This window comes from Rhynchophorus ferrugineus, unplaced genomic scaffold, assembly GCF_030347505.1.
Source record: "Rhynchophorus ferrugineus isolate W39M unplaced genomic scaffold, kcgeb_rfMv2 rfM9, whole genome shotgun sequence".
Classification (NCBI taxonomy): domain Eukaryota; kingdom Metazoa; phylum Arthropoda; class Insecta; order Coleoptera; family Curculionidae; genus Rhynchophorus; species Rhynchophorus ferrugineus.
Window position 1 is genome coordinate 27,061,411 of NW_027472588.1, and position 72,089 is coordinate 27,133,499.

The following is a 72,089-nucleotide window of genomic DNA, read 5'->3' on the forward strand; positions in this document are numbered from 1 at the left end:
TATATATATATATATATATATATATATATATATATAAATATATATATATATATATATATATATATATATATAAATATATATATATATATATATATATATATATATATATATATATATATATATATACATATATATATATATATATATATATATATATATATATTTATATATATATATATATATATATATATATATATATATATATATATATATATATATATATATATATATATATATATATATACTGACTCATTATAAATTCTTTTTATATAATTTATTTTTTTTTAGCTTTTTCCTGATTTATGAAATATTTCTCTTTAGACTCATTTTCATCTTTAAAATCATCATCATTCTATACTAAATTCCAGTTATAAAAATTTTTTCATTATAAGTTTTAACAATTTTAGAAGTATCAGAGGCATTTTTGATATTCACCATGGTACAAATCCATTACTCTACATATGTTAACTTGGACAGATATATTTAATCATCTTTTTCTGCAAATTGTATGCCTTATGTCCAAAAGCACTGGAACTTAGCAATTAAAATTCAAAATATTTGTTATTTAGCCGTAATTTATTGCATTTTTCAAAATAGTCATGTTCTGAAATAATCCAGGTGTTAAAATATTTCTGAATGCACTGCCACGTTTAGTTCTCACAAGTATGTCTGGTTTTTGTTTTTAATCAACTGGAAAAAGGTCTTTAAAAGTGATAATTTGAATTTTGAAAATATGAAAATGTCTTAAACACTTTCCCTGACTCGCTAAATGAAATTCCAAGGCAAGCACATTACACTTATATTACAGCTAATTTAATTTTTCTTCAATTCCAGCTCCAGTGGGAGGGTTTAAAACTTTTTCTACATGACAACATAGCTACTTCACATATAGCTTAAATGCACCTTTTCAAAAGGGCTTTATTCATTTAATCCATTGGTATCTCTAGTGGTGTCTAATAGCTGTAGTACTTTTACAACGTTTTTATGTTCACGCAAACTTTCACGTATCTGAATTGTATGTAGAAAATAATTTTGGTTTGTTATTGTAATATTCTTTATTATTTTATTTTTTGTCATTCGTTCTATTTAGTTCGCGTGAACATAAAAAACGCGTTCTCTGGCTATGGGTATCTGCAACTAGATTTATAGTAGGTCAATACACATGATGGACATGATTGAATATTTGAAATATGGAATGAAATTATTGAAACAACAAGATATGTAGTATCTATGTTGGTAAAATCTTAGCATGTTAAAATATTGAGAATCCTTTTAAACTCATCATTAGTGATGAAATTTAAGGAATATATAACAGGTCAGTTAAAAAGTCCTCGGCCTTACACATAGATGGCGCTACTAGAAATAACCCCATATGTTTTTTAGTTAGCCCTAACCCTCAAAAGATGCATTTATAAATTTGACAGCTGTTGGATCATTCGTTTGTGAATTATAGCATTTTGAATGAAGCAACTTTTTTATTGTGAAAAAAGTGGATAAAAAGGAATTTCGCGTGTTGATAAAATATTGCTTTCTGGAGGGAAAAATACAGTTGAAGCAAAAGCTTGACTTGATGCCGAGTTTTCGGACACTGTCCGAGAAAAATCAACCATCAAGAATTGCTATGCAGTTTGGACGTGTTGAAATGAGCACCGAAGACGCTGAACGCAGTGGACGCCCAAAAGAGGTTGTTACCGACGAGAACATTAGAAAAATCCACAAAATGATTTTCAATGCACATAAAATGAAATTGAATGAAATAGCAGACACTCTAAAGATATCAACTGAAGGTGTACATCATATCATTCAGGAATATTTGGGTATGAAAAAGCTCTGTGCAAAGTGGATGTCGCGCGAGCTGACTTTTGACCAAAAACAACGACGAGTTGGTGATTCGGAGCGGTGTTTGAAGATGACTAAGCGTAATAAACCCGAGTTTTTGTGTCGATATCTGACAACAAAACATGGCTCCATCATTTCACTCCGAAGTCCAATCAACAGTCATCCGGGTAGGCTGCACGCGATGAACCCGCTCCAAAGCATGGAAAAACAGTCGGCTGGCAAGGTTATAGCGTCTGTATTTTGAGAAGCGCATGGAATAATTGTCATTGACTATCTTCGAAAAAGGAAATACCATCAACAGCGACTGTTACATAGCATTATTGGACAGTTTCAAGGACGAAATCGCTGATAAACGATTGCATTTGAAGAAAATTACAAAAAACCGTGTCACAAGTCAGTGAAAACGTTGGAAAAATCCATGAATTGCACTTCGAATCGCTTCCTCATCCATCGTATTCTCCAGATCTGGCCCCCAGCGACTATTTCCTGTTCAGATCTCAAAAGAATGCTCGCTGGTAAGAAATTTTCGTCGAATTAAGAGGTGATCGCCGTAACTGAGTCCTATTTTGAGGCAAAGGACAAATCGTACTACAAAAATACTATCGAAACGTTGGAGGGTCGCTATAATCAGTGTATCACCCTTGAAGGGAATTATGTTGAATAAAAATAACTAATTTTGCCAAAAAAATGTGTTTTACTATGTGTGTGTATCTGAATTGTATGTAGAAAATAATTTTGGTTTGTTATTGTAATATTCTTTATTATTTTATTTTTTGTCATTCGTTCTATTTATGTAATAAAATCTGGGTATTACTTTTAATATATTATAGAATCATTTCTACCAATAAGCTTAACAATATTTAAATTTCCTTCTCTTGAAGCGTCTTTTTTTAAATTACACATAATAGGATTATTATATTTTTAACACTTGAAATGAACTGATAAATTCCAGTATTTCAAACAATCTAAATGAGAATAAATGTTCAAAATCCGCATCAACTTAAAGGATTCTTGTGTCATACAATAATTTTTACAATTCCTTTAAATCGGTCTTACACATTCTTGATCTATTCTTTAGAAATTTTTTGACGGTATTTATGACAATCTTAAACTTTAAATAAATTCAATATAAACCATATTAAAAGAATAGACTGTCCGGAACTATAAACATATAGGAAGTGAGAAAACCTATAAATCGCCTCAATATGTCAGCTATTACCTCTACAAAGGGTGATTCTTTTCTATTCGGGCCGTCATGTTTACATTGCTCATCTTTATTGACCTATTAAATTACACAAATACTTAAGTCCAATTAAGAATATGACGACGCATCTTCTCGTAAAATCATCCTAGTATAATTCTCGAGGCGCCACCACTTTTAGTTATGATGTAACGCGAGAACGCGCATCCATTCATGAATTTCTAAACAATCTCCGTGTTTGTTCCGGAACACATGTCGGACCAATTAACATCTCGTTTCATCGATATGAAATTTATGAATTACTCCAAATTTAAAGTCGGTGTAATTGCCGTTTTTATAGAAGTCTAGACTTACCAAAGCAGTTGCAGCTTTAAAAGTTTTTTTATTAATATAATCATGAATATGTTTATGAACAACATGTTTTTCAATCCAATAATAAAATTAAAACATCTTGGAGTGAATAATAAAAACCATCATTAAGACAGGAATTTCAGTTTTTATTTTGAACTTAATATTTTATACTTTAATATCTATAATAATACATAATGTACATATTATTTTTTATCTTATAATAAGGAAAGTGTAAAAATATGATTTCAGTTTTTTTTTTTGATCAAATAATTAAACTATTTTGTCCATGTGATCTTTATTGTAGAAAATGCGAAGTTAAATTCGATGGGTGTGTTGTTGTGATGGTGATGTTTTTCCGTCATATTTCAATTGTCGGTTTGATCTTAGTTATTTGAAAGTGATAATTTTCATGCCAATGACATAGAACAACTTGGAGGAGCAAAAAAATTAATTGAAAGAGTTATTTGAGGAAAACCCAGCTCAATCTTTTAAATATCTTAGAGATAGCATAGCAGTTTATGATTCATTCAGTTTATGATTTTTTTAGACGTGTACATGCGATGAGAAAAATGAACATTTGCTAGGTAAAAATATAAGATATATAAGATTCTGTCGAGTTTTGTTATTGGCCATGAAAAATGGAAACATATTACGACAATCTTAAGGGTTAAAAGTCATGGGTTAGATCAGGGAGCCGTCCATATCGACACCGCAGAGGAATATTTATGACCATAAAATCTTCCTGTGCATATGGTGGGATCAGTAAGGTGTAGTGTGTTACGAGTTACTAAAACCGAATGAGATTGTTACTTCAGACGTCTACCAATGTCAATTTGAGTGAACCAAACAAATTGGGTGAAGTAATATTGAAAAAAAAAACAACAGCCAGTAAAGTCATCCTCTTACATTACAACGCTCGAGCACACGTTGCAACACGAAATGGAAATTTTACGGTACTCAAGGCACTCAACTGACATGGCGCCTACTGATTAACACTTATTCAGGTCGATGCAAAATGGCTTCGTTGGCACATGGTTTCAAAATGTTGAAGAATTATTAAAATGGATTGCGGCCAAACCAACATCACTATGTTTCTATGTTGTATTATTTCTATGTTGCAAATAGTATAAGTGCAATAGTGTAAAATATTTTAGTTAATATCTTTTATTCCAATTTTTTGCAATAAATGCCTTTTTAAAGTAACAAAATGATCAGCGATATACGAAAAAAAAATGTATATAAAACAGTTAAAAAATGATGCCTTAAGGTTGCTCGAATAATTATGCTTAAAAGCCTGACAGCCTGACAAAACAAGTTGGATCTGATATACCCATTTCGCTGCTACATGCGATAACTGTTGTTAAAACGTATTAAACCATTTTTAATAGATACAAATACTAGATATATAGTTTGGATTCCGAAATCATCACTCGACCATCGACCAAGTGCACAGAATAACAGCGGTTGTTGAAAAGGCATTCGAAGAAAATAAATACTACCCTCAATATTCCTGGACGTCTCACAAGATTTTGACCGGGTATGGCATTTGGGGTTAATATACAAAATAAGCAAATTGCTACCGATGATTTACTGTCTATTGCAGAAAACATATCGTTTCGAAAGAAATTTTATAGTCTCGTATGAAGGATTATTCTCAATACTTAAACCTATTTCGACTGGATTTCCACGGGATAGTGTCTTGGGACCACTCCTGTATCAGCTCTATACTGCTGATATCGAAGCAACAAAGGAAACCGTGCTTGGAACTATTTTTTGACGACACAGTTATCATGGTAAAAGGTGTTTAAAATCAAAGAGATAAACAAGATTTACAAATGGACTAGCGAATATATACTTGGTGGATGTCCGATTCCTCAAGTGGAATCAGCCAAATACCTAGGAATATATCTCGATGCTATGTTAAATTAGAAACATCATGTTAGACAATAAGCAGAGTAGATTAGACTCAAAGCCAAGCAACTGTACTGGTTAGTCAGAAGATACTCTCAAGTTGACCTAAAATCAAAAAGATTGAATTATTAGTAAATCATAAAGCCAGATCATTTGGACTTATGGAGTACTTATATGGGGTTGCACTAAGACATCAAATGAAGCATTGCCTCCAAAACAATGTTCTACGATTAAGCACCAATGCTTCTCGCTATCTCCAAATCAAATAGATAGGCGAAGTGATTCAAAATTTCGCCTAAAACATGAAATAAGGTTGCTAAATCACAGCAACGTAGAAGCAATAGAGCTACTGGACAACACGCAAGAAATCAGAAAATTGAAGCAAACCAAACCACAGGAACTTCTTTAGTGTATAAGTGTATTTTAAAATTCAGCTTAAGTAGATCAGTTTTATTTTAATTTTATGAAATACATACTGATGTATTAATCCAGTACTGGCCTTGCTTGTCTATTGATGTAAATTCAACATAACAGTAGTAATAAATAAATTTTTAAATTAATATTGTACTAAGCATATCTATTGTAAGATGTAATTAATCAGAAAAAAGTTACAAAGATATGACAAAAACAATTCAACATTAAGGAACTACGGCTTGATAAATAACTATATGAGGCAGATAAACGTTTGTATTCATAAAGAAATAATAAATAAGTATTTTTGAGACGACAACTAAGAAAAGATCATTTGTAGACTTTTGTCGGAAGATTGCGTAGATTTTTTTGATTATCTTGTGTGGCTTTTCTCTGGAAATGTATGTAGAACTGGGGTAGTATATTAAAAAATAGGTTACATATTCTACGAATCTTCAGGGAGGTAAACAATTATGTTAAATTAATAATTAGATTTCCCTATATTTGACCATTTCAATATCTAGAATATTAAAATTTAGTTTCGTTCTTATTGTAAGTAAATCAGTGTTTTTATGCTCGTGCTGTAATTTTTTTAATTTTTAGTTACAGTTTAAATTCTTCATTTTACTAACTAAAGGATATCTAGACTGAATCTACTGTTTAACATAGGCTTAACTACGGTCCTCGGCATTAAGTCTACCGAATGGATAGTGACCAAATTAATAACCATCTCAGAAGACATCCGGTTTTACCCAGCCTGGCTATTCGTTGTCAGCATTTATACTATTAATTAGAGACATTTGCAGTTACAGCCACAGACACAAGGTACATCCATGCTCTGCGGGATTCGAACTCGCGGCTATCGCAGCAATGGGAGAACCACCCTGTCCCCTTAGCCACTGCAGCTATCAAGCCAGATTATCATTAAAATTAAAGTTTAGTAATAATAGTTTATGTTGCAGTTTTGGTACCCGCGCCTGTGCGATATACACTCGATTTTTTTAGTTCAGGCCACAAGGATGTGATTACCTTCCCAAGCCATTAACAATTATGATTAATGTGCACATTTCGAAATGATTTCTCCGGCTATTAGCGAGACCTTTCGCGTACTAGATGGTTATAATTGGTCGGCATAAGACGGCCAGACCGATAACCATAATCGAGCGGATAAAAATAACCGAGAAATCGGCAAAAAAGGCGCACACACATACACACGGTCGCACACCAAACCGATACCATAAAGGCGAGAATATACGACATGTCATATATAATGCATTTGATTGCCTATCTCGATATCTTGTCATGTATGCTAACGTTATTGTGGCATTAGATTAATTGCAAAACAGTAATTAGAATGTTTAACACGCATTCCTGGTGGGTTGAGATAAAATTTAATGCGAACACTATAAGGTTAATGACAATGGAGACATGATCAGCACCATAAAGTAGCTCTTAAGATGAACATATTAATATTTCGAGATATATATGGATATATTAAAATGACCGACTGGTACGATAAGTTTAAACATGTTTTTTATTCGTATCTATTTAACATATTTTTATAGAGGTTTCATTTTTATCCCATGTTAATATAAGGTCTTGCAATATGGCCGAGTTGATGTTGCAATGGAATGAAACAAGCTGTATATTAGTTATCAATGATGTTTTAGAAGGTCAGTGTTAAAATATCAGTCGTGGATTCTCGTAATGACGTGGATCTGAGTAGTCCAATTTTCAGTGAATTTGCTGTATAGACATAGATACATTTTAGCTATTATCGGGATTATGTTGAATGTAAGTGTGTTCACCAATTGAGGCTTATTGACATAGTCCTGCGATTCTAGAATAATTCCATTAAATTGTTCATATTACGAGTATCCTTTATGGCGTCCTCTTAAGTATATTCTATGGGGATGTTGGGCTGAAACATTATATTCAATTTGACTAAACAGAAATTGATTATCCATTTCCAGTTGATGATCAAGTTGGCAACAATTACATTATGTTGATTAATATAATCGATTATTCAAAAATACGCTTCATTATTGAAGGTGGTTTTCTGAACTCTGAATGAGGATTCCCTTACGAGTGAGTTCTATTCCAATCAACAATAACTTTGATCTCCTTATTGCATCTTGGATGGCTTCACGGTCTGTTATATATTTACATGAATCTTCTAATACTACTCAATACTCCATTTTTTAATACGTAGGTATTACCTGATGGTTACCAAGCCAACTTTGGTGTCTTTGGAGTAAAATGAGTGCAACACTTATGTTAATTAATAAACATTCAACATTTTTAAAATCATTTGGACGTTTGGCATAAGTGAATAAATAACGTAACTAGTTAAATAAATCAGCCTATACAGGCTGCCAAACTAATCGCTCTCTTCACTATAAACTTAATTCTTGTCCTAATTCCGATTCCTTATAGCATTCATTTAAATTAAACATTAAATAGTACATAAAAGTCATATAGTCTTATGGTAGATTAGCCAAATACGGGTAATCAAACATAAGATTTTACACTTTTATATAGCGCTTACTCTAGATCTAAATAAATTGGATATTAGCATCCTATCCATCAGAGTACCTAAATTGTGTTATAACGATCAAAGACATCTAAAAAAGCACGAGTTATAATACATCTAGGTTTCAAAATTAACTCTGCGGCTTCCCTCTATCTCAAGGCTTCTTGTTACTGAAATTATTCGCAGAAAATGAGGTACCTAAACCTATAAACTTACTTATTAGAAATGCTGAAATCTGGCTATACGTTCTGACTCGTGGAACTAGCTTAAAATTATTGATAACGTATTTTGCTCAGATCCGCTAGTGATTCAAATTTGAGAATTTGCATCTAGAATATTATTACCTTTCGTTAAAAAATCATCATTATCGTCTGGATTCTCAGCTACAGGGGCATACCTGGGAGTTAATTGATGATAACTACACCATTCTAATATACATTTAATATTTATTATAAAGATCTTTCGTCATTTATAGCATTTATATAGGTTAAAACTAGCTTTGACCTACTAGGACTCTCTACCAATATAAGTTGCCCGTTTTATATGTTGTTCATACATTTACATAGATTCAGTAGGTAGGGTATTTTGAGATTTCAAAATTCAGAGCAGGTCAGTTCAGTTACAGTTTTTAATCATGTTATATAAATCATATATAAATCTTCAGATATGTTTAAATGATTCTAGCTTTTCTGGAAATAGTGTACCTCTAGAATACAGATTCATTTATATTACGTTGTGGCTGATGTAAAAATTATATTATTGTTTGTTTTTTAGTAGCTTAACAGGTACACAGCGAATGGCCTTTTTTGATTAAGTTCTACGCCGAGTTTGTTCAGTTGTTGTCTGTTGGATTTTAAAGCCACCGTCTGAATATCTTGCAAGAGTTTATAATAAAAATTCACCCACAGACCACCAAATTATATAAATATTGCTTGCAAATCTCTTTATCTATGATTTTTTGTATTAGAGATTATTATATCTGGTATTTAAGTTGAGTCTTCGTCCAGTAAAGCTTTCAATTCCGCGGCTTTACACGTTTAAAGCTGTCTAAAGCACAAATAGATTTTCGTGTTGTTGAAGGAAGTTGCTTTTTTGTAGAAATTCGTATAGAATGCGCCGAATATTTTAGATTGTGATAGACAAATAGGTAATTGCGTAGATTTTTTCTTTTACATTAGTTCAGGACACATATATTTTTCGATACGGTATTGCCATGTTGCCACAAAGATGGGAAAATCAAATGTAAAAAATTATCAGTGTACATATTGTTTCTGTTTTAAATATAACTGGAGCTCGTAGAAAAATATCTAATAGTTACGTCGTACACCGTATTTAATATCTCATTTCTTACTTAGTTTTTAGAACTCAGAAAAAAAAACAGAAGCGAACAGCAAAATTGCAAACTTTCATACTATTAATGCTACAAAGATTTAATCCATTTTTTATAATATATGCGGTTTAGACTCTCGTTGTCTTTTTTTTATGCCATTCACTGTAATCTCGTCGTCTTAACAATGCAGCATGATCGAGACGAAAGTGTCACGCACCCAAACCGGCTGTCAGTCGGCCATCAGAAAGTCGCATCTTCGGTTTTTCGCACATGTTTTCCGGCGGTGGTCATGTCAAGATTGTGATAGACGATTGCACGATTGACGAGTTTGCTTTTACGGCTTACCATGCGTGTTCCAATCAAGCCGTGAGCACCGTTCCTGATACACCTTGCGTATCTCGTTCAAATCTAGATAATACTGGTTCTGCATTTTTATTCTTCATTCTACTTTAATGCTTTTTTTATCTTGTAATAAATATGTATAAATATAATGATAGTAAAACCCTAATTTTTAAAACTAATATATTACTGTTGTCCAATTGTGTTTGAATCAAAACACAAGAAATACGAGTGCGTGATAAATACATCAGTATTTCCCAAATTAAAATTAAATTATACTACTTAAGCTAAAATTAACGATAAGCACACTTACATACTAAAAGTCCATGTAATTTGGTTCGTTTCAATCCTCTAGTATCCTGCGTGTTGTTCAGTTAGTATATTGCTTCCACGTTGGTGTGACTTGCTAATCATCTTTTATATTTTATGTCATTATATATTTATATTTTTGTCTTTGTATGATGGTTTTGCAAGATTTGTTATACCAAATTCCAATAGTCCATGGTAGAGTTGCTATAATAGAGTTCGGTAACAAATGCATCACCAACATAAGAATAACCAGAGTCGCTGTTCTTAAACCTTTGTAGTTCCTGAAGAATTAAAAAAGAGATTGTCAGAAATTGTTAACAATATTTCGAAATTTACCCAAACTTGGATTATCCCAAGATATTTTTCTGTGCCTGAATGTTTATTTTGTTTAAATACAGCTAGGCTTACCGCAGTATCAATCATAGTTTGCAGTAGATAATCAAAATTTGTGCAATCAGAGTTCGTTGTGGAATAAACTAAAATTACTGGAGAAGTAAACAATTCTTGGTGAAATCCCAAGTTTTCAGGGAGAGACTTCTTTCCATCAAGTTAGTAAAGCTAGTAAACTGTCGAAACCAGCAGCTATATGAAGAAACCAGAAACAAGAATATCTTCGTCATAAAGGTCACAAGGAATCCTCAAGACCTGTACCCTTAAGAAGCGCACTAATGTTACAGGCTTGCCACTTTTTTTTTTGGCCTGGAACCGGGTAGGGGAATCCTGTTACGGATACCTGGTTGGGAAGACCCGCAAGAATAAGCGAGTTGGACTGGTTATGTGGCGACTGCCTCTGGGCTACCCACTAAACCCCACCCTATCAGCTGATCCAATGACCCTAAATGATAATGGGCTTGCCACTTGTAAGTTAAACTATTCGTGTGCATAAAATCTTCATCATTGCATACCATTCTATCTACATTTAAGTTAGGTTATATCATAGTGTAATTTAATAGAAGTTGTTTGATTAATACTCCGTACGCCTCGACGTTGATCGTTGAATCCGCTGGGATCGAATCTCGCTGGGGATAAAGGTTTTTTTAAGTGTATAAAATAAAATAAAGGACAGTGTTCTTTAAAACTAAGTGAACGTTTGTTTTATACATTTGAAATAAAATTAAAACGGAATGTGAGTGATCAAAACTTTATTAAACAAAATTATTTAATTTTAAGCAGTATTTTGTGACACTTTCGGTTATTCAGTATTGTTGGAATTATTAAATATTTATTAAATTATTAAAAAAAATTTTTTTTAATTATTAAGAATAGTAATATTAGGTCGCGTAAAGTTATATTTTACACTTTTTGCGAAGAAAACAAATTTAACGGAATGTATATATGGCTGTAAAAGAAAAAAACGATATATGTGAATCTGTTTTCTTTACTTACAAAATATTTAGATTTCCAAAATCAGCTTTAGATTTAATTTGATGTCTGGAAAGGAAAAAGAAAAAAATGAAAAATGTTCTTGTTTAATGACTGTTGTTAATTGATATGGTTCTGGATACCTATTATATCATTCTACCAGAGGTAATTCTAAGATTGTTAATATTTTTCTGTATATTTTAGTGGTATTGATTTTTGATTAATTTCATGTTTCATTATTAAATGTATTTACTAACAAAACACTGATCGAATATTGCAGGTAACAAAAAGTTAATTTGTTCATCAAGAGTTAAAATGAATGTTGCATAGAATATTAATTGGGGCACATGAAACATAAGACAAAATAGAATGCAATAGATAAATGATAACCATAGAAGGCAAATTAAAGTTGAGCTACCAGCAACGACGAGATGCAAAGGTGAAATAAATAACAATGTAATTTTATCTAAAAATTTAAGCAAAAATATTAATATTTTAATCAGTCCAGTGTATTAATTGTTTTTGTGTTATACATTTTAGGTGAGAAATATGTAAAGATATATACGTATGAAATATATAAAATAAAATGAAACTAACTACATAATTTGCATAGATGGCGCACACAGGACAAATAGAAGAAATTATGAATTATTAACAGTACATTTTTAAACATTCTAAAGCATTGATAAATATTAACGTGTATAATTTTTAATGCAATATGATATGTGGCTATATGACATTTTATTGCTTAAATCTTGTATCAATTATTTTGAATATTTACTTTATAGACCTAAGTTTTGGAAAATAAATAATTAATTTAATGATTTTAATACATTCCTTTAATATACATTTCCAAATTATAAATAATAAATTACCTAATTGTGTTCTATATTGTTTTAATACATATGCTAAAGTCAAATAACAATTTCAAAATTGTTTTATTCATATATTCTCTGTTTTAATATACAAACATATTACTTGATTTATTTTTCCATAATTATGTTTTTAACATAAAAGTAAACATGTCTAACGTACTTATATTTGCTGCTCTAGGGTTGTTACAGTTCTGAAAATAATCTTACTCATTGATAATTTGTTATAGTGTTCAGTGGCGTAGTAATTTACACTTATTAATATTTTATCGATTATTGAAAGTTAATGAAAATTAGATTTAATTAAATACTATTTAAAAAAATGTGTGTGAGTATTAGTTGTTGAGATAGTTTGTATATATTTTAATATACTGACATTTAATATTTTAAATAATGTTGAAATTACCTATATTGAAAATACGGTGAAAACAAGTTTCTGTAACATATCATTTTCAAATTAGACCTTTTATTTTATTTTGGTAGACATATGATTAATTTCACACAATGCGGTCAAATTTCAACCACAGGGCGACCACTAGTACTTCTTAGATACGTACTACTTCATCAGAAATGTCGAGTTACATCGGCTTTTATATCCCATCTCGGTACATAAAAAGAGTTGTCTACGCCTCTGATTCATGAAATTCCATTGGAGATCGCGAACTAGCCGGTTTGCGTTATGGTTCGTGCCACAACCTAATTATGACAATTGACTATTTAGTTGACAAAAACGAGATCGCATAAAACTGTCAGATCGCATCATCGAAGAATAAGATTATACTTCGGCCGATGCCACCCACGATGCAATTCAGCATCTTTTGAAATGTAACGATTTGTATTCGAACTGTACTTTTTTCTTTAATGCTCGGCATACATTAGGACCACATCTCGTTTGTTTTTACGATTTGATTTGCTTGATCTCGTTTTATATATAGATTTTTTTCCGCGGCTTATCGCAGTCGGGGCCGGTGGTATTATGACGTTTGCCGTTTTACGTTTTCATCAGGTTCAGAAAACTGCTTACCCACAGTCTTCTAGAGAAGGGAAAATAAATGCAGTCAAACTGGTCAATTGCTGGTTTTTAATGCGTATATATTTAATTGAAATTATAGATAAAATTAATCCAATCCTCTTAAACTCTTGCACTATGTTTTCGAACTTTTAAAAGGATTTTTTCACTGAGATAAATTGGTACGATATATCCATCGTGAAATAGAGCTTTATAACTAAACTTTATATAGGAAACTTTGGGGAAATGTTTCGCGACGTCCAACATGTAGATGTGGCTACTTTTAACTTATTACTTGTTTTAATCGCGACAGAACTTGATTAGTTCACTTCGTCTCTATAGCGCCTTTATTGTTAATTTGTTTCTGGCGCCATTTTTAGTGTGCCTAACCTAAGGAGGAGTGCATTTATTATTTTTATAACGTCCAGAGCTTAAATTATTAGTTTTTTAGTATTTGTAAGACGGTAGTACAATAAGTAATGTGAATTTTCGATCTAGAAAGTGTTGTGTACCCGGATGCACAGATAGTAAAGAAATGCAAAATCGTTTTCCTTTGAAGAAGTATTTAGCTGTCTTTAAAAAATGTTTGATAATGTTAAAAATCCGAAAATGACTGGATTAATTGTTAAATTAACCAGACATTTATAATCGTTACAGCGTGTTTTGTTTTTGCAAGTTGAGGACGTTTATTCATATTAGTTATCATATAAATTATCAAATATTTATTTTTTAATTTCAGAAATTAAACCCTTTCCGAAAGAAGCTACACCAACGGCCATATACTTCTGTTCCTGGATCAATTATTTGATAGTTGAAACTCTACAAAAATAATAGCTCCTGAATGCAAACCTTTTAAAAGAAGGATTAACCGAAGTTCAATACACTAGAAATTTTGGTGCAAAGCGATTTAGGAATTAAATATTACTTAAATGTTATTGCCAAAGTAAGAACAAATTTGTCAGAATTTAAATTGTTTTGTATTTAAATTGTAAATACTTTGATGTCATTTAGTGAGTATACTAGGTACGGTAGAACTTATATTCAAGCACAACAGTGTACCCTCCACAATAAAGTGTTCATTTCATTCAATGAACACTAACCGTTTTAGCAGATTGTAATACCTTGTTGGTGTCACTATATGCATAGCAATATTTTATAACTATAAATATTCCGTTTCTGTACCGATGTGGACTGAGACCCACAATTGGGATATGATTTAGTAGCATCATTATAAGCTTCTAGAAGTATTAGATGGTCAGCATAATTATATAATTTTGAGAGATAAGTTATAATAGAGATAACTTAGTAAAACAATATGGAAGACTATTATTTTAGGTAGAGAAATGATGATGATGATGATGTTGAAGTTGTTAAAATCAATTGAAAGGGATCAGATTCGTGATTTCGAAATTAAAAGAAGACGATTAATTGCATAATTTACATCACGACAACAAATTTGACTGATACTTAAAAAAGCCTTTATATATTTGCTATGACTTGATAGATCGAGGAATGTTAAAGATATAAAAATGTTATTGCATCCATGTGGTATTTACTATAAGTATCGCCAATGTGAGAGGATGAGTAAAGGCTCTTGACATTGTGACTCAAGCTTACCATGGTCTAATAGAGGTCTAGTCATGGTCTAGAGGAAGCTTATAAAGCTTAAAGTGTACACTTTGGATATTGGCTCCTAAGCATTTTTTCCAGGTGTTTTCTTCAGATTCAGGTTGTTTACAAATATTCTACAAAATAGAAAGTAAAGACAAATTAATCATATCTTGGTTATTGATTAGTATATTTTTAAACTATATCGTAGATAAAAATACACAAATATTGTTGCATACTTGCACTAGTTTTAAAGTATAACGTGGTGGATTAAAATATAGGCCCTCCAATCTCTACAAAAATACTTTAAATCAATAGGTTTATAAAGAAATATAATATTATGCCAGTTAATTAATTTTGAGGTAATTCAAAACATTATTGTGAAAAATTGTGGATATTCTATTTCAAGATATTTTTTGTAATTGCACATATTTATTTCCCACTTTTTGTTTGTATAAGAGCTGTTAAAGCATGCTATGTGGCAACGATAAAAAACAAGTGACTATCTCTAGTAGAAAGGCTGAATGAGTTTTTAGAAACCCACGATGAGGATTATTACAACCCTCACGACACAGATTAACGCGGTGATGTGCAAGGGCCATCCGTTTTAATACTGGCTGAACGGTGAAAAAGTGAAATATTTGGTCTGTTTTCCAATAGATAAAACCCGCAATCTCTCTTTGTATCGCCATTCAACAATCCGCAAGTTTTAAAATTTTAAGTTTAAGCAAAATATAATCTTTCATTAAAAGTACCCCATCTCTCATACCATCATAACGATAATTAAAGAACGTAATGTTAAAAACCTGAAATTTCTAAAATGTAGCCTAGTATAGGCAAAAAAGTATAATTGCAAATAATGTTCATTGTTTCACATTAAATAAGAAATCTATAAATTATATACCATTGTAATAAATGTACTAAAATTCAAAAATTTTATATTAAGTAGAATATATACTTCCAACATATTAATAAAAGAACATCGTGCTTTGCTTATGTTAGCAATTAAATATATAGACTAATCTGGTATGAAATATATAAAGAAATATAGAATATAAATGATTAGGTTGATTCAGTTGCTCATTGATCAAATTTGCATTACATTAGATTAACAACTTTAAAACTCTTAACTAATAGATGGCCGACTTGGATGGTGGCTTCTATTGCTGCGATAGTCGCCGGTTCGAATCCCGCCAGCACATGATTGTAAAGCTAAGTTTAAGATTGTTTGTAATTGTGTTTGTCCATACACTAAGTGAAAATATAAAATATATTTTTAGCAAAAAAATTAAACAGACCTCAAAATATAAATAAGGAACTCACTAGAAATTAAAAAAAAAAACATACTTAGATTTTTAACACAAAATCTAATAATCGTTGTAATAACTAAATAAAAATATTCAAAAATCTTATTTAACCTATCTACTATACGTATTTTATATTCTACATATTCACACAATTTAGCTTAATACCTACCTAAACCTATTTATCTATTTACAATATTATTTCAACTACCACCAACTGACTACTTCGAAGTAGGTGTCGAAGTCAAAGAGTTATATTAATTTGAACTTTTTGTTGGTAATTTAATTTTTTGTATATGTCACAAAATTATATTATTATTTTTGTATTGTTTGTGATAGGCACCGACTTCAAAGTGTTCAGTTAGCTAGGTCTTAAACACTATAGTTAATGCTTAAAAAGCAAACTAGCTTTTGCGCTGAACGACTTCTGATTTTCTGTCACATCAGCTCAGCAATATCATTATACCCAAATATCTGATTATTTTAAATAAAAAATCTCTGATACTTTCGAATAAAATAAGAATTTTCAAAATCGACCAACAATTGGCGGAGAAATGGGTGAGCATACATTAAAAAAGATATACAGCCGAACATAGGACCTCCTACTTTTTCTAGGTCGGTTAAGAAGAAGAATCATCCCAGTCAGTGACCAAGCTCGCTAAGACTGGATATTTTATGAGTTTATCTCTAAGTTCACTTTTTAGTCAGTAGACTGACCTTGATGTTAAGCCTTAGGCCCATTCCATAGATATACTCTTGTTGGGGAAATGGAGATTCCAGTTTAGAACAAAAAGTTTGTGTTATTTAATTTCCCATCCAATTACAATTGTCTGTTGAACTATAATATATTTTACCGCGTATTTCTGTTATTTGCAGTCGTTTACTGTGTCAAGTGTCTCGTATCTTGTATATGTTTAATTAATTTTTATCTCTTTCTTAATCCTAATACAATTAAATTTAATTCCGAAGAATACGTAACTAGTCGATTAAAAGAATATTAGTATTATTTTTCTACAAGCTAAGAAGGCATATAAATTGTGAGACACTTTTTTGCTTTAGTATCGGTAGTAACAAATTTAATTGAAGCGGTTTCTTTTTACTGCCCTATTCTTGCCGGAATTATTAAATAAATAACATCTTATTGAAAGATACAAGAAAGAACCAACAAGAAATCTACCTTGTTTTTTTCCGCACCGGCTGGGATTGATCATCAACCGCAAACGGACTGTAGCGCGCCAGTTCGAAATGTAACTTTTTCCCAATCATTCTGACATAATCGTTACGGTTTCAGGCGACTTATAAAACAGTAATAATATCAAAGACAAAGAAAAATTATTAAATTTAAACATGGATGAATCTCCAATCAGGCTTGAAGCATGTTAAAAAATGGTGTCAGACGTCCGGATGTTACTGTTCTTTTTTGCGGCTTGTTTTTCATCATACATTTATTATTATATTGATTATTTCAGGCGAGTAACACAACTTTTGCATTTTTTCTCCTAACATAAAATTATATATAAAATGTAATAAAACATATTAATTTATTGGCACAAATTATTTTTTAAATTTATTTATTGAAACTAATATACAACTGTTAACTTTAATCTAATTTAACCTACTAACAACAATTACAACTATGAAATTATCCACTGAATCACATGTAGTGCTCAAACATTTGCTAAATCCGAATAGTTTTTCCGTTTGAGAGGTCTAATGACATTATGACATTTAGAAGTCTGGATGCTTGCGTGTTGACGTAGTTCTAGAATCTTCTTTGATGGGAATAGGCAAATCTTCTGATGGTATGCATAACCATATCAATTTCTAGGTCGCTACCTTATTTTGGAACCTCTTAACGATTTGGACAATTGACTCACTGGCACCATATTTGAACTGCATAGATCCACACTGGTCTCAGTATCTGTTGATATAAAATATGTTTCTTGTAAGGTGATAGTTCGGGTTGAGCTCTTTACAGTCTGCTACTGCTACCGTTAATATTTCCTTTTCGCCAGCAAAGGTGGCATATTTTTTTGTCTCAATTTTAACTTAATTAGAGTTTCTATACTGGCCATAGCTATAATTTCTTACAAGAGGTTCAAATTATGCGGAAGTTTATCAACTATCAGTAGTCATGACTTGTCTGATTCATTGAGGGATGTGTTATCCCCTCAAAGCCTGCCCAAAATTATTTGATTTCCTTGGGACTTTAATTTAAAATATAATTTGACCATGCACATATTTTCATTTTAAGATAACTTTTATGTATACACAATATTATTATTTATTAAATTTATTAACTTGTTTTTATAGATATTTTTTTTCGATGTTGATTGTATAAGTTTCCTTTAGTTTTAAGTATTATAATTGCTAACTGCCTATGCTTTATTCCTTTTGGGGTTCTTTGAAACGCGCAAGTAGCGAAGTCCGTGTTGATAGTCTCCAATAAAATGCTAACATATTGAGGAGACTTTAAACCATTAAATCAATCCATCAAAATATTTGCATGTAAAATAAATGGAGTACAAGAAACCTTATCTGGTAGACTTGGTTAATGTTTTCAAGCAGTCTAGCTAGTTTTGTGGATTTTGTGATATAGAACCCTCTATATGTCACGACAGATACACAATGTAAACCATTTTAAGTAAATATTATATATTGACGATGATGTCCTGCTTTTCCAGGTTCCAAATATAACATTTTATATTTGGTATTGTGGTAAAAGAATGCTTTACTTGTTGAAGAATATGAAATGAAAGGTGTTCATAGGTCGTATTCAGGTTGGTTGTGTTCTATCAATAAACGTGAGCCTCACTTTACAAAGTTTTTGAAAATTCTCCGGTTTTGTATAAATGCCTAAAAATCTGCATGGGCGACTCCTACCTAAAATACAGTGCCGAATGTGACCTTTAAAAGCTGTTATAATATCTATAATTTTCAGCAATTTCAAATAAAATTTAAAATACCAAACAAAAACCAGTAAAAACTCACCTGAATCACATAAGGTTAGCAGAAGCTTGATGTCATTCATTATTCTATAGCGTTAACATATTGTGGTTTGTTACTTTTTGCCATTATAATATGGATAAAGGTAATTTTTTAAAAAATATCGATTGTTACAATTTTTATTAGAAAATTATATAAATTAAAATACAAGGGAGAAAAATTAATATACAGTCTAATATAATATTATAATAATATTAATATTAATATTAAAATATTATAATGTATACAATATGATCACCGCAATATCTGTATAACAAAAATCTAGAAAAGCTATGGTTCTTAATAGCAATTCAAGAACATTATTGCAATTGTTTTAAAAATTCAATACAATCACAACAAATATATCAAGGACAATAGTAAACTTGTTATCCTCTTTACAATAATTACAAGTTAATATTGCATTTTCGCAATTAAAATACTAATTAAAGTATATGAACATAATGTCGTACAATGGTCTTCATTATCTAGGGTGCTTCTATTTCAAATGAGCTTACATCATGTAAATATTATTGACAAAGATGTTAAACCAATAACTGTTTGGGAAATTAATCTTAAGCAATCTGAAAAAATAGAGTAGAAAATTCTATTTTTATATTTAATGCAATATTACCAACGAATTACTTCATTACTGTTTGTTAAAAATGGCTGAAACCATTATGATCCTTAAACTCGGACAAATTCCTATAGGCATATATGTTTAATACTTAAGCTTCAAGATTTTTGAGAACCTGTACGTCAAGAGGCTTAATACAATAATTGAAATAGAAAAACGCAAATATTATTCTGGAACATCAACTTGGATTAAACAAATAAACACTCAAATGCTAAAATATATTGTTCGGTTATATTTCTGGATATATCTCAGGCTCTCTGATAGCATGTTGTATACAGAACTGTAGGTTAAACTAAAATAGAACTTTTATCTTCCCTATATATAAACAGTTTATGATAAAACAAGATGGAGAACTCACTGAAGTATAAGCAATATATTCAAGAGTTTCACAAGGTGTGTTCAAAAATATATATTTAATCACAGCCATTTTAACATTTGACGTATATCTAATAACAGCATGAATAATAAATCTCCAAACCACCTTAACAAAATACACCGGTGACTGAAATGTGGACTATTAATCCAATAAAACAAAATACTTGTATAAGTATTTTGGCATGCATTTAGACCGACGCTTAATTTGGTAGAATCGCATAGTTGCCAAACGAAAGCAACTTGAACTTTAACTAAACCAAGTGCATTGGCTTGTCAGGCGCAAACTGAATCATAGTATACTAAGATACTATTGTACAAATCAAATAATTAAGCCAATTGCAAAGGGTATAGCATTAATTCCAAATGAGCATATTAAACGGTTTTATAATACAGTGTCATAATAAACGCTTTTTTCATAGAACCCATAAGGGGTGTAATACAGAGTGTTAAGGTTTAGTACTTGGAAAAGATGTACTTAACAATCAGCTAAATGTGTGTAATGACAGTGAATTGCCTAGACTAAAACGTTTATCATAATCCTATTTGGTTAATGGATAGGTATATACTATAGAGTCAGATTAATATAAGACATTTTACACAGATTACATACCGTACATAAGTGATTTTCTACACGTAATGAATGTAATAATTATCATAAGAAATACTATTATTACCACTGGGCAGATTGTAGAACTGAAATAATTTGACCTATTTGTCAAATTTACAATATAATGCATTAATTAATGTTCTATCACGTATTCACCTAACAAGTGTAATAATTATAACTTTCTATCCGCGGAATGTTTATGATGTTGTTGATATTTAGTAAACAATTTGTCTGGCCAAGGTTCTTTTGCTAATTAAAAAAAAATGTTATTAAGTTTCTCCCATAGTACAAATTAAGTATAGTTATTTTTATTGGATTTCCTAAATAAAAACTACGGCAAAAAATCCATTTTCGGTTGTTCGATACAATCTAAATTAAAATCTGTATATAGCGCGCTAAACTAAACTGGTGCTATATACATTTTGTATGGATTTGTTTGTATTTGTTTGTATTTATCTATTACTTAATGAAATATATATTTAATTACAATATTTTTATTGTTTATTAAATTAACTATATCTTGTATTGTTGATATGTTATTTAATGAATGAAAAATGTATATTAATAAATTTCAGCAACATTATAGGTATTTATCTATTGATACCAGTTTGATTTTATTTTCATCTAAGTATTTCAACTTTTCATTGCACCAACTATCCTAAAATGTTGATAATTGTAGTCCTATTGTGATGAATTGCTTTTTAAAGAGAAACAATACCCTTAGTTAACTACCGGCGTGATTTTTGCTATAATCGCATTTACAATCGCTCACATACATGTAGCCTATCCAAAATAGCAGTGAACTCACCAAGATATCAAGACATAGTCATCAATATATATATATATATATATATATATAACATATTGCCTATTACAGTTTGTAAATTCGTTTTAATACAGCACAATATTTTTCTTCTCATTTTGTTCTAGTTAAAAGGAGATGTAATGCTGTCTGACACGTTTGAACACGTATGCGAATCAGTCCGCAAAAGTGACCAACAGACCCAAAAAAGAAAAAAAAAACAATATAATTTAGGAATCACCATAATTAATGTTTCTTCATACATAGTTAGTTCTATTCTAGGTTAAATTTATGAAATATATATAAATAGTGGGTGTTTTTTTTTCTATGTGAACATAATTTAATACAATTACTTCAGAGATAACTGTTAAATTAATAAATTAGTTAGTATTCCACAAAAAACTTAGGAATATGCAGCTTTTTGACGGTTATAAGTCATTCCATCAAACACTGTTAGGACCCCATGAATAGGTCTATGAAAAGCATATAACAATGTTTAAAAGATTTATTTGTGATGTATATAATTTATATTTTTAGTTAGAAATATTCCTGAAAATAGATGCATAGTAGTTCAGGTGCCTGACCGACATGGCCTCAGAGTGTAACGTCTTGGGATGTGGAACAGATTACTACAATAAACATGCAGGTCGAGAAAGATATACCATCAAGAACTGTTTGGATATAATGAAGGAATTGTATAATTGTATACAATAACTCCCTTTGGTTTGGACGAACTCTATCGGACCCACCGAAAAATAAATTGACAACTGGTGGAATTGCGAATTAGTGTTAGACTGGAAATTAACAGGTTATTTATTGGCTTGAATAGTGGCTTAGAATTGGGTTATGATCCAATACTGACATCCAATACATGAATTAATACATAACAACTATGAGCATTTTGTTAAAATGTATAAAGAGGGAGACTATATTATTGATTTTGCAGAAATGGAAAATTCATTAGGGAGAATGCCACTGCATTTAATTAATCACTATTAAATCTAACTTTATCAAAAAAAATACACAGGTAATCACAGAAGAAACTAAGAATGAAATACACTGATATTAGAATAACTTGACAAGAAAACACAGCAAATAAAGAAACAAGAACTAAACATGAATGGGTTGTGTTCTGTAATCAAAATAAAAAACATTATTTGGATATACAATTATGAATTTATGTGGATTGGACCTCCAAGGGATACTCAGGTAGTTTAGTAAAGAGTTAAATATAAATATAATAAAATCAGTATAACCTACAAATTATTGTAGCTGTTCAACTATAGTTTAAGTGTTTCGATAATATATGCATTACTGTATTTTATAGCAATTTTGTAACATTATTTTATTGATATAAGAATGTTGTTATATATCAAAGCCAAAATAAACTAAAATCAAAAGTTAAATGCGGCAACATTGCGGCGTTTTGGCGTCATACATTGAGATGATGTGCGTTCACTGCTATTTTGGATAGCCTATAAATTACATTCATGCCTTGGTGAGATTCAAACTGCAATTCTTTCAATGATTACTTTAACTACCATATTAGTAGTAGTAGTAATTTACTTGTTTGTCTAGATATTTATTTTTTTTTTGGATGTTGATTGTGTAAGTTTGGTTTAGTTTTAAGTATTTTAATTGCTAACTGTCTATGTTTTATGCTTTTTGGGATTTTTTGAAACGCGCAAGTCGCGGAAGGGTTTTACCCTCTCAGTTTACGTTAATATTTCTTGGTCCGTGTTGATAGTCTCCAAAAAATGATAATTATAAATCAATAAATGATTTTTTTGAAAATGTTCGGGTCTTGTACAAATACTTAAAAATCTGTACGGGCGACTCCTACCTGAAATACAGTGCCGAATGTTTCTTTTATAATCTGTTACTAGAACAATCTATAATTTTCAGTAATTTTAAATATAATTTCAAATACCAAGCAAAAACCAGTAAAACCTCACCTGAATCATAGAAGGTTAGCAGAAGCTTGATGTCATTCATTATGCCATAGCATTAAGATACTTATTACTTCGTTACTGTTTGTTAATATGTTGTTACATATCAAAGCTAAAATAAACTAAAATCCAAAGTTAAATGCGTCAACATTGCGACGTTTTGGCGTCAAAAATTGAGATGACGTGCATTTATTGCTATTTTGGATAGCCTATGAATTACATTCATGCCTTGGTGAGATTCAAACTGCAATGCTTTCAATGATTACTCTAACTACCAGGTTAGTAACAATTTCGAGATAATGTCTGATTATTTATTACTTTATCGTATAATCTGTAGGTGATTTTTATAAATAGCAGATTTATATAGTAGATAAGTTAATTTAATATAAGGCATTACTCGTAGAACCAATGCATTAGTTGGCGTTTTTTTCTTCGTTGCTCTCATAGCCACGGAATAAGTGGGTGAGTTTAGGTTATGCGGAATAATAACAACAACAAAAAAACGTCCCATTGAAATTAAAGCGCGTTAACACCAACGATAAATTCCAATTATCGATAACAGAATACGAAATGACGGATGGCGTCTATAAATTTTAATTAATATCGCATTAGTGCGGCGGACCAATAAAAATGCATCTCGTCGGACGGGACGCGTCGCTATTTAGTATAATTAATGAATTGACAATGACCGTGGCAACGTTAATTGGTGGAAAAGGTGTGGCCGTGGTCGACGTCGTAATTGTTGGCGTCGTAATCTTGACTTACGGCGTGGAATATGAAGAGGACACGGCGCAGATCGTCATAGTTGAATTAGCGATCTGTTGCTTCGATAGGACTTGCCGTTCGGTTTATCAATCCACATTCTCACGCTGGTAGGCCACGATTCCTTACTTATTAAGAACGGTATTTGATTACTTCATATATATATATATATATATATATATATATATATATATATATATATATATATATATATATATATATATGTATACGTAGGTTCGGGAATAAGTGATTTCGGTTTTTCTTACAGATGACTGGAAAATCGCCTCTTTCTAAAAACAGGATTGGTGTTTATATTATCGGGGGGTGGTCAATATAATATGAACATCTGACATGTATACAATAATTATTTATTTTACCACTATTTGCTTTTAAAAAATTCACATTTTAAAATATTGGTGTAAAATATAATGTAAAAGTTCTGAAACTAAAACTCCCAATATCCGTTCAACTATGTTGACGTGTGGCAGTTTTGCTATGGTAGTGTATGGGCGCATTATCATGTTGAAATATGAAGTATTGAGCAGCAATATGCTAATCATTATAAGAACTTCATCTTTTATGATGTCGAGATATTTCATTCGCAGTAATTCGCCGCCCATATATGAAGGAGGGACCAGCTGAATACCATAATATTGGTAATCTAACCATAGTGAAACCTTCTTCATGCTTGATTGTAGAAAGCAAATAATGCGGATCGTAGACTTTTTTTTTGGGGTTCTCTATGCATACATCTCGCCATTTGTAGGAAACTATGTAAACTGTAATTCATAGAACCATATCACATTCTTGTAATCATCAAAGTCCAAGTTTTATGATCACCGCACCACTTCCTTAGGTTTGGCGTCCATTAAACAATTCAGCTGTTTTTGTCACCAATTGTCCCGTTAACCGAAATCCATCGACTTGTCTTGTCTTGATCAAACATTTCAGCGATCTTTTGTTTCAGCCTTTTCAGGACAAAGCATATAATGCACTGAAATAAAATCTACAAGGGTTAGCATGGAAACTGAGCAATAGATAAGTGTGGCGGTAGTTGAAAACATAGCATCACTGTTGATTGTCATCACTTCTGAATCGGAGTAATGAATTTATGAAAATCTATTCATATTCATGTCAATCTTCACTGATGACAGCGATAGGTGTGAAGTGAAAGAACATATCAATGTATCTTTATTATTTAAAAACTATATTATGAATTTACTAGCATGACGACCAAAAAAAATTTTGGAAAGTATATCGGTTTGTTGAGAAAATATTGTTTTCGATATTCGGAAGAAATGGAGATTTCAACAAGAAAAGATGCAAACGTCGTTTTATTTGATTAATATGCCTTACTAGAAGATCAAACACTTTTTGTGACTCTATAAGGATCTTATAATGAACTTTTTTAATACACAACAATGTTTTAATGACGAAATCTGCTCTTGAAAGCTACGAAACACTTTTAGTAACTTATGCTGATGATGCTGCTCCATTATATCTCAATTGTCAATTTTGGTTACGATGACTTAAATGTAGTAATTTTGATGTCGATGACAAAGAACGGCTTGGAGGGACAAAAAGTTGAAGATAATGGATTGTTACACTTATTGGATGACAACACAGCTCAGATTCTTAAATAATTTTCAGAAAATTTAGCTGTTGATGAATCGAATGTTTTGAGACGTTTGCATGCTATGAGAAATATTTAGAAGGAGGATTAATGAATACCACAAGAACAGACTAAAAATGCTATTTCTGATTATTTCAACATCGCATCTACATTGTTTCAAAACTATATTGACGTAATATGCGATACACGACGACCATCCACATTGACACCGAAACCTAATATTCAGAGTCATAATGACTCGTTGTGCACGCAGAACAAGAAGGCCTCCGGTTTCGACAATATCTCGATAATTCAAGAAAAAGCAATCCGCCAAGCTAACTAACATTATCAACTTCATTGTGAGGCTGCAACACTTCCCATCCTCCTGAAAACACGCATACATCGCAGTTATTCCAAAAAAAGAAACCCAGTCATCACCTTCTGACTACAGATCTATTAACCTATTAGGTTCCATCTCCAAACTTAGTGAAAGAGCAATTATATGCTCTCAACGATTTTACGAAGATAAACAATATCATTCCATTCGGTTCGGCGCCAAAAATTCAGCCGTTCATCACAACCGTCGGTTGGCCGTAAACATCAACTGGGTTTTTAATCGACGTGAAAGACTTGGAGCGGTCCTCTTGGACCTAACTAAAGCCTTTTACAAGGTTTGGCACAAAGGCTTAGTGGCGAAATTAATTCGGTTAGGTTCGAAATAATTTCAGGTCAGGACAATCGTTCCAGGTGGAGATTAAAGATCATCATCACTCCCAAACCAACATCGTTTTTCGACACGGTTTTATTACCACCTAGATTCTTAAATTGAAAAAAATATTAATCATTAATCATAAAGGAGAATACATGCAAGTACTAGATTAGATTTCAATAAAAATTCAATAAAACAGCCAATGGACGCCATAGATAATATCGAATATATTGTGATGCAGTTTGTAAAAATGTAAAATTTGTTTCATACTCGGAACGGACTTTGCTTCTCATTTTACTAGCCCAAACCTCCTAGTTAAAGAGAGACCAATGCTATCTAATGCGTCGTAACATGTATCCAAACTGTGTTGGTACTGGTCGACCCTTTTATTAAATGTCTATAAGATTCTTCAAAGCATTAGTGGTAACAATTAGAAATTAGAAGGTGGGAAACGTTGAAGTCAAAATTGATTCAAAAATCATTGATATACTATACATCATAGATGTTTCAAAATCATTTGTTTTTTTTCTCAAATTAGTCATTAGAGTAATTACCTATATTTGCTTTATTCTCTGCTGTGCAAGTCCATTTATTTATTTTACAATATTAATTTAACTACTGCCAACTGATTAGCTTGAAGTCGGTGCCGAGCCCAAACAATACAAAAATCTTATATATAAAAATGAATCGCAAAGTATGTTCCTAAGCGCATAACTCAACAACGCCTGGACCAATTTGGCCAAATCTTTTTTTAAAATGTTCGTTGAAGTTCAGGGATGGTTTTTACGGCGAGAAAAATTAGAATTATTGCTGGAAAAACCCTAAAAATAGCCCTTTTTGTTTGAATTTGTTTCGTGTATCAGTTGACAATTCATCTGTCATCTGTCAAAAGTCATCTGTAACAGACAACTTTTTTTTTTAAAATTTGATATGACTTGAACTCAAATCCTTTTAATCCGTACGAATTGTTTTATTTATTTAAAATTTTTTATTTGTTTAAAATTTAATTCAAATTTTAAATAAATAAAACAATTCGTACGGCTTAAAAGGATTTGAGTTCAAGTCATATCAAATTTAAAAAAAAAAGTTGTCTGTTACAGATGACTTTTGACAGATGACAGATGAATTGTCAAGTGATACACGAAACAAATTCGTATATCGTGTTTTGTGCAGAGTGTTTAGTTAGTTAGTGTTTGTTTAGTTCGTGATTAGTGAAAAAATAATTTATATTTGATATGCCTCCTATAAGACGAAGCAATTTAGGTAGAAGAACCAGAAATGCTACAAACCAAGCTAATTACCGATCTAATCGTACTGCACAAGAACGTGACGACGGAAATGAACGTGAAAGAATTCGGATATCACAAACGCGTGAAGCGCGAGCGCGACATTCAACTAATAATCGCGCAAGTTTGAATCCAGCTGCTTTCAGTTACGATGTGTCAATTGACTACAGTAACTACCAATGTGTTGTTATTGGTTCTATGAACTTGGTTTGCTCACACTGTAAGGCATTAAAATACAAAAACGAAGCCAATGGATTGTGTTGCGCAAATGGTAAAGTGAAATTGATACAATTGGATCCACCACCAGAACCATTGTACTCATTGGTTTCAGGAATAGGAACAGATTCTATACACTTTTTGACACATATTCAACAATATAACAATTGCTTTCAAATGACTTCATTTGGGGCAACAAATGCAGTTCGGGAAAATTTTATGCCAACTTTCAAGGTATGTATTATAGCAGTTACTCATAATTATTTTAGCGAACAAAATTTTCTGTCACCAAAGTTAAGATGTGTTACTAATCTTCAATTTCTTAATCATTACGAAATATATCACTTAGTCATCATATTATATGGTGATTCAGTTTCAGTGACACTTTTATTATATTTTATATTTGATAGATATTAGTTAAAACTAAATATATACTTTTTAAGATCAAATATTATTTAAGTTTGATCATTGACAATCCATTAATTTATACCACACCATAATATTTTTTTTATTTACAGATACAAGGGCAAATATATCACAGAGCAGGTTCACTGTTACCAGTGTCAGATAGCGACAACAAATTCCTGCAAATTTATTTTATGGGCAATTCACCACAAGAAATTAATCTGCGTTGTGCACATAACAATTTAGTAAAAAGGTCTATTGTAGAACAATTACAAACTTTATTTCATCAACACAATCAATTGATTATATTGTTTAAAACTGCCCTGGATCTGATGCCATCCGATAATCACAAAATTGTAATCAGAGCTGATAAAACACCTGCAGGTCAACATACAAGACGTTTTAATGCACCAACTATTGATGAAGTTGCTATCGTTGTAGTTGGAGAAAACTTGGAATCCCGTGATATTTTTTACATCGTCGGAATTTTCAATTACAACCTATAAAGGAAACACACCGCTCATATGATGCACTGCAATATCCCATTATATTTTGGCAAGGTGAAGATGGCTACGATTTATCAATAAAAATGATAAATCCCATTACAGGTAACTAAAATATTAGTTTAGCTATGGCGATAATATCTCAGTCACTATATTATGTATTTTAATTTTATATTTGAATGTTATTAAAACAAAATCTGTTTACAGGTTCTGAAACCAACAAAAAAGTCAGTTCAATGAACTATTATTCATACCGCCTAATGATTCGGGAAAATGCAGATAATCACATATTGAAATGTCGGCGATTATATCACAAATATGTTGATGACATGTATGTTAAAATTGAAACGGAGAGATTAACATTCATCAGGTTGAATCAAACCAAACTCCGATCTGAAGAGTATATTCACCTTCGAGATGCGATTAATACTGATGGAAATGCACAGAATGTCGGTCGGATGACTATTCTTCCAGCAACATACATCGGAAGCCCTCGGCATATGCACGAATATGCTCAAGATGCCATGTCGTATGTTCGTCATTATGGTACAGCAGATTTGTTCATCACATTTACATGCAATCCGCAATGGATACAAATTAAGCAGGAGTTATTACCTGGGAAATCATCCATTGATCGTCATGATATTACAGCCAGAGTCTTTAGACAAAAGTTGAAATCTTTAATGAATTTCATCGTAAAACATAATGTGTTTGGTGAGACACGCTGCTGGATGTATTCTGTGGAGTGGCAGAAACGAGGATTGCCACATGCACACATTTTGGTTTGGTTGGTTGAAAAGATAAGGCCAAATGAAGTTGATGCAGTGATATCAGCTGAAATCCCTAATGTACAAGTAGATCCTGGATTGCATGAGGTAGTTATCAAAAACATGATACATGGTCCCTGTGGAACTCTTAATCAAAATTCACCGTGTATGATGGATGGTAAATGTTCAAAACGATATCCACGGACATTAATATCGGAAACAATTACTGGTAATGACGGTTATCCATTGTATCGTCGCAGATCGACAGCAGACAATGGAAAATCAACAATTGTCAAATTAAATTAACAAGATATTGAAATAGATAATCGTTGGATTGTTCCATATTCACCCATTTTATCAAAGACATTCAAAGCACACATCAACGTTGAATCTTGCCATTCAGTGAAATCGATTAAATACATTTGCAAATATGTAACCAAAGGGAGTGATATGGCTGTGATTGGAATTGGTGCAGAGAATTCTAATGATGAAGTTACCCAATACCAAATGGGCCGCTATGTCAGTAGTAATGAAGCAGTTTGGCGAATATTTTCTTTTCCTATTCATGAGAGACACCCTTCTGTTGTTCACTTAGCTGTGCATTTAGAAAATGGACAAAGAGTGTATTTTACAGCACAGAACGCAGTACAAAGAGCTGCTCAGCCACCATCTACTACATTAACCAGTTTTTTTGAGACATGCCAAAACGATGATTTCGCACAAACATTGCTATATTCTGAAATGCCAAAATATTATACCTGGAATCAATCCTCAAGGAGATTTATACGACGGAAACAAGGAAAACCAGTTCCAGGATATACAGATGTATATTCCACCGATGCGATTGGCCGGATTTATTCAGTACATCCAAGCAATGATGAATGTTTTTATTTACGACTGCTATTAGTCAATGTACGTGGCCCAACATCATTCCAACAGTTACGAACTGTTGATGGTGAATTGTGTGGATCCTACAGAGAAGCCTGTCAACGTTTGCAATTGCTTGAAAATGACGCTCATTGGGATCAAACTCTCAATGATGCTGTAATATCATCACACACTCATCAAATACGAACATTGTTTTCTATAATCATATCTACATGCTTCCCATCAAACCCAATTGATTTGTGGATGAAGTACAAATATTATATGTGTGATGATATTTTGTATCAAATATGGAATAGAATGGGAAATCCAAATATACAAATCAGTGAAGAAATTTACAATGAAGCATTGATTTCAATTGAGGACATGTGCTTGATAATGTCAAACAAACTATTAATTCAATTAGGCCTGACCGCGCCCAATCGTCCAATGCATGACGCTTTTAACCAAGAGTTGCATCGAGAAAGACTGTATGATCTCAACGCTTTGAAAGAATAAATTCAAACAAATCTTCCACTGTTAAATGAACAACAGAAGTATGTATTTGAAACTCTTATGAAAGTAACAAATGATGAAACTGGAGGGATTTATTTCTTAGATGCACCTGGTGGTACAGGAAAAACTTTTTTTATTTCATTAATATTAGCAACAATTCGCTCACAAAATAAAATTGCACTTGCACTCGCTTCGTCGGGAATCGCAGCAACTTTGCTTGAAGGTGGTCGAACAGCCCATTCAGCACTAAAATTGCCATTAAATATGCAAAGCAATGAAACTCCAACCTGCAACGTTTCGAAGAACTCTGCAATGGCAAAGGTTTTGCAGCAATGTAAATTGATTGTTTGGGATGAATGCACGATGGCACATAAAAAATCTTTGGAGGCTTTAGACAGAACCTTAAAATATCTACGTAGCAATAATAACCGATTTGGTGGTGCAATGATTTTATTAGCAGGAGATTTTCGTCAAACATTGCCAGTGATTCCACGATCAACGCCAGCTGATGAACTCAATGCATGTCTAAAGTCCTCCAATTTGTGGAAACATGTTAAAGTACTTCATTTAAGCAAGAATATGCGTGTCGAGTTGCAAAATGACCAATCTGGAAACATATTCTCTAAACAACTCATTGACATTGGTAATGGCAAATTTCCTATAGACATGTTGACGGCTTGCTTTTGCTATGACTATAAACAAGTCCCAGGGGCAATCATTAAGTGTTTGTGGTATTAATCTAGAAAACCCATGTTTCTCACATGGTCAATTGTATGTTGCCTGTTCCCGTGTTGGAAAACCATCAGATTTGTTTATCTATGCGCCAGGTAATCAAACAAAAACCATCGTATACCACAAAGCAATATAATGATAATAATAATAATAATTATGATTCACATGATTAACAATAAAGCGATTACTTACTTTTCAATCCTTATATATGTTTTATTTAATTATTTTTTATTCACAACGCCCTATCACCAGGGTGATGGTTCTGTTCAGGAGAATTTTTTAAAATACGTAGGCACAAAAACTGCCACATTACAAATCTTTTTGACAGGACGAAGTCTGTCGGGTCAGCTAGTAATATTATAAATATCTTACATATTGCAAAAATAAATTACTAATAAACAATTCTAATTTCTTGCCCGCATCCAACTTCAAAGAGATCAGTGTGTTAAAATAATATTGTAAAGAGATAAATAGGTTTGGGTAGGTATTAAGCTAAATTGTGTATGTAGTAGAATATAAAATATGTGTAGTAGATTGGTGAAATAAGATTTTTATTTATTTACTTATTACAACGATTATTATGTACATTACATGTACATATTTTATTTTGAAATATTTTTTCTGTGTTAAAAATCTGAGTTTCATTATTTTTTAAACTTTCCCTATTTATTTATCGGAGTCGGTTCAATCTTTTTTTTAAATATTTTATAATTCATAGAATACAATTTTTTTACAGTAGTGGTTACAACAGTACTGTTACTCTTATACTTCTAGAGTCTCATCTGTATCTATTTCTTATTCGATTTCTAACATACCTGTATTAATGATATTTAATACATTTTAAAGTATTTAGTTTTTGTATACGTACAAGATCCTGATCGTCACTCCCGCGGACAAAAAGTCCATGCTTAATGACAAGACAAGAAATAAGTATGACAAACCGTGGCGATGCCGATCATGTCATCGATGAGCGGTTTCTAAATACCATCTCGGATAGAGTCGGCACGACATTCTGGACCATTAATAATCTCGTCGCAAAAATGTAACTCGTCACTTGTTCTCATTACCGCCCAGTCATCCGGCTTTTATAGCGTCCATATTAAATTTTATTAAAGCGATTTGATACGATTCCATCATTTAATAAGTTTTAATATCCTGCATACCGGGAACGCACGGCCACGGCAAAAATTGCACTGTATCGAAACCTCCCGTTTCTCGGAACGATTGCTCGACCATAAATTAACTATGTTTGTCAAATGTCACGGGATAATGTCCGTTAATCGACTGTGAATTCATATTTTGCCTCTTCGACATTTAAATTGGATTGGGTGATGGTCCAAAACCAGTCGTTTCTTCGTGCGGTTTTTTCTCGGTGTCGGACAAAAAACGGATTTCCACTTTCAATGAACCTACGCCATCGTTTCACTGAAAATTAATAATTTTGAATCGTTGGTTGAATCATCTATATCAGGCTAATAGTGTATATTACAGTCATATTTTTAGAATAAAAGAGGTATATAATACGTCGTCCAAAATAACATTAATCTCACCTTATCATGATGTTGTATGTATTGCCTATAGCAATTTGTTGATTCATTTTTCACTGAGACAGTGTTTTTCCTACTCATTCTGTTCTGGTTAAAAAGATCAAATGCTACCTGATGCGTCCGAACATATAATTGAACTTTATTGATACCTATTAGACGTTACAAATCGGCAAATGTTTTGGCGCCTCTCTATTTTTGATTACAAATCGTTGCTTAATATTTGTAATTACTGTGATTGATATTGTCGAAGCCAGATAATCAGAGCTGAACTATGATTGTCAAATGTCACGTGATAGTCCGCTAAATTTGATTGTGTGATGGTCCAAAACCAGTCGGTTCTTCGTGCGGTTTTTTTTTCGGTGTCAGACAAAAAAACGGATTTCCACTTTCAATTAATCTACGCCGTCGTTTCGTTGAAAATTAATAATTTTTGAATCATGAGTCGCGTCATGTATATCGGGCTAATACCGTATATGTTTTACAGTTGTATTTTTAAAGTAAGATAGGTGATAGTAAGTTGGAAAATTATAGAAGTATTATAACATTTCAGACTAACCAGCAATTGTCCATCGTTTTTTACTATTAGAATAATTATGTATATTATCCACAGGGGCTGGGAAAAATAATTCATCCATATACACAATACTATATATTATAAATTTATTACGCCTACTGACACCTATTAGTAGGTGTTGAGCTGCTATGTGCATTTAAAACAGCTGCACTTCTTCGCGGAATAGATTCCTAGAGTGTTTGAACAGTGTCTAACAGAATATTGTTCCATTCTTGTACGAAAATACCTGTCAATTTCGTCAATAATGTTGAAGACGGAAATCAACCCCTCACGGTCGGCTCTAAAACACACATAACGGTTAAATTATGTTGAGGTCTGGCGATTGTTCTATCCAGGGAAGATATTTAATGATACTTTGATGCTTCTCAATCTAAGAGTAAACCTTTTTTGGTGGTGTGTATGGGCTCATTAACATACTCGAATATGGTAATATTTGGCAGTTGGCTTTCTGTAGTGATATCTTCAGCATTGAGAATGTCGAGATATTCATTCGTATTAATCCGGCCAGTGATGTGAATGAGACGACCAATTGAATGCTGCGATATAGCCTTCCAAATCATAACGGAACATCCTCCACGCTTGGCTGCAGGAAGAGGGTGGTCTGGATCGTAGGTTTATTTTGCGATTCTTTATACATTAACCCAATGTTAATAATGCTTCATCGGACTATACCGCATTTTTCCAACAAGTGTTTAGGTTCTGTTATAATTTCACCATTTGTTTCCCAGCTTAGCGCTATTTTGCGTTATAAACGGGTTCGCAGTTACACTCCTATGAATGTTATTTTGAGGAACTCTTACCGTACTGTTTTTGTTCTGACAGTGTTATTCAAACACGTTGAATGAGTTTTGCTACCGCTTTTGCCGCGGAAGTTGTATGTGTCTGGCTGCAATCTTTTTAATATGGTGGTCTTTATCAGTTAATTTTAAGTTTCTCCCAGTTTTTCTCTTTGTCGATGAAGTTTTACCATGTTTTGTATATGCTGTCTTTACCGTGAATAGTATCGCTCGTGAGAAGTTAAACGATTCACTAATTATTGTCATAGAAGCTCCCTCCCATCCAACCTCAACGATTTGTCTACTTTTGAATCACACAGAGATCACACATTTCACCTATCGCTTATTTTAACCGTCGCAGAATAATGTAACCCTGTAATGTAGGAGATCATGTGAACAAAGCAATACGTATCAATTTTACTTCAGAAATGTTTATGTTAAAGATGAAACTTGTTCTGGTTAATTAATTGTTAGAAAAGTCAACGAAATTTTTAAAAATATCGAGGTAGACGAACATGGTATCGAGAATTCCATCTCGCAACATTGTCTCACAAATATACGTCGACTAGGAAACAATTTTTAACTATTTACATTAGACTGGATACTAAAAGAAGCTCGATATTAGAGTTCAAGGTGAATTGGCAGTGAATTATTTAATGAATCGATCTCTAATTGTTCATCGCTATTGAAAATAATTTTTATAGGCAATAAAACAAGGATCTCGCTATAAGAGCAAAAATATACATAATGTGCCGAAAAGTTTCAAAAATTGTTCCAAGGTATTAACCTCACAAATAGTGAAGCTAAGAATTGTGTGGGATTAGAAAGGAATTGTTCACATAACCTACTCTAACTAGTCACTACTAGAATTAAATCCATATGATTTTTAGTTAGCCCTAACTCTCAAAGATGCGTGTATAAATTTGACAGCTGTCGGACCTTTAGTTTGTGAATTATAGCATTTTAAGTGAAGCAACTTTTGTTATTGTGATCAAAATTGATGGGAAAAAATACAGTTGAAGCAAAAACTTGGATTGATGCCGAGTTTCCAGACACTGCCCTAGTAAAATCAGTCATCAAGGATTGATATGCTAAGTTAACACATGGTGAAATGAGCACTGAACACGGTGAACGCAGTGGACGCTCAAAAGAGGTTGTTACCGATGAAAACATTAAAAAATCCACAAAATGATTTCGAATATTTTATGGTTTTATTACGAGAGTGGTAAAGATTATTGATCAAAACTGCACGTACATAGAGATGAACACATAGAAACACATGAAAAAACTAATTACTTTTTCTAGTTCATTTTTATATTCCTCAAATATCGAATCTTCATATTTCTATTATTGATATTATCACTTGTTATCTGCAGAAATCTCGCCATTTTCGGCGTTCGGCTACATCTGTTCTTGGCTCCGCCAATGTTAGTCCCTTATTTTTAGGGTCGCTTTCTATAATCTAGATCCATGTCTAAAAATATATATGACCTTCAATAGGACACTTACATTTGATGTTCGCTGATGATAGCTTTGAACATTTTTCATTATTTAGTCAGTATTGAACAGTCCACCAAACATGGCAAAATTTGGTGAAGGACTTCGAATGTTCTGCGACACCAACAGCCGCATATTGTTTGAGAAATGCACATTCTCCTCCAGCGCCAGTTATGCTTTGCTGATTACGCTAGATTAAGAATGTATGGGTCTTTTATTGAATTAAGTGCCATTGAATATGGCGATTAGAGTGGGATATTCTAAATCTGCATCTTCCTGCACTTCACTTTACGGTTTCTGTCATTGGACTCCCCATCTTAGATTTTAAATTTACTTGTTCTCAAAGTTTTGATACTACTCTCGTTAGCTCCATTCGTTTAGGTCTTGACATAAATTATTACAGCAGTGGATGCTCATTAACTACAAGTTTCTTAAAACTAAAGTTTATTTTCACATATCTAGTTTATTAGGCTCTAAATTTTATAAAATAAAACAAAATATAAAAAAATGCTGACATAAAATCGTTAATATCTTTTTTTTTGAAAACGAATAATATCACCATTTGGCGTAGGTCACAATACTAGTTCAAAATTGTCTACGTTTATTATTTACTAACGTGTTTTTTAAATATTGTGGTATTTCCAAAGATTAATAATCTTAACAAAATTATACTATAATAAAAATACTAAATATGAAGTGTATATTTTTAATACGGTAAAATGGTTTCAGGTAAATCATGCAAGAATTTTATAATTTCTTCACAAATATAATACGGATGTTTTGAAATTATGTTTTTGTTCCACTGTTACGCTACACGAATTTCTTCGGTATTCAGATTTTTTTAAAAACTGAACTATTGTTAGGAGTAATATGTTATTAATATTCATTGAAAAACAAGGCAAACAAAAAGAAACTTTCTATTTGTTTAGGTTATTATGGGAAATGTGAATCGATAGTCTGTTTCTTGTATATCTTATGAGGCCTACATTTTTTCTTCTTTTTTGTTTGTTTTAATATAATATATTATACCCAACACTAATTTTTGGCAAAATTAATTAATTATAATTTAAAATCCAGTCATTGTTATTATTAATTTTGTTAAACCGAATCAACTTATTTATCAAGAACAGAAGACAGGTTGATATCGTATTGGCAATAGTTCTGCTGTTACAGGAAGCATTTATTTATACATAATTTAGTAGAATTCTTTAGAAAAGTGCATTGAAGTTGCTCATAGTCCTCTACTAATGAACCTTTCAAATTAGAAAACATCTATACTTCTTTTGGATTCCCTGCGGAAGTATCGCAATTCATGATGTAACTCCACCAAAACTGTATTTCATTAGATCGGTTGCTCAGCCGTGAACATTTAAACATTTAAAAAATCATCAAAAAGTAAACCAGAGTAAAAATACAGTCGATACCCACAAATAATGTTGCTGTTGCTTTGTTTTTATTATTTCATCAGATATGAAGAGTTGTATTAGCCACTCATAAGGCCCTAGTTTTTCGGAGACATTAAAAAACATGCCTGTAACATCAATATTAAATCGACAGTATCGTTTCTGCACTCAGTTTAATAAGTCTTCACTTGTTTCCATTAAAATAAAATAGTTTTCAAGTAATATCAAACTTTAGTTTGAACCACGTTTAAATTGGTAGCATTATTAGTCTTAGTCTTTAAAATGGAAACGCTAAATTAAGTGCCCTACAGAGACAATTTAAATGTTTTCTTTTTGCAAGCAAGCCTTAATTTCAGTTGTATGGTTCATCCTATGTTATTAATTATAATCATTTGTTAGTTTTTATTAATATATTTGTTCTAATTCAATTTAAGTTTGAATTTATGTCAATCGAGCCTTAACAATTATGAACCCCCTTCATCATGCAATAGCCCTTTTATTATTATTGAATATGACTTTCTTTCTTCAGAGTCAGTTGCAGATTAACTTTTCTCTTTTGTCTCTATTTCATCGAATATACTGCATCATCAAATATACATTTAATATACAAATTCTGGGTTATTGCCTTTGTAAATTTCTTAATACCATCTATTGCCTAAACTATTTATTAAGTAACTAGTGACTAATTCGTGATACTCTTGTTAGATACTACACGAATCTTTAAACCTCTTCTAACTTTAATTCATATCAATTATTATTTCAATCTAATCGGAACCAGGATTTCTGAAAATATCATATCCATTCAATTTATAAAACGACCATAAGGCAGTATTGTTAGAGCATGGACCTAACATGCCACCACTTTTTATTCTTAATAGATTTGGTTTGCATAAAATTAAAGTGTGCTTCCATCCTTACCCAATCCAAAACTGAATCTTTGAGTTCAAGGTAGCCGGCCACCAATGGCGGAACAAAATAGCTTGGTTGCTTGGCCGTTATCTAAAAGCAAATTGGCGGAAGAATGTACTATAAATACTCAAAACGAAGATACTCTATAAAAATATAACAATATTTAAAAAAAACTAAGTTTCCCAAAACGAAGTAAGACCATGAACTGAATCTAGTAGTAGACATTGGTCATTTTAGTGTTTATATTTCAAGCTTTTATTTAATTTAGATAAGAAACAAATATTATTGTAAGCCTTGGTGGATTTAACATGCCACCATTTCTTATTCTTGAAATAAATTTGTTTTTATAAAATAAAAATGTAATTTCATCCTTGGCAAAAGTACTATAATCTTGGAATAGGGCAGTTTTTCACAGTAATATGTTAGTCACAGTAAGAACTTCATCATTGAGTGTGATATATTCATTTGCCGACTTTACGGGCATTTCAATGTTTCAATTGTTTTAACCGTCACAGAACAATTTGTGCAATACACTCAAATATAACCTATAGGAGTTGACAGCAAATTGAGCAATGCAGATGTGTCGAATTAATTACATGAAAGAAGTTGTAGCGACCTTGAGGCATGTCGAATTTTACATCGTGGAATAACGGTCTACAAAATACCCAGAAATATAATCCCAGATGTTGAACACGGGCGGGGTGCCAGCAGCGCCAACTAGAACCCGACAACGAATGTCAGCTGGCGGCAACCCCGAGACGTTTATCTGGGATGTTATTGAAGGGTATTTCGGTCATTTAGTGTTCAACCCTCGTTTGGTTTAGACGTGCCACCATCAACTGCCCAAGACTCGTCTCCGCTGCCATCCGTTTTATCATTTGTATTTTTCACATTTTTTATATAGAAAATAAATAACGGTCACATAATGTAAACACCACTGTTTCATTTGGTTTTACCTCCATTCACCGAGTCACATCATTTACTCTAAAGTGGTGACCCCGACGTGATCTTTCGCAAAATTGGGTTTGGACTCGTGAATGGAGGGTACGTGCAACATGGTGTATTTTACGTGGCCGTTATATTTTTTGTTTCAAAATTTTAAATATTTTTAATTCGATTCGTCTTCGATTTTACCTTCAATATTCCTTTTCATTTCATTATTTCCAATTAATTTTTTAAAATTTTTTGTCAAAATTTTCTTTCGCAATCTTTTGAACTGATAGATATTTTTACATCACTACTTAATCATCAGCGTCTCGGCTAAACATCTCTTTGGGCGCTATATTTATACATAATATCTTCCTTCGCTCGCCGTCTCCGTCATAATGGCAGGCATTTTGATTTGAAAGGCTTTGGGCAGCTTCGGTCGGATACCGTCGTTATTTGATTTTTTCTGAATTACCGCAACGTATGTGACTACGGATTAGTCACGGAGCAGCTCCAGAAGCTAGGTACCGATTGCAGTCACCGTAGACTCGTCATGTCTTCGCCGAGGTACCAGAATTGCTAACGTCTCGTCGTCGAAGAAAATAAGCTACCACGTTGTCGAACAATCAATCCTCTCACAGTGTCGATTACGGGAGCCTTGTCCGAAAAATAGCTTGTTCTCAACGTCGTCGATGGACCACATTCAAGTGCCAAAGCAACGGTATCTGTAGGACCGGAAGATATCAACAGCCGTACCAGATCGCGACCGTACCAACTACAACCGTTTCGATTTACCATATTTTTCAAAGCCCTTTTCACACAGCACATTTTGTTTGGTATATAATTTTTTTTGTATTTGATATTTTTTCATACATATTTTGTATTTTTGTTGCTTGGAGTAATTGTATGTAAAATTCTGACAGGGGAGTGTTGTAGCGACCTTGAGGCATGTCGAATTTTACATCGTGGAATAAGGGTCTACAAAATACCCAGAAATATAATCCCAGATGTTGAACACGGGCGGGGTGCCAGCAGCGCCAACTAGAACCCGATAACAAATAGCTGGCAACCCCGAGACGTTTATCTGGGATGTTATTGAAGGGTATTTCGGTCATTCAGTGTTCAACCCGCGTTTGATTTAGACGTCTGCCCAAGACTCGTCTCCAGGTAACACCGCTGCCATCCGTTTTATCATTTGTATTTTTCACATTTTTATATAGCCAATAAATAACGGTCACATAATGTAAACACCACTGTTTCATTTCGTTTTACCTCCATTCACCGAGCCACATCATTTACCCTAAAAAGTAATGCTAGCATGTCATAATATGTTCATATTATTTTATATAACACCTGTATCGACTAATCCTAAAGGCAGTGTTCCCATTTTCGATCTAATTAATAATTTATTTTAATAAACCAGAAACGATTTCCACGTATATATAAACGAAAATCCGGCAAAAATGAAAGCTAAACAACAACGGTAGGAATGCAAATGGAAAAAATTCATAGGCCGGTGCAGTATTCCAGGGAGAGTCGTCGACATCCCGGTCTGGCGAAATATTTTCGCTTATTGAAATGCCGACCGCTATTTTTCCATCCTCTCTCGTCCCTCGCGGACCTATGAACACGGTTTAAATGAATTTTCAATAAATCACAAACGACGAGCTGAAATAATAACAAAATAGCTGACTGTGCGAGCGGCAATGACATTGCTTTGAAAACATTGAAACGCTGTCGGTATATTTGCATATCGAGAAACGTATTGGTGCCAGCGATGGATTATGGGAATTTTCGATCGAGGTCGCATTGGTTGGACGCAGCCCTTTCCCAATGGCTTTCCTCAAGTGTTTTCTTATTTGTTAAACAAATTAATTTTTTTCTTCATACTATATTACTAATTATCATCATTTATTAGTTATTATTAATATATATGTTCTATTTCAGTTTAAGTTTGAATTTATCTCAATTGAGCCTTAAGCACTATGAACTTTATCATTCAACCGCTCTTATTATGGAATAACATCTGTCTGTCACTCTCAGTTGCAGATTAGGTTGAGACTATTTTGTCTCTATTTCAGCGAATATACTGCATCATCAAATATAAAGTTAATATACAAGTCTTTGTTATTGCCTTTTCGAAACTCTTATTACCATTTACTGTCTAAGTTTTTTATTAAGTACTTAGTGACTGATTCGTGATATTCTTGTTGGATTCTTCACGAATCTTCAGACCTACTGTAAATTTTTGGTTGAATGCAACCCTTTCCCAATGCCTCTACTGTTTCCTTATTTGGTACAAAACAAATTATTTTCGCAATTAGAAATAGTCACATATAAATCACGAGTGAAAGTTTTTGTTGTAAAATTGATTGCAAAAGGTCTGATTGTTTATTGGTATATGTCTATATGTAAAACCTTATTTTATATTGAATAAAATAACAAAAATACGTTTGGATGTCGATGAAAGGAACATTGGAAGGCTATTAGTTCTTTGAAGAATTACCGGTATTAATAATACAACATTTTTATTTAAGGGTCAATATCAACTAATTAAGGTTTAATTTAATTAGCTATATGGGATATAATAATTTCTTCTTTTTCATTATTTACAAATAAAACAAATTTACTCAAGGAAATTTCAACCATTTATCAGTGGCATACGAGGAACGGAAAAAATAATGTGAACACCTGAAATATATACAATATTTATTTATTAATAAGGTATTGAGCCATTTGTCATAGAGTGTGATATATTCTGTGTCTACGCTTGGGTTTCCTCCACACTCAAAACACAAAATCCGCAAAACTAAATACAGGAATACTCGTCTGAATAGGTCCTTTATAGTAATAGGACCCACTATTTATAAATTTAGCAAGTATTTCAGTCTATCGGTTATATTTTCCGAAATCTAGACAGTCGGGTTACTTTCTGCGTCCACGCGCGGATTTCCTTTACACCCAATACATGAGTTAGCCAACCATTTGCTTTTAGGACAGCTGCAATTATTCATGGAATATATTCGTACAGTGTCTGAATAGTTTCCAACGGAATGTCGTCCGATTCTCGTACAAAAACATCCGCCAATTGCTTCAATGACGTTGGAGATGGAAATCTATACCCCACACAATTATGTTGAGGTCTGGCGATTGTATTGACGAGAAAAGATATTTGATGATATTCTGACGTTCCTGAAAACAAGATTGAAAAGTTCTTGGGTGTGTATATCGGTCCATTATCGTCTATGATTGTAGCAGTATTAGGTAATATTAGGTAATTATGATGGATCATATCATACCATATTCTTCCATGAGATGTCCAGGATTTTTGATCGATACATCACTTCTTTCACAGTTTCCACTATAACGATCATCGTAATCGCAGTAATTCTATGAATAGCTTTATGGAGCTCCCGTCATACTGTTCTTATCGAAAGAATATTACTCAAGTGAGTTTTGATTTTGGTTCGATTATTGTTAATTTTTTTTGTACGTGTGTCCCTTTTCTGAGAGTTCATACATTTCGCCAATCACCACATTACAATCGTTACGTTTTATTTAAGGATTATGTGACAAATCTTATAATATACTGAAATATAACCTATAAAGCTCGACTATACATGCATCACATTAGTTAGGTGAAATTATTGTTTATATTCTTTGGTCCATCCCCTGTAACAATATGAGCAAGTTCAAAGCAAGTTTATAAATATAAATTTGATTTCAAACAACGCTTATGACATATGTAAAGCTGTAATATAATTCTGTGACTGTAGAAGTCCAGATATTTCTTGACGAGGAACTGAACTAAGTGTTTCTCACAAGATTCTTTTGAAGCCGCTATTCGAAAAGTTTAGCAAAGATCTAAACGAAAATGGTACATCAATATCGAAAACTTCTGAAAAAACTCCAATAGTTGTCGGTCATGATGGAGTAATGCCTTTCTAATAATAATAACGCGATAAAACGATCTCGGATTTCATTAGTTTCTGGTAGAGAATACGTTATTCCACAACATCTCTCCATTTAGCGCACGAGCACTCTCCTGCAAAGAATAAAGTATAGAAAAGAATAAACTATATATTCTTCCTTTTCTAAGGGCGGTACATTCTTTTCGATACAGCTACAAGAAAAAAAATTGAATATTTAGATCTTGTAATACATTAATAATTCTATAGTAATAAGTGTTATTTTTGGTAGTTTAACATCATTGGTTTTAGGTATGGAAGAACAAAGGTAAGTGCAGAATGTAAGGTTAAGTTTTTCAAAGTTATAAAATTCAACCAGTATCTATTTTATTTATAGTGGGAATGTTAGCTGCAAATGTATAATACGACGCCATTTTCAATGACATCGAATAGTATCCAGATATGCCAAAATTTTATGATAAGAAAAACAGATAACAGGATGATTTTCGTTGTGCTGGAAGTAGGAGCAAAAATTGTAGTAACTGGTAACAATTACACATTTTTTTAAACTTAATATAATTTAGTAATGATTTAAATTTTATTTTATAGGTGAGATGTAGCTAGAATTTGTTCAGAGTGAAAATCGAAGAATGTGAATTTCAGAGAATCAGACAAGAAAAAATTAAACAGCATTTTGCTAAAATGTAAGAAACGTACAGTGCTACTATGAAATAATTAAATTTGTTAACAAAAGTAGACCTGGAACAAATAAACAAAATATAAAACTCTCAACGACACCCTAATAATCTAATGACAAGGAAAATACAATGCATTATTATATAAAAGTATAAGTATATAAATTATTGTTTTGTAATAATAATGATGTATTGACTGAGATTTTGATGAGATATGATGTATTGATCCATTCATTTTAGGCTAGTATATGTACTATATATGATTTTAACTATATTAGCTGGGTTTTATCTACACGATTTCGGTCTTTTTTATGGTAATATTTATTTATATAGTTCTTGGAGATCTTGTTAATTGTTCAAATATGTAAATTAATTTAAATATGGTGTTTTTATCAAAATAGAAAAAAAATATATAGTTTTAACATTAAATCAATTATTTATTAAATTTGTGTATATTTGTTAATAAAAAATAAGGATGTGTAATATGATTTTATTTTTATAAGTATAGAATGGCTGGACATATATTGATTATGTTTTTATTATTTCGGTTTATTCAATATTTTTTTAAATAAAATGTGCTATTTCTAAAATGTTATGCAAATTAAGAAAATGCAAGTAAATAAAACTGTATGTACGCATGCGCCAAACACGGATTATTCTCTGTTTTAAAATTAAATGGAGCTCAATATGGGCATGCGCCAAATACGGAGATGTTGTAGAGTAACGTATTCTTTCTGGCCGTATTAATAATTTGCCCGGATTCGAGCAGATCATGATAAATAATTCCTTTCGACTCCCACCTTCTATAGCGTCAGTATTGCTTTTGTAACCGCCTGTGAAGATTCACCGGGTTTCCATCACGATTTCTGTGGTACGTGATCCACTTTTTATCGCTCGTAATAATTCGTTCGTTGCGCGATTCACAAATGAAAATTCAGACCATCAAATTCATATGCAACCCAAGTATCGAGTTTTATTTTTGGTATACATGATCAATGTTTGATCAACTCTGTACTGATGTCTCGAAATGAAATAGGGTAGTTTATTTCGATATTTTGAAGAATTTCATTGACCCCAACATTAAAATTTCTAGAACGAAAGCTAGGAAAAGACATTATCCATCACCATTTTTTTTTTCTCTTTTCGCAAGTTGAAAAATGTTCATGTTGAAAGTGGAATAACTTTTGATTGATAAATGAATGAGATTACATTTCTATCTAGAATATTCTACGGTTTGTTAACTTTGAAACGCTCTATATGATTTAATTGAATAAGTATTACTAGAGTCGCATAAGGTTTTACTCTACTTTTTTGTTCTATTGTAACTTTATATAAACATTAATGATATGTTTTCGTGTATGTGTTCCTTGTTAGAATATTATGTTTGTTTAGTTACGTAATAGATAGTAAAAATTTTTACCTTTAAATTTCTATAAGTTTTATTGATTTATTATTATAATAATAAAAATGGAATCAATGTTTATAAGTACTAAGTGCCATTACACATTTTAGGAAGGTTAAAAAGAGACAGTACTTAAAAAGCAATATCTTAAATTACATTTCGGCGCAAATCTATTTTTATTTAATTATAAAAGTAGTAAACATATTTCGAAGGAAAGCCATTTCAATTTTTACTTTTTGGGTCATCAAAAGATTGCACAGGTTTAGTACAACTTTCAGTAAACCCTAGATTCTAGACTTGAATTATCGTTAACATGTTTCTGTTAGAATTGTTCGAAAAATTTGTGGGAATTAGTCTATAAGATTCATCATTCATATATCATTCTATATATCATCATTAAAATTATAGAATTTCTTTGAACGATTTATGTTTAATTTTAGATTTCTCCTCTGCCTGCTAAATAGTAAAGGATTTAAAAAATATATAATAATTACTTTAATACCATGAAAACAAAGAGGATCCATCATAAAATTTAGTTATAAGTTTCAAAATGTTTTCAATATTTTCTATCTCAACGAAAATATAATTTCATATAAATAAATAATGCAAATATAGGTAAAATATGAAATATTGAGAATTATACTGTGATATCCTGTAACTCAATCCTCAATCTTAACATGATGAGTATATGATTTGGCTGAATTATTTCATATGTTATCAAGTCAATATCATCTTAATTTTGTTAAAAATATATGGTAGTGTAGAAGTTTTTTTTATACAATTATAGTATTTTATTGTAACATAGTTATTCATGTTAATGAAATGAAAAGGTTTTATTTACAAAGTTTCTTTGAGGGTACTATTAAGTTTCTCGATATTTTTTCCCTGACGAATTTCGATAGATATTTTTATCTGTTTTATTTAATAACTAGCGACCCGCCCCGGCTTCGCACGGGTGCAATGCTGATACTAAATTAAATACACTACACAAAAAATATGAACGTTGTATATAAAAACATAGCGGCCCGCTCCGACTTTGCACGGGCATAAAATATATATGCCTATGTCATTCAATGAAAACATGATTAAAATCGATCCAGTATTTTTGGTTCATTCATTACTGCCCTTGGCCTGCACGCATTAAATTTGGAGTAAAACAATTCCTCTTCCCCTATACTTACTATGAAGATTTCCTGCTATCTTTGGAATATCTAAATTCATACAATTTTTATTACATTACACATTTTTAAACGCAAATTTTAATTTTCTAATATCTCCGAAAATATTTGTTTAATTTACATGCTGTAAGGAACCATATTGATCTATATTAATTGCACACTGTATTTAAGATACTTAATTCGATAAGGATTAATGCCGTATTGCTTAAAATAGCTTCGTAAATAAGCCATTTTCTCACGTAAAAAGTAAACAATAAAAATGGTTAATGTGGGTTATCCCTAAAAGATAAACATATACCATCGCGGACTTTTTTGTAGACCTTTTTATGGTGTACAATACTGTAGTACATTAATTTGATCTAACTCGTAGAGTTAGGCAGCGTTTTTGCTAATTGCTAAATAAGCCTAAAAATATAGGTTATTTTACGACATCACGTTAGAAACCTCTAAAATTAGCAATGTTGCCTTAGTATATTATGCCTATATTATACATATAAACCTTCCTCTTGAATCACTCTATCTATTGAAAAAAACCGCATCAAAATCCGTTGCGTAGTTTTAAAGATTTAAGCGCACATAGGGATATAGGGACAGAAAAGGCGACTTTGTTTTATACTATGTAGTGATAATAAACTTAGAAATTATCGATATGTTCAAAATATTCCGATATATCGATATTTTTTTCGGCTTCGGGCATTTTTACGGACTGCATTGAAGAAATTGTATAAAGACGTTTATGGATTTATCTTTTCTTCACTCCATCAGACTGCGATTTAATAAAATTTCACATTGACGCTGAACAATCAGACTCCGACAGAGGTTACCTAGCTGTTAGTCCACCCGTGTACCCACTCAAAAAAGACATTAAATCGCGGTCTAGCGTATTCGGCCTATAAATTGGTTTCTCTATGGGTACCCCTTTTAACATGAATTAACAACAGCAAACCAGGTCAAAACAAATTTGGTTCATTTGGTTGGCTCCTATCTTATGATAATCATGGTCCACATTAATCGTGATTTGATGTATTCCGTTTAATTCATTTCCAAAACGTAAAATTATTTTAAAAATGTTAAAATGGTTTTGAAGAAACAATTTCTGCATCATTGTAGATCGAAATACTAATTAAAAACTGATGATGTAAAATAATATGTAATATTCATATTACATATCGTATTCTATAATTAACACTACTTACTAATATAGATTCAAATTACAAAAATCAAATATGGTCATCAAATTGATTTGACTGCGTTATACGAATACAGTGGTTAGAAAAATATATAATTTTTCAATATAAAACAGAACTAAAAATTAGCTGTGTTTTCTATTAATTTGAAGTTTTGGATAGTCTATGTAATAAGCGAAGGACTGATACTGAACAAATAATTGCTTCAGTATTCGGTATTCCGATCGGATCTTCATGTCTAACAGTATTAACAACTTGCGGTATCCCAGATATGATCCAGCTTTTTTATCTACTTATAGCTAGCCAACAGACAAAAGTTTCAAAAAACACTTTAATTCAATTGACCTAAATGTTATTTGTTTTATTGCTGAAACTATATTCACCGATATCAAATATCCGATTAATTATATTAACTACAGTTTCTTTATGGCATGGCATCGATTATATCCTAAAAATTATTACCTAAAAATCAGGGAGAATTTTATCTATAAAATGATAAATGGATAAATTGTATTTCCTTCCCCTCTTCTCTGTTCAGTATGTTATCTTGCGTAATTCTTTCTTCGATGTGATGTATTTTATCAATCTCCGTGAAGTAACTAACAATAATAACATATCATGTTGATTTTCTGCATCGTTACTCAATCTATTTTATCTCACTACATCACAAATTTTCAGAAAGAAAAGATGGTTATGTAAGACCTTAAGGCTAATCGGGCAGCTACGAATTTTTAACTTTTCTATCATCTCAGTTACGATAAATGTACAGTAATTTTCTTTCACGTTGCTCAAAAACTCAACTTCTTTAAATGTTGTATTAGCATTAACAGCTAAGATAATAATAGATAAGCTATAAAACTAACAGAGTAATATGTTTGAAACTAGCAATAGGAAATATTTTTAAAATATATTTGTTGGCTCACATACACTCCACTCGTTGTGCTGTCGATGGTTTAGGAAATAACTGGCTCGATAAACTGAAAGTTTATGCGGGACATGCCCATACCGTGTTCCAATGCCTCAATCACTCACCCACCTGATGTACTTTACTATTAATGCACATTTATGTAAATTTTGTCAATACTCTTGCCAATTTTCCCGTTGTCGACGGTACGGGTTCTGTGGTTCGTCCTCTGTCGATCATAATTGGCAATGTCGGCGCCGGGGAGTCATTTTCGGTTGGGTTTGGGTACGTCCGCTTACCTGGCCCCTCCTTTCCGCTCAGGTGAGCGCCGTATTATTGGTTGCCTAGACAAGGAATCTACGAAATTATTTTAAAAAAAATTAGCGTTCAGTTCACAAGAACGCCTCGTTAATTTGCATTTAAATTAATTTACTGTTTATGTGCGGGCCTTATCATGACTTAATCATATTTTCAACAAGTCTTGTATATGTGTCCTTTTCTGTAGTTACTCGATATTAACATAATTAAGTAATTTATATGTGTTGTAAATTTACTTAATTTTTTTTAAAGATGGTAATGGTTTCTATTGATACAACTTGAATTATATGTATAGTACATATTTATCGGACCTATAAATTAGATTTAAAGGATTTGGTGGTGTTACTGTGTATTATTAACTTCAGATACATTTATGACCAACTTCATGTTGAATCGTCATTTATTAATATGTCTCATTTCGTCGAATTGTGAACGAAATATTTTTTAAGTGCTTTAAAAGTGTGTGATTTTCCACGGAGTATTTGCGGGAAAATTTAGTTTAAAAAAAGATCGACTGAAGGTCATCAAATACTGTGTGAAGCTTGCGTTAACAATTCTCTATAGATTTTAACATGTGAATACTGATTTCGACGTTTTAAATCTGACGATTTCTGGGCTGGCAAAAAGAGGAGGATTTGAAGCCATTAGTCGATGAAACCATCAAAGTGTATCGCTATCGATTACTGTTGATGCGTTTGTGTCGAAGACTACGGGAAAACAACCAGAATACGAGCAATTACACAACAATGTTATTCTTCAGCAGGGCAACGCTCAAGCACATGCGAAACCGCTGAAAACATAGTTGGAGACAGACCAGACCTTGCTCCTTTTGATTTGACTACTTGTTTCAAAATATGAGTCGTGATATGTCTGAGAAACACTACACCTATGAATATAGTAAAATATGATGAAATTAATGAATCCGTAAATTCCCTTAAAGATAGGAAAAAGTAGAATAGACAATACTTTTGCCGATTTTTAAAAATAAAGCTTAAATTAAAACAAAATCGTCAATACTAATATATAGGGAATATATCTTATTTTCTACAGATTTTGCAACGAATATATTTTATTTGAAAAAGGAGAAAAATAAATATAATCAGAGAAATATTTTCTGTTGTTTTCCATGATTCGCCGTTTATGATACGAATGCTGGTGAGGATAAAACTTGATTAATTACTTGATATTCGTACCCTGCATAGTATTTTAATTGTGATTGAAAGTGTTTTCCATCGACCTGAGAACTGGTAATCGGAGGGGATTAAGTCTGGTGACTATGAGGGAGAATTCTTAGTTCCGAGTGCAAAAGCTTCTGGACACATGCGAGCAGTGTTAAGTTCAGCTTTATCATACAAAGTATGCCTTGTCTCCTTTTTGTCCAGTAAATAACCGTTTCTGATGAAGTTTTCCTATTAATAAAATGTAATTGAGCGCCTCCTTCATGTTTTTCCGAATGAAGAGGAAAAAGTCTATTTCATTGATTGTCGATATATTTATGTTACATTGAACGACTATTACTGCACTATAATCTAGACTAAAAAATACAAGGACTGAGATGTCTAAAACAATACGCAACTTCTTTGCTTAAAATGAAATAGTATTTTGAGTAAATTAATAGTTTTCGGCTTTTAATTTTTTTGCAGAATCAATAGAAGTTTGGAAGTCTCTATACTCATAATATTGTAGAAAAGGTATTTTTATTATCTGATAATTATTTTCATCGTTTTCTGTTTTGAATGTTTCTTATTTGACACAAGCGCTTGGAATTATTAAACATTTCAATACATTTTTGTTATTTATTTTATAAGCTTAACATATTTGCAGATTTCGTAGAAGTATCGAGAATGATATCTATAGCTATGAGAAGGTAAACATCTCTGATATCTACATAATTAATTTTTAGCTTCTGACATAAATTCAAAAAGATCCGAAAGCTATAGACGAATACAAGAAGCTGTTTTTGATTGCAAGAAGTATAAAAATAAAAAAAGTAGCCCTATATTTTATCAACCTTTTTGCTAATCTATTTATTTTAATCGTTTTTTTTGCAACGATCTGATGGACGAAGAGTTTCCGATATATTTAGGGATATATTAGTTAGTTAGAGTTATTTGACTCTCCCTTTTATCTTTTATTGATTTGTATTAAGTCCTTCATTTTAATGGCATAAAAAGCTAAACTGAGTATATTTTGTATATCAATATAATTTCTATAATACTTACTTATTGGTCTTTTTGTAGAATTAAACTATTTAATATTTTTCCATTTTTATAACTTATTGTAGCGTTCTTTCTGCAAAAAAATGTTTATTTATAATTAAATTGACAACCAAGTTGAAAAAGGTAGACATTTTCAGTTATAATTTAATTCATTTTAGCACTTGATGGCAGACTATTTTCAATAAAAATTAAACAATCCTTCATTGCTTAACTAAAAACAATATTTTTCAGCAGCACACATTTTAATGTTAACATTTTAAGTTATCTTAATTTATTTGAAGTTATTTGAAATGCTATCTTAGTTAATTTACGTTACATTTTCTCCCCTTTCAATGAACATACGTTGAAAATAGTTAATTAATCAACTGTTTAACTCTCTAAAAATTATTTTAGAGCTTGAGTTGGGCTTTTATCCAATAAATCATTAAATTCACTGTATTCGAACACTTTTGGCCCTCCAGACTGCCTTTTATTATTGACATAAAATATTCCTATGTATCCTTGAAATGACCAGGTATAGGATTTGGGATTGATATACAAAACGAGCAAATTGCTACCGCCGAATTACTGTCGACTGCTGAAATCATATTCTTTAAACAGAATATTTGCAGTCTCGCTTGAAGGGGCTTTCTCAACACTTAAATATATTTTGGCTGGAGTTTCACAGGGTAGTTATCAGGGTAGCTGTCAATAAGATCTATAAATGGACTACATATTAATAGCTAGAAATGAGAAAACATAATTATATCACTTGACTGATTCCCGATTCCTCAAGAAGAATTAACTAAATAACTCGGAGTACATCTGTATGTTAGTATCTTGTTGAATTGAAAATATCATCTTAGACAAATAGCAGAGCAGATTAAACTCACAGTCCAGAAACTCTACTGGTTAGCTGGAAGATAATCGCAACTTAACCTAAAATTAAACAGATTGATTTATTAAAAGAGAAATTAGAAATTAGATTAATAATTAAAAAGAAGCAATCATAAAGCGAATTTGGACCCATGGGGTACAAATATGGGGTCGTACTAAAATATCAAATCAACTAATAATACAATGCACCTAAAACAAAGTTCTACTATTAACTACTAATGCTTATTGGTTATCGCACATAACCAACGAAGAGCTGCACGATGACCTGTGATATAAGATTTCCCCTTAAAACATCAAATAATGTTGTTAAATCACAGCAATGTGGAAGCAATGCTGCAAACAACACGCAGGAAATCAGAAGGTTGAAGCGAACCACATCACATGAAGCTGTTTAGTATAACAGGTCAATTCAAAAGTCCCCGGCCTACCATAGTAAAACACATTTTTTTGGCAAAATTAGATTTTTTGTATTCAACATAATTCCCTTCAAGGGTGATAAACTGATTATAGTGACCCTCCAGCTTTTCGATACAATTTTTGTAGTACGATTTGTCCTCTGCTTCAAAATAGGCTCCAGTTTCGGCGATCACCTCTTCATTCGATGAAAATTTCTTCCCAGCGAGCATTCTTTTAAGATCTGGGAACAGGAAATAGTAGCTGGGGGCGAGATCTGGAGATCACGGTGGATGAGGAAGCAATTCGAAGCACAATTCATGAATGTTTGCCATCGTTTTCACTGATATGTTACACGGCGCATTGTCTTGGTGAAGCAGCACTTTCTTTTTTTTTCATATGCGGCTGTTTTCGGCGATTTCGTCCTTGAAACGGTCCAATGACGCTATGTAATCGCCGTTGATGGTCCTTCCTTTTTCAAGGTAGTCAATGAAAAATATTCTATGCGCATCTCAAAATATAGACGCCATAATCTTGCCAGCCGACTGTTGCATTTTCCCACGCTTTGTTGCGAGTTCATCGTATGCAGTCCAATCTTATGACTCTCGGTTAGACTTCATAGTGAAATGGTAGAGCCACGTTTCATCCATTGTCACATATTAGCAAAAACTCGAGTTTATTACGCTCGATCATCTTCAAACACTGCTCCAAATTATTAACTCGTCGTTGTTTTCGGTCTAAAGTGAGCTTGCGCTAACTTCTTTTAGGTGTCCACTGCGTTCACCGTCTTCGGTGTTAATTTCACGACGTCTATACTTAGCATACTAATCCTTAGGGTTAGGGCTAACTAAAAAACATATGGATTTAATTTTAGTAGCGCCATGTAAGTGTCAGGCCGGGGACTCAATTGACCTGTTATACGTGTATTCTTAACTTTAGCTTAAGTAAATTAGTTTTATTTTAATTTGGGAAATACATACTGATGTATTAATCCAGTACTGGCCTGTCTCTATTAATGCAAGTACAACTGACCAGTAGTAGTAAATTAGTTTCTAAATTAAGACTGTACTAAGCATATCTTATGTAAAATGCAATTAATGAAAATAAATTAATAAAAATAAGTTAATAATTAAAATATAATTAATAAAAGAATATTATAAGTTTACAAAATGTTTGTTGAGCTTCGTCAGCAGATTTGTTCATTCAAGTTCTCTTTTGTTTACAATTCACAAATTAAATAACTCAATAATACTAAATAAAAACTGTTTCTTTTATCTAGAAAGATGTGAAAACCACTAAATCTAACATTTGTTTATATTAATACATTTCTTGTTCGCCATTTTATGACACGATGGATTTTGTATAACTTTATATTTGTATAATTGTACCTAGTAATAATGTATCATAATGACAGAAAATCTAAATCTTATTTATACAATGTATATATTAGAAAGGCAAATTTTCGTCGATTTGTTGTTTATAAGTTTATAATTATATGAACATTGTAATGCAGAGTTAAGCCAAAATCTGTTTCAAAACTGATCTACATGCACATGTACAATTGTTATAAATAATTTACCATCTGTAGCTAACCTAATAATAAACTAACATAATTTACATATTCTATATTCATGTTTCGACGGTGTATCGAACGAAGAGGCAGAAAAAAAATCAGAGAATTCTCATTCCACATAACTATCGATGATCGATTCGGAGAATGTTATGATCCTAACGCATTCCTGTTCGATCATAGAAACAGAATCGCTGAAAATCAGATCAAATAGCGAATTGAAGTCGAGGCGGTAGACGTGCTATCGCATGACAATGACGGCTGCCCGCGTCATCCAGCAGAAGAGTAAACACAATAATGACCGCATACGACCTAGAAGGTTGTCGATGTGTCGTACGGTACTTCCATATTACAAAACAGACATTTCCACGGTGTAGTGCATCGAATTGCCATTCCGATGGCGGACGAAAATGAATACGAAACGAACTAAAATGTAGGTGCGGCCCATGCAGATATCATAACAGAAATGTGTCATTCATATTTTCGCACGTTTTAAATATCGACATTTAAATACCATGTTGTTCGGAAAAGTGCATAAATATTGTACTGTGATGAAAAAAAAAAGTAAAACTGAAATGGTTAGATATTATTTATTTTGAATTTCTTTCCGGGAAACCATGTATTATTAACGAATATTGCATTAGCATTATGTGTCGTTTCCTTGGACCTATTCACTTTAATAGCATAAAATTATAGGTAAATAACTTTTAATAAATCAAAAATTAATGTGATTCCACAACCCTCATATTTATGTGAATTAATTCCGGTATACTTGTAATCGTTATGTCATATTGCTTCTATTGAGTATATTAAAACCAAATCAAATAATATCTATTTTAAATGTTGCAAAAATATTAACATAATATTATTCTACGTAAGAAGAAAGAAAAAGTTTGGAAATATAATTAACCTTTTATTTATATTTTTTATATCAAAAGATTTATTGTTTTTCATTATAATATAATGTCTTAGATATAGAGTTATTCTCAACACTTAAACCTATTTCGGCTGGAGTTTCACAGAGCAGTGTCTTTGGACCACCCCTATATCTGCTCTATATTACTGATATACCATCAACGAAAGAAATATTACTTTTGAACAAAACATTTGTCGACGACTCTATCTTTGTCGAAGGCTTTAGGAAAAGTAGAAGTAGCGATCAACAAGATCTACAAATGGACTAGAGACTGAAAAATACCGTTCAGTATCTCCAAATCTGTAAATGTTAATTTTGCGTTACGGGGAAATGACAAAAACTTGATTATATCACTTGACAGATGCCCTATTTCTCAAGCAGAATCAGCTAAATACCTTGGAATATATCTCGGTGGTAGGTTAAACTGAAAACATCATGTTTTAAAATAAAGCAGAGCAGATTAGACACAGAGTTAAGCAACTCTATTGGTTAGGCTGAACATACTTTCAACTTGACATAAAATCAAAAATATTGATTTATCAATCAATCATAACGTCAATTTGGATCTATGGGTTGCAAATATGGGGTTGTACTAAAACAACCAACCAACTAGTAACCCAACGCACCCAAACCAAAATTCTACGACTAATTACCAATGATTATCGCTACGTAACCACGGAGAAGCTGCACAATGACCTCACAATCAATTGAATACATGAACTGATCCAAGATTTCGCCTTAAAATATGAAATAAGGTTGCTAAATCACAGCGACGTGGAAAGCAATACAGCTACTGGACAACACGTAAAAAATCAGAAGATTGAAGCGAATCAAGCTACAAGAACTTGTTTAGTGTATAAGTGTATTCCTAACTTTAGCTTAAGTAGTTTAATTTATTATTTTAATTATGAAAATACATATTAATGTCCTAATCCTGTACTCGCCTTACTTGTATATTAATGCAAGTAAAACAGAACAGTAATAATAAATTAATTTGTAAATTATAATTGTACTAAGCATATCGAATTTAAGATAAGCATATCGAATATAAGATATAAGAAAATATTATCACCCTAGTATTCATTTCTAATATTAAAATCATTTTTCTATTTATATTTGACTTCTTATAAACACATAACATCTATTTCAAGAAAGGCTGTCTAATAATAGGATTTCCATATAAAATACATCTTTTATTATACATTACATTATATACGCTCACTACAACCTTATTTTATAAATTAGTTTATTACAATTGTCCACTTGTACTCGCGTCAGTTCACAAGCTTTTCTTTTTATTCCATATTGACCAGCTAGAACCATATGGTCTTTTACTGAAGTCACATCGGGTTCAGGATAGAGAAATTTTGCGGGCGATAGAGACCCTGAGGTACGACTGGGATTGTCATAATTTGTTTAACTACCGGGGTTTGTAGAAGGATAAGGATTTGATCAAGCTGTTTTTGTGTTCTAAGATGCCAAGGGAGAATCTTACACTGAGCATCTTCGTAAATCTTTTCACGAATGGGGTACCTGATTCGAGTGTTCACGTTCCTCATATACCATAGGGAATTGAGTAAAACGTGGACTTTTTTGAATTGGAACACTTGGAGTAGTGCAAGTTTTCTCTCAAATATTCTACTGAAAATAGTAGGCTGTAAACTTTTTCGATTTAGAAGCGATAAGCGGGGAACTCTTTCTTGCGGTGAATCGGATTAGTCTGAGTTTTGCTCAGGTCAATCTGCAGCCGCCAGAATTTGTACCATGCAATCGCTTGATTAAGTTGAACTTGGAATCTGTCATGGATGGGATTGGGACTGTAACCGGTGATGATAAAATCTGTGTCACTTGCATAAAATGTTTTGTGTGAATGTTTGTGAATCAGCCATGTAAAGGTTGAAGAACGCTGGGGCTAGTGGAGCAGTTAAATACCGCAGTATATATTTCCCAAATTAAAATTAACTTAGACCACCTAAGCTAAAGCAAGAAGTACGCTTCGATGTTCTGATGTCCTGTGCGTTGTCCAGTACCTTATTGCATCCATGTTGCTGCGAATTAGTAACTTTTATTCATGTTTTATTCGTTGGTTACGTGGCGATACGTATTGATAATCAAAGAATTTTGTTTCAGCAATGTTGAATTACTGTCAGTGCAACCTCATAACTTCACTCCATATGTCCAAATAAACTTTATTATTGCCTGAGAGATAAATATCTTTGATCTTTGGTCAAGTTGGGAGTATCCGCATTTCCGCTAACTATACTTGTTTTATCTGCTCAACTCTTTGTCTATTGAGATATTTGTAAAATATGACCAGTTCTTTCTATTAAGAGATAATTGGAAGTGACGCTAAGGTTCACTAATTTCTACCTTCCTGATTTTTGTTATATGTTATATTATATATAATAACTCATGGTAACTAATTATTTAAGTATCTTACTTGATTATATATTATCTTACTATTATGCATTTAGAAACCAATACTTATAAATAGAGTAATGTGTGATTAATCTAATTCATCATAACATAAATACTGTTACAAATTTAACATAATTGATAATAATGAGATCAAAAAGCCCACACAAGTCTACAATATGAATAACACTTTAATTTCAGTAAGTAATTCAAACAAAAATTTTTCGGGTAAAATCATAGCTCTAGAATATTAAAATTATAGAATAAAAAATAATCTGTCTTTAAACATAGGGCTATCTAACGCTGGTGCTTGTAGTTCTTACACTCGGCAATTGTCTTCAATATGTTTAACAATTACCTAGAACTTTAACTACCTAACATAAATACAATTTGTTGTAACAATATATAAATATATCCATTACTGGGTAGAAAAAACTGGAGTGAGATATGATAAACTACCATATCCAAAGGTTGAACCTTGAAGAATATCTATCTTTTCCGGTGCATATTGTTATTATATACCAGAACATTCTTATTAAACAAAAATATACGCCTAATCATTATGTTATAGACCTTTATGATAGTTTTCTGGTAACATTTTAAATTAATTTGACTTATTAATTATGTTGATGCCTTATAAAATGTGCTTCTAGTATTGTTACCCCCATTAGGGTACCCGTCAAAGAAAATTGGACTTTTCGTGAAAATTTTTGTTATTATGATTCTTTTAGCATTCCAAAATCTGCCCAATGGACAATATGTGTTTGACGAAAATTATGTTATACTATAACATGTAAAAGATCGCCTAAATAAGTTATTTACTGTATAAATTTATAAACTAGTGGTATATATATAATTTAATTACTATTCTATATTATTTTAACAACTATTTTATGTATCTATTAATCAGTTTCAAGACCTTAAGAACCTCAAGTGGAGAGAACTTGAACTTCAACACGGCTTTTGACGAAGTGCTGTATCATTGTATAATTTTCAATTTCAGTCCCCCAGTTATTAGTCTCTGACTTCATAATCACTGAAATGTTGATAAAAGGGAGACTTACGGAATCAATAATACTTTAGCCGGCTTGGCTGGCGCAATAGTAAAGGCGATAGGACGGTCCTCCTAATGTTGGGATAGTCGCGGGTTCGAATCCTGCTGGGACATGGTTGTACATTTGTGTTTGTGATTGTTCTAGGCAAGAGTGTAGAATCCGACTAGGAAAATGATCCCCGTCACGCCAGTAACCAGGCTGGGTAAGACCGGATCTCTTTTGGGATGCTTTCTAAGTTGATCACTCACCAGTCGGTAGGCTTAATGCTGAAGACTGTGGTTCGGAGCCCACGTTAAACTGTAGGACCAGTCCAGATAAATCTCGTTGGTAAAATGGATACTATAAAATATAAAAAATAATAATAATATTTTAATTCCAATAATAGTAATGTTAATTGTAAGTGTAATGTTATGTTTCATAATTTACAATAGTACACCGATTCGTAATTAACAAAAGTCTTATTCTCAGTTATCTTTTTCCCCAGTTATTTCATTCAGAAATAAATATATATGTTAGATTTTTCAGTAAAACTGGTAACGAATCCAAACCAAAATAAAATAGACTTAATATTGTTTGTAAGTTTTCCTTTCTTAAAGCAACATTTTTTATAAAAGACAATTTGATGAACAATAAAGTGTCTTAACCAAAAAAAGAAGCAATCAATTAAGTAATGTAAATTTATCTACAAAAATTTAATTGATTTTTTCAATCGTTTTTCTCACATTTTTATTACTGTCTTGGTATACGGTGATACACACAGTTGTGCAGCCATTCAGACTGTCATATTAATATAAATGAAAGACACTGGTTAGCCCCGACGCATATTAAGCGCCTGAATTTACGGTATTAATATCGATGGATTTTTTATCGCTACTGGATTTATGTTTATATCATGGCATATGGTGAATAACAAAAGTTTTCTTTGAAGCAACGTGTGTACTCCTTTTTTACCATTACCTTGTGAAATTATTGATCTAAAATATTTGTTTTTGCGTGTTAAGGCCTGAAATGTATCTACAATAATTAATGTACGTTTGCTGTTAAAACTGATTCTTGAATTTTTCTTGAAATCTGATCTAATCTACATTGTTCATATAAAGAAATATGTGTGTTGCAGATTCAGGAAGAAGTCAGCGTTTCTATTAAACTCCCTTTTCTATCTTCATGATTTTTTATCTGTATTAAAGAAACAGTATTTATGTTTATTTATATATTGTTTCTTTTATAATAATTATTGAATGAATTAATGAATCGGATTCACATCATAAATAATTCAGTTTCGTTTAGATAAATCAATCTCTTGTGCCAATATTTATCAGGTATAAGATTATTTATTCGTATCATATGTACCATTCAAAATAAAATTACAAAATAGCCCAATATCATGTTATCAACCATACAAGAATTTGCTTTTTCTGCTTTATCACAAACAGAAGACCTAATCCTTGATTCATTATATTCTCTCAACATAATATTACGCATTTACTGAGATTTCAAATAATAAGGTGATTTGACAAAAAATATAGTTAGAATAGATTGGTAATGTTACTTAGAAACATTGATTGTGTGCTTTTTATATTTTTTACTTTTTAGTCATAGGAACTACATTGAACTTTGCATTAAAGTATTTTAAAGAAAACCATCTATTAAAAAATCCTTTGAACATATACTAAATTACTATTTATTATTATTAAAAATGAGCTTACAATGAGCTTTGAGCAAGCACTTACAACTAATTTATATTAAATGGTGTTTACTCTTTAAAATTATATAGTAAAAATTGAAATAATGGAATATTTTCAAATCGAATGGTATAGTTATAATAGAATCAAAGTTTTCATAATATTTTAATGTTTCTGATGCATTCACATAACATACAGTACACGTTAGGAAGTTGTGGTTTTGTAATCAACAGCTACCGCTGCTATCTACTAATTTACAGCTAAATTGCATTTGTATTCTTGAGCTGATTTTTTTCCTTCACTGTTGTTTTTTTTGTGTGTAAATTACAGTAAGCATCTTCGAATAAATCACAACAATTTATTTGATCTGATAAGAGCTACGAAAATACGTTAAAAGGCATAGGATAGAGATGTAAACTGTTTCGAGATAAGGGTAGGCGCCGTTGTTCATCATATAGACTATATTTTGGCACTTTTTATGCCGGCTAGTCTGCTTACAGTCAAGTTGTAAATTTAGAAGACAATGTCTCACATTTTATTGCCACCTCTAAAAGGGCGTTTCATTTTTATGGTAGGTATTGCGACAGATTGTGAACCGTAATGATTAATTTCCGTTATAGGGTTTATTTGTTACTGTGAGAGGATTCTTTAAAATAGACCGTTTATAGGTTATATTCTGTAAATATTTTTATTCAATTAATTATTATATTCATATTTGGTGTTTGATACTTTAGTTGGTGATGCTAATATTATCAAAATGTATCATTAATAATTTTTAATAAATTAATATTATGTGAAATATAACTATTATTACTTTTATTATTATAATTAATCTAGTAAAAGACTAAGAGTTGAAGCTTTAAAGTGACGTATGAACTTAGATAAAAATGATAAGAGTATATGTTAATATTTAAGTAATTTTGAAATATCTACCAGACATTGAATGGAATAATGAAGAATATATGGTGGACATGACTTTATATTGGAATCAAAAGGAATTTTGACGTATTTGGAACATCTTGCAGTAGGGGTGTTACCGTGTGTCACCGAAAAATATATATTAAATATATATATTTTAAAAAATATCGTTATTTTACAAAAAAATATATCGATATATTTAAGGAAAAATAAAAATTTTAAATGAAATATTAGCCTAAAAAAATATATATTTAAAAAAAATTTAATTTATTCTGAAAAAATATCGAAAATTATCGACTAAAAAAATATCGATATATCGATACTTTGTCGGCATCCTTATTTTTCAGTGTCATGGGGATACAGCGGTCCGTTTCACGATATGTTAATATATTATGAGGTATATTGACTAATATAATATCTATGTCTTTATTATCATAATTAAATCTTAATAAACTAATATCCTGCTTACTAACCTTTAGACACAGTTATAATTAAATTGTATCAAAACTTGTATATGACATCAGAAGGATTAATGTTCTGCTTCTGTGTAGAAGTTATGCAATATTTTTATTGGTTTTGTTTGGTCGAAAAGGTGGATTGCTTCAACATTTACTTTCATTGCTCATATAATAGAGCAATATCATTTTCTAATTTAACAATGTAATATTTTATAATACAAATTGGCTTTAACTTCATCACGATCTTGGATGAATAGTTCCTAAATAAATCTCGTTAGCGGTATTTGATTAAAAAATTATATCTGTTCGTTTACTAGTCTTCTATGTGTTACAGTGATTGATTTTTTGGAAAAATTTTTATAAGAGAGATATATAAGAGAAAAATTTTTTTAAGAGAGATGGATTAATTTTTTTAAATTATACTAACACTTTTTGATTTCATGATTTCTTGTAATTCTTGTAGTTGATTCAATTAATTTGTAATGGTTTTGTAATTACACGATAAATTTTAAAATATCTAGATGATACTGCACTTGTACGGTTGTATGTTAAACCATAGGGCTTTGATACATACCGAAGGATTTGGGAGCCTTTTAAGTAATAAGCATATTTATTATCTTGTTTATAGCTATTCAATTTTTTTTCAGACTGAACAAATAGTGTCTCATAGTTTTTTTTCTTCGATACAAATAGTATAATCTTAAAGATTGTTCTAATTGCCCATGGTCGGCCAAATTAAAAATTTGTTTGACTAACACTTATATCTTGACAAACATTATAATATCTACAAATTCATAATTATATTATAGATGGCGGCACTAATACTTAATATAATTTTATAAAGAATTTCATTGCTTGCTTGTTGATATATAAAATTAAAAAAGTGTATCAACAACAATGTACTGTTTAGGATTATATACGGGTCATTGAGGATAAGATGATCAATATTTAATAAGCAAGCTACTATTATTTAGGAGGCTACATGGAAGTGGACACTATGTAATATATGATTGGCAACTTGTCCGTATTTCGATTTGAAAAACAATTAATCAGATAGCCAATAACATTATTAATATTTTAGGAGAATTAACGGAATTTAAAATTTAAAAACTTAACTCAAAATAAAATCAAACGTCTAACGATTGATGCATATTATTTTGATCAAATTAATTTTTCTCCTTTACTAAGTACCTGAAAATATAAATAAAATCCTTCAAACGAGCTATTGGAAATAACAATGAAAACGAAAGAAGCAAAGAAACAAAGAAACGAAGAAATAAAGTTAATACGGTATAATTCAGTATCGAAGTAACAGTTTCGGTATATTCACGTACTATTAATATGTTTCCTTTGCATATTATTCTTTCGCATCACCAATATATTCTAAATGTTCCTTATATATTTGGAATTTTCTCTTATAATTTTATATTATTTTTCTAGAAGCATCTATGAACTTTTCATACTCCAAACATGTACAATATTATTTCCAACTATATCAGTGTGGATTCCTGGTAATTGTACATATCCTATCAAATGCATATCCTTAGACAACATATCTTAACTAATTAATAACCACTAGAAACCTTATAATTTTCATATATACGAAAACAGTATTGGATAATTAGTTGCATTTTATGTTGTCGGCCATTACTTGAGATTTCACAATTATCTTGGTAATTTTGTGGACATTTTAACTTCTAGAATATATTATTTTGATTACGTTTTCTAACGAACTTGTTTCCAGTTATATATATTATACTAATAGACACTTACTGGGGTTAATACTTTAATAAATCAATTTGCCGCCTCAGTTAGCTCTAATTTGTTAGTTTCTCGAAGAATCAATTAATAAAATTTATCAATAAAAAACTAATGTTTTGTTTTTTTTCTGAATGTTCTTCATAACCATATATAAGAAATTCACTATTTATACGTGACTCGGGATATGATGGAAATGCACCACTATACATTTCTGAAAGTGTTCGACGGCCTTCGGCAACAGATTGACATCTTAATAACTTTAAGTGAAAATAAAAGAAATATCGAAACTAGCGGCATTTTCGTAAAAACTTACGATTGCTAAAGATAGAGAAAAAAGGAAACAGTAAGTAAACCGGGACAGATAAATGTAGACGCCACCCTCCATCATGTAGGCTAATTTGGACGTTATTTATGTGGCGCTGTCCACTTTCTATCTATCTAGTAATCATTGGTGTTCGGTTAGTGGGAACATCTGTAATAAAAACAATTGAATTGTTTAACGAATATCGAGCGAAGATATTCACTGTAAGGGCAACATTCACAAAATATGGTAAATCATCATCGACGAAGAAGAATATTGGGCGAATCCCAAAGTTAGATGGCAGAGACCGACACACATTAAATGATTGCCGCCAGACAACATAACGCTACCCCGGCAAAGTGATAGCGGAATTCCACACTCACTTGAGTAATACTGTTTCAACAAGAACAGTACAGTGAGAGCTCCATAAAGTTAATATTCACGGAATGGCTGTGATTTCGAAACCCTTTGCAACGGCAGTCAACGTTAAGATGCGAAAAAAGTGGTGCAACGATCATAAGACCTAGTAAGACTAAATAATACTCTAATAACAACTACAAAATATTTTAAGGTTGTATACCATATTTTACCTGCATTTGTTAATTGTCTTACCACATTTTAAGCTTAGTGTGTCTGGTATACTCACTCACTTCAATTCTATAAAAATTCTAGTACTGGTTTTAAAATCATTGCTTCATTTACTGTCCCACACTACAGTCGTTATCGACGAATCGATTGTGGGCAAATTTAGGTTATTTGCCTTGATAAATTCCAATTAAATTTTTCATTTACCTTCTTTCTCTGTAAGTTAGACAAAACCAATTGTGAAACTGTGAATTTAACTGCGAAATATATGACAAATAATCCAAATAAAATCGAAACTCACTAAGACGTTTAAATGTTGCAATGAGGTTATGATGTTAGCTACTGGCAACTTGCGTCAATGTTTCTTAGCGCTTCGGATAGGTGTTTGGCTTAACATCGCGATTTTTGAAATTTTGTATTGTTATTCCTCGTAAAATTTTAATAATTCCAGTTATATATTATATTATATTTATATTTTGTAACATATATTTAAATTCTATATTTTTCTATTATAAATAATAAAATGTTGTAAAATGGTGCAGATAAAAAACAATTAAAAATTACATATGCATATTGTCATATTTATATTGATATAATTATTAATTGATAATAAAACTATGCTTGCGATGTAGTTCAGGTAACGAATATATATTTTGTTACCTTGATTTTTTATGATTGAACTGACAATATAGGAAAAATATCTTGATAACATTAAGTAAAAATTAAAAAAAATAGAAACCAATGACATTTTCAGAATAATTTACGATATCTGATAAAGTTTTAAAAAAAGAGAAAAATAAGTAAATTGGGCCAGATAAACCTAGACGCCACCCTCCATCATATAGGCCAATTTGGACGTAATTTATGTGGCGCTGGCCACTTTCTATCTACCTAGTAAAGCAAAACTAAGAGAAGATCGACAGTTCGGGGACCGGCCATAAATCTGCAGTCTCATTGTCGCAGTCCTTCGGTTCGTCGTCGTCTCCGGTGTTCGGCCACGAAATCATGGTCCAGAGCGCTTTTTCGCGCTGTCGTACTAAATCATGAAGCGGGCGCCACTCACTGGGGATTTTCTCTTATCTGACAGCACCTCCCGAGACCGGCTTCGAGATTTTTTTTAATGAATGAAAACGACTGCGAAACAACAAAAACGGCCTCTCGTAGTGTACGTCTCTATTCCTTGAAATCTCTACGATTATATACCTCGATAAATACTACAGAATCAATTTATATATACAGGGACGTGATAGAAATAAATGTTCTTTATAAAAGGGTATGAAACTGATATGTGTTATAACTTAATAATTATCTCCAAATTATACAATTAAATGAAATTAATTATCTATATATGTTATTAATCGGATAAACGAAAATATTGCCTTTTTGAAGAAAATGGAGATATCTTAGGGCGTGAAATTTGGCATGATTTAAGCTTATACGAGTGAAGAATTTTTAGGCCAAATATGTATATGTAATATGCTCTACAAATAAGTATATTACAATAAAGCACTAAATATATAAAAAAATGTTTCAGGCTTTAATTTTTTTTATATATATTTTAATGTCTACTCTTGCCTAGAACATTCACAAAATATTAAACAATCACAAACATAAATTTACGACCATGCTCCAGCAGGATTCCAACCCGCGGCTATCGCAACAGCAGGAGGACTGTTCCATCGCCTTTACTACTGCGCCACCAAGCCGGCAAACTTTAATTTGAAAAGATATTAAAATAGGAAGTTAGTATACCAGAACATTACTAAACAAAGAATAAATTTTGCTTTTTTCCTAGAGGTGATAGATTAATGCACTCACTTTATTGGAAGATATAGACAGCTATTAAAGAAAAAAAAACAACAAAACAATTACCTGTCTTGCTTGTTTACAAGGTATTTAGATTTTCGCAAATAGATTTTGATTTAATTTGATGTCTGTTGAATTCAGAACAACAGAAACATTCAGATTTTAACTCCCCTTTTGTTGGTGAGTTGTCAGTTTCCATGTGGGACATAATATAAAGTAGAAACTAATAGATAAACGAAGGCCATAGAATTTGAGCTACAGGCAAGGAAGATATTGGAGATTTACGTAAAATATATAAAATAATAGATTGAAATAAATACACTGATAGGCAGAAGTCACACAGCTACTGTTTTAAATATCAAAAAGTGGAATTAATAAGGAAATAACGATGGAATTTGATTCAAAAATTTAGGTAAAAAAATTATTGATTTAATCGGCCTGGTGTATTTGTTGTTTTTATTTTTAATACTTTGTTGACTGTTGAAACTTAATGGAAATTAGATTTGATTAAATACCTATAAAAGTTTAGTGAGTGTGAGTTCTTAATAGAGTTTTCATATATTTTAATATATAGACATTTGTTACTTTAATTAATGTTATGTATTGCATACATTTCTAATCTAATCTTGATTATATTTTGAAATCAAATTTTAGTTTTAGTCAACAATTTTCTTTACTCTGTTATGAAAGAAATATGAGCAATTGAATAAATTGTGAGGAATTTCGACTACAGAGCGATCACTAGTCTATATTAAAAACTTAATTGTCAAGGTCAAGGTTACTATGGTAACTTCTAATTTATGATCTTTTTAAAAAGCTTGGAATAGTACTTTCAGTTACTTCCTTTTCTAAAATATTTTTCATAACGTGCAAACATACCAAAATAGTTGATTTGTCAACTGCTAAGCTATCTGAGAGTTTGAGCTAGGATTTCGTAGTAAAGTTTTTCGTTCTTCAGGCCGTTCTTTGTCATTGACATCACCGAATTATAAATCACTACTTTTAATCGTTGAAACCAAAACCGAAAATTGGGATATAACGGAGCATCATCATCATCATAAGTCTCAAGAAGTATTTGATCAGTGGTAGATTTGGCATAATAAATTATTTTGATGTTTTCGTACACACCTTCATTTCTTACTAATTTTGAATTAATTTAGCTATTAAAATGTCAAAAAATGTCATTACAATTAGGTAATATAAATCTGGTATAAATTACTGCATAATCGTTGTTATTTTATGTTGGCGCAATGGTAAAGGGGACAGGACGGTCCACCTACTGTTGCGATAGTCGCGGGTTCGAGTACTGCTGGGGCATGGTCGTAAATGTATGTTTGTGATTGTTTGTGATCGTGTTTAATGTATATTGTTTGTTTAATATTTGTGATTGTCCTAGGCAAGAGTGTAAAATCCGACAAGGAAAATGATCCCAGGCACGCCAGTATCCAGGCTGGGTGAGATCTAAGGTAAGTCTTCTGGGATGATTTCTAAGTTGGTCACTCGCCAGTCGGTAAACTTTGGTCCAGTTCAGAAAAACCCTCGCTGGTAAAAACTAAACTATTTTTAGATTTGTTTATTTTTAGAGGGAAATATATTTTACAAAAAGACCATACTTATTACATATATTTGTATTACACAGTTCGCCGTTAGCGTTAAAAATGTTTTTTATAAATAATTATTATATTAATAATTAATAATAATTTATCCACTGTAATTTTTCTCGATTGTTAATGATACTTCTTGGGATTTGGGTTGTATTAAGCTTAATTTCGAATTAATTAGCATAATAAGTATTGATAGTACTAGTCTTTTTAATCCTTAATCTTATTGTATGGGATATATTATGTTTTAATGTAAATTAGAAGAAAAAAAATTAAATATGGACTTCAAGTATTTTGATTAAAATACCGAATTATGTAAAAATTGTGATTTTGTTCATAATAAATTCCTTTGTCAGGCCACTAGGAATATTATATGGACTGTAATTATATATTTATGGACTTGGAAAACTATTCTTTTTATAGATATTTTTTCATAATAAACCTACTCACTGTTAGATCTCTTAATTCAGAAATGTATGCAATAAATTCCATAAAAAGCCGATTTCAGGAAATTATTTTGAGTCAACTGAGGATATTTAAACTGACTGAAAGAAGGTTTTAGATGTCCTTTCAGAAATTTTCAATAAAATAATGTAATTCTAAATTAATTTTAAAATAAAGGCCGCTTTTTTTGAGGAGCTTAAAAATTGACGCACATTTTGTGATATCTTTTCTTAGTACTTAATACTCTTAATACTTAATAAGTTGCTGAATTTAATTGAAACGTGGAAGACGCTTTCTCACAGTGAGGAACACTTCGATCGGAAGGAATGAGTAAAATGACAGTGTCCAGCAGCAATATATTTAGCTTTGTTTTCACGAATCTCTTTTCTAGAGAGATGGTAGGAGAAAGAGGCCTTTATTGATGAACCGAAGTTTCTTCTTCTCATCCTCAGGTCTTCAGGTTTAAGGTATTCTTAATTGCGGATATTTAAGTACGTGTAAATTAGAAGTTGAAGGTAGTTTCTAAAGCTTAATGTACCTTCTATAATGAACTTTATCACCTGTCTATTCTATAGGGGATTTAGATTGGGTAGTCTTGAGATGATTTTAAAATTCGGGTTGAAAGAATACTGAAATTGGAATTGGAATAGTATAAGGAGATTTTGTTTATTAACTTAAACTAATAAGAGGAAGATTTCAACGCTACTCAGATGTGACACAAAGTTAGAATCCTGAAGCATAGGAATTTTTATAATTTAGTATTAAACATCTAAAGAAACTTCTCACTCATCCGAACTATCAGTTACTAAAGTTGTATCTCACTCATAGACATTTTGTTTTAAATCAAGGCGATAAACATACCGAATTAAATCCCATATATTCAGGAGTTCCGCAAGGTAGTGTACTGGGTGTAGTGGACCCAGTATCTTCTGTATACGACCGGTCTGTCCATCACAAGAATAAATACTGTGGCAACATACGCAGACGACACAGCGATCTTAGCATCCCGTGAAGGTCCAGTCACAGCATCAACAATCCTACAATCCCACCTGGAGCAAATACAATTATGGTTGAAGATCACGCATGTAACGTTTACTACAGAAAATGCTACCCAAAACAACTATTAAAATCATATATTACAACCAGAATGTTTAGAGTCAAGCAAGAAGAAGCTTACTCTACAATAAAAGAAGCTATAGCAGGTGTACCACAAGGATTGTTATGTACCACAAATGGAAAATATCACGATGGCTACCCTCACGAAAATTACAACAGACAAGTGACAATATAAATAATAGGACACAAGCTTGTGAAATAAGAATTACAGTTCACCTATAAACAGACCGTACAAGCACCAATAACATTAAGTAACACTATCATTCCATATAGCAACAACGCTAAATATCTCGGAATGAATCTCGATGCAAAACTTCGCTGGAAGGAACATATATTGAAGAAAAGAAAAGAACTGGAATTGAAATATAGGAAAATCTGGTGTACTGGCTAATTGGAAGAAAATCACAATTATCAGTACATAATAAATCGTTATTATATAAGCAAATATTGAAATCTATATGGATATACGGAGTTCAATTATGGGGATGTTCTGCAAAGGGTAACATTAATAAAATACAATTTTTTCAGAACAAAGTCCTGAGCGGTATTGTGGGTGCACCCAAATACTATAGGATTGATTACCTTCATTGAGACCTTCAGATACCCACAGTCAGTCAAGAAATCAAGAGAATTGCAAGGGGGCATGAGGAAAGACTCCATTCTCATACTAATATTGAAATATTGCAACTTTTGAAAACCACCAGAACAGGACACAAACTCAAAAGAATCAAACCATCCGATCTTGTATAGTGTTGTGTAGTGAGGAGTATATATTAAAAAATTCAGCACTGACCTGTATAAACATTATTTCACCAGAGACTGAGTTAGGGCCCATGGGTCCTCCTACTTATATACCGAGATTTAAGTTAGCATAAAGACAAATTGTAGGTTAGACGGAAACGACTAGTAACAATATATTAATTAAATAATAAAAAAATATAACGTTTACCCTGCGTAGAAGAACATGTCCACCAGTGAATATCAATCATCACCAACTCCCCCAAGCAGAGTATGTTAAATATCTTGGTATGCACTTAGATCGACGCCTAACCTGGAAGAAGCACATACTCTCTAAACGGAAACAACTAGGACTAAAATTATATCAAATGTATTGGCTCATTGGGCGCAAATCCAAGTTATCATTAGACTAGCGACCCGCCCCGGCTTCGCACGGGTGCAATGCTGATACTAAATTAAATACACTACAGAAAAAATATGAACGTTGTATATAAAAACATAGCGGCCCGCTCCGACTTTGCACGGGCATAAAATATATATGCCTATGTCACTCAATGAAAACATGATTAAAATCGATCCAGTATTTTTGGTTCATTCATTACTGCCCTTGGCCTGCACGCATTAAATTTGGAGTAAAACAATTCCTCTTCCCCTATACTTATTATGAAGATTTCCTTCTATCTTTGGAATATCTAAATTCATACAATTTTTATTACATTACACATTTTTAAACGCAAATTTTAAATTTGTAACATCTCCGAAAATATTTGTTTAATTTACATGCTGTAAGGAATCATATTGATCTATATTAATTGCATACTGTATTTAAGGTACTTAATTCGATAAGGATTAATGCCGTATTGCTTAAAATAGCTTCGTAAATAAGCCATTTTCTCACGTAAAAAGTAAACAATAAAAATGGTTAATGTGGGTTATCCCTAAGAGATAAACATATACCATCGCGGACTTTTTTGTAGACCTTTTTATGGTGTACAATACTGTAGTACATTAATTTGATCTAACTCGTAGGGTTAGGCAGCGTTTTTGCTAATTGCTAAATAAGCCTAAAAAAAGTTAATTTACGACATCACGTTAGAAACCTCTAAAATTAGCAATGTTGCCTTAGTATATTATGCATGTATTATACATATAAACCTTCCTCTTGAATCACTCTATCTATTGAAGAAAACCGCATCAAAATCCGTTGCGTAGTTTTAAAGATTTAAGCGCACATAGGGATATAGGGACAGAAAAGGCGACTTTGTTTTATACTATGTGGTGATAACAAGGTATTGCTGGATGAGTCTATACTCAAGCCCATTTGGGCATATGGAATCCAACTATGGGGTACCGCTAGCAAATCTAATAAAAATAAATATCCATCATTTAACGGTTCCAAAATATGGTGTTGCGTGGCATTGTTGATGCTCCGTACTATATTTCAAATAAAGTGATACAACGCGATATTCCTCTAGAACCTATAACGAGTGTAATTCAACCTGTTTGTGTGAAGTACTTCGAAAAGAGTGTCGGTGCCTCCCAATGTACTCGCTAATCAGCTAAATATGCGACGTGATAGTGAAGTGCGTAGACTAAAACGTTTTACACCCACCACATGATCTGATTACTGAATAAGCTTTAGAATAAGACTAATTAATTAAGATAATATTTTATACAGAAGATTGCTTAATGAAGTGATTTTCTACATGTCATGTATATATAACATAGACACAAGAAATACTTATTGCCAATAGGGCAGATTGTAGAATCACGAAGAGTAATAAAAAAGTATTAAACATATAGAATACTCCATAATCCTTGAGTAGTGGTTATGCTAATTCTCTGTATCGTTCCAATTTCAGTATTTGTATATTGCCTTAGCCATTACGATGTTTCTTAGGAGACCT

General features: G+C 31.7%; 3 protein-coding genes and 1 non-coding gene across 5 annotated transcripts; 3 read left to right on the plus strand and 1 right to left on the minus strand.

The window, feature by feature from the left end:
- The first annotated feature begins 27,866 nt into the window (after positions 1–27,866).
- Positions 27,867–29,227, plus strand: LOC143202070 (uncharacterized). 2 transcript variants are annotated; one of them, XM_076413343.1, is made up of 3 exons: positions 27,867–28,371; positions 28,432–28,550; positions 28,835–29,227. In XM_076413343.1, exons 1-3 carry the CDS (start codon positions 28,050–28,052, stop codon positions 29,225–29,227), a joined length of 834 nt encoding a protein of 277 aa, XP_076269458.1. In that variant the 5' UTR covers positions 27,867–28,049. The 2 variants fall into 2 exon arrangements, with proteins under 2 accessions (XP_076269458.1, XP_076269457.1); XM_076413342.1 differs by having other exon boundaries at positions 27,867–28,550.
- Positions 29,228–29,244: 17 nt separating this feature from the next.
- Positions 29,245–32,302, plus strand: LOC143202071 (uncharacterized). The gene is made up of 2 exons (XM_076413344.1): positions 29,245–29,329; positions 29,432–32,302. Exons 1-2 carry the CDS (start codon positions 29,311–29,313, stop codon positions 30,295–30,297), a joined length of 885 nt encoding a protein of 294 aa, XP_076269459.1. The 5' UTR covers positions 29,245–29,310; the 3' UTR covers positions 30,298–32,302.
- LOC143202069 (uncharacterized) lies at positions 30,442–32,302 on the plus strand. The gene is made up of 2 exons (XM_076413341.1): positions 30,442–31,412; positions 31,475–32,302. Exon 1 carries the CDS (start codon positions 30,442–30,444, stop codon positions 31,372–31,374), a length of 933 nt encoding a protein of 310 aa, XP_076269456.1. The 3' UTR covers positions 31,375–31,412; positions 31,475–32,302.
- Positions 32,303–71,964: 39,662 nt separating this feature from the next.
- Positions 71,965–72,070, minus strand: LOC143203290 (U6 spliceosomal RNA). Its single transcript, XR_013007313.1, has one exon. It is a non-coding gene; the product is annotated as a U6 spliceosomal RNA (small nuclear RNA).
- Positions 72,071–72,089: the final 19 nt, after the last annotated feature.

Excerpts from the sequence above, each read along its gene's own strand:
- LOC143202069 (XM_076413341.1), top strand. The coding sequence starts at position 30,442 with ATGGCTGTGATTGGAATTGGTGCAGAGAATTCTAATGATGAAGTTACC.
- LOC143202070 (XM_076413342.1), top strand. The coding sequence starts at position 28,050 with ATGCCTCCTATAAGACGAAGCAATTTAGGTAGAAGAACCAGAAATGCT. Across the intron at positions 28,551-28,834 it reads ATTTTATGCCAACTTTCAAG|ATACAAGGGCAAATATATCA; the intron begins GTATGTATTATA and ends TTTTATTTACAG.